This window comes from Solanum dulcamara, chromosome 5 (genome assembly GCF_947179165.1).
Source record: "Solanum dulcamara chromosome 5, daSolDulc1.2, whole genome shotgun sequence".
Classification (NCBI taxonomy): Eukaryota; Viridiplantae; Streptophyta; class Magnoliopsida; order Solanales; family Solanaceae; genus Solanum; species Solanum dulcamara.
In genome coordinates, this window is record NC_077241.1 from 60,810,103 (window position 1) to 60,882,191 (window position 72,089).

Genomic DNA, 72,089 nt, shown 5'->3' on the forward strand with positions numbered 1-72,089 from the left:
AACTTCATCAATTGTTGGAGGAGATTGAGCTTCAACTACAAAGATCGCCTTAGCGATACTTCTAGGATCGAAATATGTATCCAAGGTATGCATTAGGATCTTTGTTACATATTGCAAGTCATAAAACCTAAAATATTTGAAGAACTAGCAACTCGTGCTCATGATATGGAACTGAGTATATCCACAATGAAGATCAAGGGTTACTCAATTTTGAGCCTCATGAAGATAATATACATGATATTGAGGAAAAGGACAAACTTTCATCCAAAATTGAAATTAAAAAGTCTATGCATGTTGAAATGCTCCTCGATGTACGAGCCTAAATTACAAGTTATAACACTCCTCGATGAATGAGCTTAAAATGCATGTCATAAAGCTCATCAAATTTGAGCCAAGTCTTCAAATTGTGATGATCTTCAAATTCTAGCAACGTCTTCAAATTTCAAAGCTCATCAAATTTGAGTCATCTTCAAACTAAAATGCTCCTCGACGTACGAGCCTCAAATGCATGTCATAAATCTCATCAAATTTAAGTTTTCAAGTCTAGAAGCTTCTCAAATTCGATCTAAGTCTTCAAGTTGTGATGTTCCCTAAAATTCAAGCAAAGTCTGCAAGTTTCAAAGCTCGACAAATTCGATCTGTCTTCATATCTTGAAATTCTTCAAATTTGGCCAAAATCTTTGAGTTTCAAAAATCATCAAATTCGAGCAAAGTATTTAAACCAAAATGCTCCGCGACACACGAGTCTACAATGCATGTCATAAAGCTCATCAATTTGAGTTAAGTCTCATGTTTCGAAATCCTTCAAATTTGAGCTAAGTCTTCAAGTCGTGATGCTTCTCAAATTCAAGATAAGTCTTCAATTCTCAAAAACTCCATGGAAATGAGTTAAATCTTTAAGTTATTACCCTTGATCCGCATGAGTTCAAATTTGTATGATCAAAAATAATTCACTAGGTTGAAAACCTCAAAATAGATGGCCTAGGAAAATGAGAAAAATAAAAATCATATGTGTTGCATTGAAGTGTAAAGTAAATATGTTTTATTGCTTTGTAATGACCTTGAGGGTCATTTTCAGAAATATTTATGAAATTATCATTTTACCCCTCTCTTTAGTGCCCCCGAGTGTTATTTGATCAGTTTGTATAGTTGAATTTGTTAAAGTCTTAATAGTTTGTGATTTGGGCAAGTTTTTGAGTTTTAAAGAGTTTTTTAAAATTTTTATTTTTATCAAGCTAACCTAACCCAAGGATGTCACCCTTCGTGGCGGTCAGGGGTTGAGCCACCCCCCCAAGCCTTAACATAAATAAATATAAAAAGTACAAGGACGGGGACATAAACCTTACCTCCGATCCTATGGTGGTTCATTAGTCGACTAAGGTTAGTCGAATTATCCCCAATACTATGAAAATGTAAACCTAGTAACTATGCACCTAAGTGAGAGGACTCCTCTCGATACAAAACGACTAAGAAAACATAAATAAGGAAGACTCTTCCCTTACAAGAGTAATAAAAGAAAAGAACATATACTAGTCCTATTCAAGTAAGCTATAACTTGACAAGAAGCCATAGCTAAATTGAAAAAGAACAAGTATACAAAAGAAGGTAAAAAAGATCTTCTAAGCTCCATGAATTGAGAGTGCACTCAAAGGAAAAAGTGGTCTTCCCAAAAGTGGTTTTCGGTACCAACCGGAGCTACGAGTCTCATAATGGGATTTCTTCAGTAAGATCAGCTCTGAAATATGGAAATTAGTCTAGAAAAGTCGTCAGAAACAGATTTGGTGCTGGTACGTGGATTTGAGGTCTTAAGAAGAAAATCTTGGTTTTAAATGAGCCAAGTTTGACTTTGGTCAACAATTCGAGTTTGGACACTCGAATTGGATTCCTGAAAATTTTGTTGGTTTCATAAGATGATCTTAAGCCTAATAGAGTCTTCTTCATATTTTTTGAGAGTTTCGAGGGCATTTTGGTCTTTTTGAGGTTCAAATTAGTTTAGTTGAGACTTATCAAGTTTCAGGTCAAGGAGATCTCGAATTTGAATTCTAATGGTTCGATTGAGTCTGGAATATCGAATTTAGTAGGAGTGTATATATGGTTTGTGTGTACGGCATTCCAAGCGAATCCCAAAGGTCCGATCGGAGATTTAGAATGTGGGATTTGAGTTGATGTTGGTTGCTGGTGCCAGACCTCGCTAAAGCGATCCTTGGTCTCTTAAGCGCCCACCGCTAAAGAGAACTGGGTTTGCTAAAGAGGTGGATCGCAAAAGTGACCATTTCTCCGGTAAAGCGAAGCCCGTGTTTTGGAGGGGGTTGCTTAAGCGATCCATTGATCGGTTTTGCAACACTTGACCCAAAAAAGGGATTTTGGGTCATTCTTCCACTTTTGAATTCCTAGAGCTTTGAGGGGTGATTTTTGAAGGGGGTTTTCGGTGAACTTCTTTTGGTAAGTGATTTTCAACTTAAATCCTTTGATTTCCTTCCATTATTTTGTGATTTTATCTTAAAATTCATGGTTTTGAACTCAAAATTTAGAGATTTTTTATGAAACTTTAAATAATGATTTCTACCTCAAATCTTACTCTATTTTTATGGGTTTTCAACCATGAGTTCCTTACTACTAGTACAATGTGATTTTACAAGAAATTTTCATATTTGACCCATTTCCAAAATTAACCAAATTTTGGACTTTTTTACGCCCAGTTCTGAAACCTATTAATATGAGTTTCATTGGACTCCTTGTGATATGTATATTTCATTCTTGATAGTGGGTTGCCAAATAATATGTTGAATTCTAGGGTTGATCGTCCGATAGATGTGCTCAAGCGCGGTTTCGACAATTGAGGTAGGTTTAACTACCTTCCTAGGGATGTGGTCGTAGTGGAGTTTGGAGCTTTAATTTACTTTGGGATCCCCGTGTGGAGGCGTATTTATATTGTGATGCCCGTATGAGAGCTTATTTGTGTTGTATAGCCTGTGTGGGGCCTTAATTGCTATCTTACTTATGTTGAGACTGTGAAATTCATGACTCAACTATGTTAGACATGTGAAAAAGCTATTAAACTTGTTATAACCACCTGAGGGGTTGAGTTGGGGTTTTTGAGTATTCCTGAGTACTGAAACTTTTTGAAAAAGGGTGAACTCTTAAATTGAGGTATTTTCTTCTCATTACTGTTTATTGAGGGTGAATATCATGTTTAGGGTAAGTGTTGAGAGCTTTGAACCTTGTATTACATGTTGAGTTGAATATTGCCTCCATGTCTTATGTGTTGTGAATGCATTCATCCTCATTCATCATATCATTGATCATTGGAAAGTTGAGAATCGCAAAAATTCTTTTTGAGAAAGTAAATGTGATACCTAGTCTATATCCTTGACCACGAGTTAGGTGGCAAGCGGATGAGACATTAGTATCATGAGTCCTTGGCCACAAGCTGGGTGGTGAGGTAGTTGATACATTGAGATTGTGATGAGGTATATGGTCTGCGAGATCCTCATGGGTCTTGCTTGGTAGCACAACTTGTAGGTGTATACGATAGGTTGTGCGACAACTTTGATCCCACCATACCATCATATCATTGCATTATCATATTGCATTGATATCTGTGATACTTGACCTATCTAATTAATTATAATATTGAACTGTACTTATATGTTTACTTTAATCGCGCTATTCTATATAAATTAGCGGCAGCGTAGCCGGAGTGGGACTTTCAGTGTGTAGATGGAAGTGTTCCTTAGTTTATTTTATATGTTTGATTAATTTCTTATACTCAATCGGTTACACCTACTAAGTACATGTGGATTGTACTCACCCCTACTTCTATGTCCCCTTTGATGTAAATTCTAGCCAGTGTATCCAGCACGACAGTTAAGTTCTAGCGGATATACCAACATTAGACCATTGGTGAGATATTGAGATCTGGATTACCGCTAGTCAATCTTTTATTCCAGTCTTTACCATATTCAGAGACTTATTTTGTGTATTCAGACTTAAATTTGTATTAGATACTCTTATACTTATGACACCAGGTTTTGGGATAATTTCGTTGTTGTCCTTTTATTACGTTTATTTGTGGCCTAACTTCCTTTGGGAGTCTCATATGATTTTAGTTTTAGGTTTACACATCGAGATGGAGTTTGGGATATGTGTCATCATGACCTCGGTTTTTGGGTCGTGACATGCTTCAAAATTGCAAGAGTTTTTATACATCAACAATGATAAAAAAAATAATTCACATATCATCCTATACAAAAAACCTAAGTAGGAAGAAAAAAAAAGATTAGACGCCAAGAAGTGGCTTGCCAACTAGTCTTGAATGCCTCTATCAAGTTTGCATCATCTATTCATCAAACAACATCACTTCAATTATATTTTTTTTGAATCGATGCAGCCATAGGCGAACCTCTATCTTTATCATTGGAGCATATTTTGAAGTCTGATTTGTGGAGTTGATCATGTGCTAAGTAGTTTCTCTCCAAAACTAGGACAAACTACACCAAAAAAATCTTTCTCGCCAAAGCCAAAACTATAGAGGAAGTGGCACACAATGTGATTCGTTGTCAAGACACAATTTTGGAGGAAGATACACTAAGTATGGTTCACGCCAAAGTTCGATTTAGAAGAAGATGCACTAACTGTGGTTTGTCATCTAAGCTGCAATTGCAAAAAAAAGAACTGCATAAAAAATGTACTAAGTATGATTCATCATCAAAGTCGTAAGTTCAAACGAAGATGCACCAAGTGGTTGCTCGCCAATTATGAATTATCCCTCATATTGTTTTGGTCTGATATTGAGATTGATTATGGTCCATCATAAACCTACAAAAAAAGAGTTATTGTGTCTCACGATGCCAATTGCACGAAGCTTTAAATGAGTATGGTGAAAATTGTGGCACTTGCTCTTGCACTTGTCATGATGAATATGGTTCTATTGACTTAAAAATTTATATTTTCTATTTATATATATAATGAAAGAAGTCTCAATTAATACGAAAATCAATATGCGACTCTTCGACAAAGATAAAGAGAAAGAGAGCTCATTAATATTGCTCAAAGTCACACCAAAGTCGATTGTATCACTAACTTTAAAAATTGATTATCGTCAATTCATAAGGACTTTGGCTTTAAATTTTTGATATATTTTAGACTTCAAAGTCTATTTTCTATAGAATAAAGTTGTTCTCCATTCAAACACTCCTACTCTAAGATACTGACGTTTTGGTGAGACTCCAAAAATCTGTAAAAATTAATGACAGATCTAGAGACCAACTTCTAAAATCAATTATCGTCAATACATAAGGACTTTGGCTTTGATTTTCGGCATGTTGTAGTAGCTTATTTTCTGTAAAATCAAGTATCTCGTCATTCAGACGCTCCTACACCAAGATACGAATATTTTGGTGAGACTCTAAAAATCTGTAAAAATTAATGACAGATTTGGAGACCAACTTCAAGAATTAATTCCCGTCAATCCATAAGGCCCTAACATTGAATTTTGGATATATTGTATACTTCAAAGTCAATTTCCTATGGAATCAAGTCGCTCGCCGTTCAAATGCTCCTACACCAAGATACAAACATTTTGGTGAGACTACAAAAATCTATAAAAATTAATGATAGATCTGGAGACCAACTTCAAAAATCAATTCTTGTGAATCCATTACGACATTGGCTTTGATTTTTTGATATTTTGTAGAATTCAAAGTACATTTTCTATAAAATCAAGTCGCTCGTCATTTGGATACTCCTACATCAAGATACAAATATTTTGATGAGACTCCAAAAATCTGTAAAAAAACATAAATGGCAGACCTGGAGACCAACTTCAAAAATCAATTCTCGTCAATCCATAAGGACTTTGACATTGATTTGTCGATGTAAGTCTATTTTCTATGGAATCAAGTTGCTCACCATTCGGACGCTCCTACACCAAGATACAAATGTTTTGATTAGACTCCATAGAGCTGTGAAAAAATATCAGATCTGGAGAAGCAACTTTAAAAATTAATTTCCGACAACTGAGAAGGATTTTGGCACTGATTTTCGGATATGTTATAGATCCGTGAGTCTAGTTTCTGAAAAATTAAATGTGTCATAATTTCAATGTTTCTACAACAAGATATAATTTTTTTATCGCAGGGTGCTGAGCTGAAAAAAAGTAACAAAAATTAGAAAAAAACATATTACCTAATGGAGAAGGATTCGATTGATCTTGACGATGCTGCAAATTGAAAATCATCCACCATGAAAATATGGATATTTATAGATATCAAAAGTATAAAAATGATTTTCCTATAAATTATGGAAAAATCATATTTGAAATCAAATTATGGTAAATTTTACTATGAACCAAATTATGGTAAGTTTCCATAGGATTCAAGTTATGGAAAATTCCATAGGAATCAAGTTATGAAAAATTTCATTGGAAACAAGTTATGAAAATTTTTATTGGAATTAAATTATGAAACATTTCCATTGAAATCAAATATGGAAAGTTTTGAAAAACTTCCTAAAAAATATTTGATTCACGAATACTTCAAGCTTTGTCTTTAAAGGTTCGATAACTCGAGCATCCGACAAGCCTCGAAGCAGGGGACATTTGTATAAAGTGAAATTTTATTGATAAATCCATAGTGAATTTTGGATTAATCCTTAAATTCATGATATATTGACCAAGTCAAATAATTGATTAATAAAGTTGAATCAATATTTAAGTTAAAATTATGTGACTTAAATAAAATTCAAATTATATTTGGGTTAGTCTGTTAAGTTGACAAGACGAGCCCAACTCATGTTCTTCAAGCCTAATGTCTAAAATTACTTGAAGACCAAAATACTCCCGAAACCCTAGCTCACACTTATATAAAGGGGTTTCCATAAGACCAGAAAGAAGACAAAAGGAGAAGAAGAGGAGAAATACATAGAAAAGCTCTACACTTTAGCGGTGATTCACAAGTCATCGATTCAAGAAGAAAGCAAAACTCTTGAGTTGGCGATCTTGAGAAGAAGAATCAGAGAATTACGTCTTTTTCATTAGATTTTATAAAGATTGTAACCTTCACACGAATTATTGAAATATAAATATTATTGTTTGTCGCTATTTTCCTTTCTTGATTGCTATTTTTCAGGAACAAAACTTAGTCGCTTACATGCATAATTACTTAATTCGGCGAAATTAAGTAATTTTGATTTAAATTTTATATTTGTGTTTACAAGTTAATTTAATATATTTAAATAATTTATAAAGCTTTACTAAATTACATTTTCTAGAATTCAAATATCATAAATTTAAGATTTTAACTCCTTCTCTGTCCACATAATGTCGAATCCTTTTCCTTTATGCAGAAACAAAATCATTAACGTACAATCTACAAAACAAATAAATAAATAAATAAATAAAGAATCATCGGTGTATAGAATAAAAACAATCTTAGCTTCTCAGCATTACTCTTTTTAAGTTGCCATTTTGTCAAATCAGTGATTTATTTATGATATCATAAGTTTGGATATATTTAAGTTGTATACTTTGATTATTTAGAGAAATTTTACACTAATTTAATATGTTATGACAAATCATTGCTCAATTTAATCGTACGAGGAAGCAAATAAGATATTGAAACAAGGATCATTAAAAGAAAGCCTTAAATCTTGCTTAACGTATGGTAGGACCAAATAAAATGTTTTTTATGCTATTGATCCTATCTAATTATCATATCATAGCTTTGCTTGCGATTTTTTAAGAACTTTTTGTTAAATTATTAAGTATCTTAATTTTAACTAATCTATATATAGTAGTGGTAGTTTCTTTTAATATATACCTCATCAACTTAGTTATATCTTAGCATAAAAATATAGTCATAGTATGCATGTAGGTTGACTAAATTTAGTGCGATTCAACCATATCAAATCGTATCGAATTAATACGAGTGAGGTAAAATTTTGGAAAGATCTGAATTACAGAGTGTAGGCAATTATTTCCTACTTAATGGTAAATGACTGCCTAGTAGCAAATGGAAGGCTACCTGATCACTTCCACTATAGTAGTCAAATATAAATACATACATGATCTTGTGATTAAAAAAAAAAAAAGACTAATCCTTTGAATTATTTGGTCTATTGTGAAAAAATGGGGTAGTTAGAAGCCCACAAGAATGCTAATAAAGCCATAGGTTAGCTAGGTAAAATATATCTTTTGAGTAGGGTAGACAAAGGTTTTGCTAGACAAGAAGGGGAAGAGCATTATATAAGAACCTTCATAATTGCATCTTCCATTAATCACTTTGCCACTTGATAATTTTTTTTCCTTGGCTTGGTGAAAACACCCCAAACTTGTTTTCGACAATCAGATTTGAAGTCCTCACTCTATTGGTGTAGGATTGGAATTTTGCCCCTTTTAACTCGATAAAGATTTAGTTGCATCCGATACTTATTTCAACTTAATAACTTTATGTCATGTATTTGTTCATAAACTTTTAGTAGGTATTTGGATATGTGATTTCATCTCGTAATTTCAAATCACAAGTATGAGATGAAATCAGCGTTTGGACATGTCCAAATTCTCCAAAAAGCTTGATTTGAAAATTTCATATTATGATATTTCATATTTTTCAAATATAAGGGTTCGTTTGACCAAATCATGATTTGCAATCATATGAGATTAAATTGTAGTTTTGTTTGGACATGCAATTTGGATTTTTAAGTTGTATTGTTTGCTCGTAAACATACACACCGTATAAGTTGTGAAAACTATTAAAATTACTCAAGTTTATTATACAATCTTACCAAATAAGAAAAAATTCATAACAGAAACATAGTACACTATTACAAAACAATGCTAAAAAAATATAACTTTTATTGATCGAACTTTAATTCAATAAAAAAAATTGAACCTGTGTAATATTTATTTGCCAACAAAATAATAGTTTTGTAAAGAATTACTAAAGAGATGTGACGAAAATGAGATAGCACTACAAGAAAATAAGGAATTGGCAACGGATAAAATTTCGTAGCTAAAAAAATTCACATGCTAATCTCATTTAGCTACAAATTAGCAATGGATTATATAAAAATTCAATTAGCTAGGAGCTATTTACCGACGAATTAGCTAGGGATTACCAATAAATTCCATAGTTAATTTCATATTTTCTAGTACTTGATAGCTTTGTGTAAACAAATAATATTTATGTTGGTGAGAGTAGTGGTTATATTTGATATAAATGATTTAAAGGAGTAACAATATCAACTATAAATTTTGTTAACATATGAATAAATAAGTGGTTGGTAGATATAAAATGATAACTTTTTTCTACAACATATAAACTTGTGGGTTAATTAATTTTTATATTTTAAAATATGAAATCATGATATGAAATTTCTAAATCAAGTTTTTTTTAAAAATTGAGATTTTATTTCATGATTTGAAATAATGAGATGAAATCGCATGTCCACATGCTGATTTCATTAATGATTTCAAATTACAAGATGAAATCACATGTTGAAACGCCTACTAAAAATTGACCCACAAATTTATATTTTGTATAAAAAAATCATGTTTAATTTTACCTTTTTATTGAACTAAAATTCGATCAATAAATATTATATTTTTTGAGGAATAAATATTCAATGTGAGGAGATTATCGGTACTATTTGAAAGAATTTTATTAAAGAGTATTATATTACTACTCATGTTCAATTTTACTCATTTTATTGAACTAAAGTTCGATCAATAATGTTATATATATTTTTTTAAGAATAACTTTGTGATAGCGTATCATACTTTTATTATGAACTTTCGCTTATTTGGTAAGATTGTATAAAGAATTAGTGTAATTTTGATAGTTTTTATGTTTATGAAAAAAATATAACTTAAAAATTCAAATTGCATGTTCAAACAAAACTTCAACTTTTTCTCATATGGTTTCATATCATGATTTCATCTTTTATGGCCAAACGGGCCCTTAATACTTAATTAATATATATATTTTTATTTAAACAAATCAGTTAACTATAATAATTTATATAATTTAATATAAATACCCAATAATCAATATAGATAAATATTATTATTGAAATCTCATTTATTCCTAGTTCTAGTCTATTTCTATTGTAATATACTCTGTCCATTCATTTTTACTTGTGATTGTTTGACTTGACACATTCATTAAGAAAACAATTATTGATATAAGTATTTTCCCACACTATCCCCTATTAATTGATATTTAATATTAGATCTTAAAAAATGATTTGAAAAATAGAATTTAATACCAATAATAAAACATGAAAAAACAATTATCTTTTTATGTAGAAAATAACAAATCAAAATAATTTTTTTTAGGAATAAGTGACAAGAAAAAGTGAGAATTATAATTCTTAAACTAAGTCTGTGTTGGTTGCAAAGTCAAAATCATAGTGAGTTAACACGAGGAAAGAGCGAGTGACATAAAGGGTCATTATCTAAGTTTTGTTTTTCTTTCATTCTTTATACTGTGAATATATGAGAAACGAAAAAGGAGTGTGAATGGAAGAAAGAAGGAAAACACTATGAAAAGAATTTTTAATTAAATTATTTTTTAAAAATCCGGTCATTATTTATTTTTTATATTTATGAAAAACATTGGAGCACCTACGATAAATTTTATAAGTGTGAAAAACTAAATTTGATTGTTAAGATAATAAATTTAAATTAATCATTAAATTAAAGAAGACGGAAAATTTATGTGTGAAAAGTACCAAATATATTTCTAACTTTGCGACATGAGTCAAATATATTCTTATTTAGATTTTATTTTAATAAAAAAAATCAAACTCGAAACATAATTTAAGATATTTATTTTTAACTTCCGTCAGTCAAAAAGAATATATTTAGGTTATTTAGAATATATATATAAGCCGCAAAATATATCTAATTTTAAACTGCAAAAATATTGTTCATAGGTCATTACTCTTTAGGCTCCTGTATAGGAAATTATTGCCCAGGATTAGATGGTAGATTAGCTGATTCAGTGCTTCTAGTAGTCATCTATTGTAAAAAGACTATATATATAGCCTTTGAATTCTTTGGTCAATGAAAACAAATGGGTAGTTAGCAGCCCACAAGAATGAATAGAGACCTACTAAAACCATAGGTTATATGATTATTTTTTTTCAAGGAAATTGAAATAAGTGTTCAAAAAGGGAGAAACATTTTCTTGAAACATTTTTCATTTTATTAAAATATGTGATTATCTCATTTGCAACTTAAATGGTTAGAGATATTATATTTTTATTATTTAATTATTTTGTCAACACGTTTCTTTATGTGCAGGTTTAATTCTTTTATCAATATCCAAACACATGAATATTCATTTTTATAGTGAATGACTATGAGATTTGATTTCAGGACCTTTACTTGTTCTCATAACATATTGAAACGTATGATTATTCCATCTAAAAATTTAAGTTATTAAAAAAAATATTTTTATTATTTAATTATATTTTCAATATACTTAGATTAATTTTTTTTTTAATATTGGAGAATCAGAATTCAATAATGAATAAATAATATAGGGTGAGAGACTTACAACTTGAACTCCGCGAGATTCCTTTTTCATTCCTATTATAAATACTGATGATATTTATAAATTAAAAAATAAACAGATCTCATAACAAGGACAACTCTGTGATTATAAAATTACAAGGTCAACTGTGGGATTTTAAAAAAAGAGAGTGACAAAATTGCAGGAAAGAAACTAGGATATCACCAAAAGAGTTATCTTATGTATTTATAACCTGTTTGGCTAAGTTTTTTAAAAATTAAAAATATTTTTTCTTAAAAAGTTAGGTGCATGTTTGATCATGCTTTTAGGAGAAAATAAGGGGTCGATTGGTAGCTCGTTAGGAGAAATGTCATATATGTATTAGATTTTGTATATGTAATGACCTGACCCCATCATTATGGATAGGCCAATGGATAAGGAACTTGGGACAGGAAACTTCGGGTAGTAACTTCGGATAATTTTAGCCGAGGCCAGACTTAGACAAATTCTGAGTCAGGTGAGGTCTAGGGTGATCCGGTAATAGGTGGGGGGTCGAATCAACAGTCTGATTAAGTTAGCTGATAGCCAAGACGATATGGAGCCTTTACAGCTTTACAGAATAGCATTTGGGTGAGTAAAACTTTCAAAATTGAATTTGATGTGAATGGTATGATGTAAAACGCCATGGATTGAGGGTGTATTGTGAAATGGGAGTCTAGAGCCCAAGTTCCGAGCTCTTTGTTTTCGTGCAACCCGCTAGAACGGGATTATCCCGCCAAGGCGGGGCCACTAGAGAGGGATGGCCCTACTATGACGGGACAGTCGCGAATTAATATGGTGTAAAAAAACCCAGGAGCGATTTTCTATATAAAAACTATTCTTAAGATGTTAGGAGGCGACCTAGGGCACTTTTGAACACTTTTCCACGGATTCTCACACCAAAAGTAAGATTTATACTCCCTAAACTCATATTTTGAATTCTAGAACCTATAAACTATAGTGGGTGATCATTGGGGAAAGGTTTTGGCCTGTGGGTAATGGTGGAAATTATTCCCAGGTGAGGTTTAGGATCATGGGTTGGTCTAAAAAGAAAATTATACTATAATTCGAGTAAAGTAGACTATTATGTTGATCCTTTGTATGTATTTACTGTCTTTAGACCAAGAACAAGCTGAACGAATCCGAAAAGGGAAACCTTCTGCACTTTAGAGTTGAAGCTCGAAGTGGAGGTAGGTGATGGTTTTGTTTCCCGCATCTATTTCATGTACTTTTAAATTACTTCATTTTGTGCATGTGTATATGAATAGGGAAGCATGCCATGAATTATATGAAATGATCACTTATTGGCCTGACTTGTGATGATCATGTTCATGGTGATATAATGTTGCCTATAGATTATAATTGTAGCTGCTTTGTATGTTTGGATCAGGTGTCACATTCCAATACATAATTGGATCAGGTGTCACATTTCGACACAAAACTTGGATCAGATGTCACATTCCGATATAAAACTTGAATCAAGTGTCATATTTTGACACAAATAAGTGTTTGCAGGTCCCATTGAAATTGCATGATATTAGGATTGATGAACTGTGATCTTGTTGAATACTGATTGAGATGAAAATGGCTAAGTTTATTCTGTATATATATGCTTACAATGTTGGGTTTACTTTTTCATGACTTGCTTACTAGATAGCCATGTGATCCTACCAGTACACTATTGACCTTATGTGCTGATACTACATTTTCTTTTTTTTTTGTTGAGTACAGGTCATATTCAGCCTGCTGCGGAGAGACCTCACTCAGAGAAGAGATAGTTGTTCGAGTTCAATGGTGAGCCATTTCTTTCAGGCTGGCATGTACTCTCTTTTATCATAGTCCTTCTTTCGGGACTTAGATGTTTAGACACTGATTTTTATTTTTAATGACTCTCTTTTGAGATTGCATTTCCTTTCTTAGACTTGATGGTTGTTAGATTTTTTGTACGATTAACTTTCAATTGGTAGGATGTTTTTCTGAATGTTCTAGTTCTTGATTGAATTTTTCTTGTTTTTATGGGAACTCATGCCTATTTCTCTAGTTAAGACTGCTTTTGTATCCTTATCTTGTTTATCTACTATGTGTGTTAATTGTTGGGCTTTCATAATGATTCTCCCATCGGAGGATTAGTGTGGGTGCTAGTCATAGTGGGTTCGAGTCGTGACAAAGTTTGTATCAGAGCCCTAGGTTTATTGATATTATCGTACCAAAATGAGTTTAGTAGAGTCTTGCGGAATGATATGGAGACATGTGTACTTTTATTCGAGAGGCTACATGACTTTAGAAAAGCTTCTTTATCTTCTTTCCTTTGTGCTACAACTTAATTTCAATTGGTATCTGATGATCCAAATTGGTATCTAACTTATTTCACTCTCTTGTCCATGGATGGTTAACACTCGCTACAATGGCGTTTGTCCCGTAGATCTAATTGAGCCATAGGAAGATCCAGTCGTACGAGGGCACAACTGAGGCAGAGATAGGAGAGAGAGGCATAGCAGAGGCCGAAGGAGAGCAGCACCCACCAGGGTTGAGGCTCCAGTTGAGGAAGTACTAGCAGGTGAGGCCACTCCCACTTCCTAGAATGAGTTAGAGGAGAATTTAGAGGTTGAGGAAGAAATAGTTGTTGAACAGGAGGAAGACGCTCAAGTTGGGGCTGCCGTTCTTCCCCCTATGGACCCCATACTAGTGCAGCAGATCATGGCTTTTCAAAGTGGGCTGGCGAGCATTAGAGCTATTCCTATCATGCCTACGGCACCTTCCCCTGTTACTTATCCATTTGGTGCTGCAACTCCCTTGGTAGATGAGGTGGTAGGCACTGATGCCTTTTCTAGACCTCTCATGGGTCTAGTCACGACCGACATTGAACATGACATGCTCACCAAGTTCCTAAAACTTAAGCCCCCAGTCTTTCATGGTTCTAAAAATGAGGATGCCAATGAGTTTATCCTTGACTACTACGAGAGGTTGCACAAGCTGGGCATAGTATATCAACATGGAGTAGAATTTGTGACTTTCCAATTACAGGGTGAGACCAAGCAATGGTGGAGGGCTTATGTGGAGTGTCGCTCGCTAGTGTTGTCCCCACTCACTTAGGTTCAGTTTCATGCCTTATTTCTGAAAAAATATGTGCCACATACCTTAAGGGACCACAAGAAGGACGAGTTCATGACATTGGAGCAGGGAGGTATGTCGGTGGCTGCTTATGAGGCCATATTTCATGTGTTGTCCAGGTATGCTACTCAGCTGGTATCTATAGAGGAAGAAAGAATTCGATTATTTGTGAAAGGGTTGAACCCCGTGTTGCAGGTGTTGTTAGTTCACATGACTTCGTCAAGTAGGAGTTTTAATGAAATCACTGATTTAGTGCAGACGGTAGAGGGTGTGAGGCGAGATGGGCGGGCCAAGGATTTGTCTAAGAAGCCCAAAAGTGCAGGTAATTTCTAGGGATTATATTTTAGAGGGTCAGGCAGCCCGGCCAATTCAGTCAGCTCTGCCCGTTTCTACTGGCAGTTTTTCAAGTACTCCACAACAACATCTAGCCCATGAGGGTTAATGAGCATCTTTTCCAGGTAGCAGGCTGTCCTTTAAGTGTGACTATTTTAATTTTGGAGAGCTAGGGAATATAAGGAGGGAATGTCCTCACCCCTGCGGAATAGATTTAACACCTCAATAGGCTAGAGCAGTAGTACCCGTAGGAGGGGGAGGCAATGGTTAAGATGTCCACAAGGTAGGCTAGGAGGAAACTAGAGAGGCCATGGAGGCTGAGGTAAGGGTAGTACAAGTTGGGGAGCGGCGTATCCAGGTAGGGAGGTGGCCCTTCAGGATGACAGGGTCAGTTTTATTCTTTTCTAGGTAAGACCGAGGCTGAGGCGTCTGATGCATTAATCATAATTACTATTCTTATTTGTGACCAGATGGCTTTTGTTTTATTTGATCTGGGGTCTACTTATTCATATGTGTCTGTGAAATATATCTTGGGGTTTGATGCACTTTTTGATATACTTGATGCCCCCATCCATGTTTCTATCCTTGTTGGAGAGTCGGTCATAGTCACTCATGTTTATCATGCTTGTTCTGTGATGTTTATGGGATTCCAGATGTGGGTTGACTTGGTGATTTTAGACATGACCAATTTTGACATAATCTTAGGCATGACTTGGATGTCCCCCCTATTTTGCCGTACTTAATTATAATGCTAAAACTGTGGCTCTATAGATTTCAGGGAGGGAAAGGTTAGAGCAATAAAGGGGTGTACAAGCCTAAGTCAGCTAAGGTCATATCCTTTCTATAGTCTAGACAAATGGTGAGGCAGGGTTGTTTGGCCTATCTAGCCTATATTTGGAATGTTGATGTAGAGTCTCCTATTAAGTCTATTTCGTTAGTGCGCGAGTTTCCAAAAGTGTTTCCTACAAACTTGCCTGGTATGCCTCTTGACAGAGACATCGACTTCTGTATTGACTTAGAGCCGGCCACTTGCTCAATTTCTATTCCTCCCTATTGTATGGCTCCAACAAAATTGAGAGTGCTTAAGGCTCAAATCCAAAAACTCCTTGATAAGGGATTCATCCCTCCTAGTGATTCTCCGTAGGATGCTCCGGTGTTATTTGTTAAGAAAAGAATGGTAGCATGAGAATGTGCATTGATTACCGGCAACTGAATAAGGTCACCATCCGAAATAAGTAACCCCTGCCACATATTGATGACATTTTTGACCAATTACAAGGTGCATCAGTCTTTTTGAGAATTGATCTCAGGTATGGGTATCATCAATTAAGGATTAGGTCGGAGGATGCGCCCTAAACAACTTTTAGAACCAGGGACGGACATTATGAATTTTTGGTAATGTCTTTTGGGCTAACCAATGCATCTGTAGCGTTCATGAGTTTGATGAATGGGTTTTTTTTAAACCATTCCTAGATTCATTTGTTATTGTGCTTATAGATGATATCTTGGTGTATTCAAAGAGTGAACAAGAACATAAAGACCATATACGTATTGTTCTAGGTGTTTCGGGAAAGCAAAAGTTGCATGCAAAACTCTCTAAGTGTGAATTCTGGTTGCCTTCAGTTGCCTTTTTGGGCCATGTTATTTCAAAAGAAGGGGTAATGGTAGTCCCCAAAAGATTGAAACAGTTAAGAAATGGGCTCGACCTAGTTTTATGACTAAAGTTAGGAGTTTTTTGGGACTGGCTAGTTATTATCACCGTTTTGTGAGGAACTTTGCTTCTATCACTACTCATTTAACCAAACTGACTCAAAAGAAAGTAATATTCGAGTGGACTGACAAATGCGAAGGGAGCTTCCAAAAGCTTAAGACTCTTCTGATCACAGTACCTATCTTGACACTGCTAGTTAAAGGTAAATACTTTATTGTTTATTGTGATGCTTCATATTCAGGTTTGGGTGTTGTGGTAATGCAGGATAAAAATATTGTAGCCTATGCTTTGTGACAATTGAAGGTGCTTGAGAGAAACTACCCGAATCATGACTTAGAGTTGGCAGCGGTAGTATTTGCTTTGAAAATATGGAGACATTATCTATATGTTGTCAAGTGTGAGGTGTTTACTGATCACCTCAGTTTGCAGCATGTGTTCACTCATAAAGACTTAAATTTGAGATAATAGAGGTGGATAGAGTTGCTCAAATACTATGATGTTACCATCAGTATCATCTAGGTAAGGCTAATGTGGTACAAACCGCATTAAACAAAAACTTATTAGCATGGGTAGTCTAGCCCTATTGGGAGCCTACAAGCAGCCTCTGGCTAGAGAGATTCAGGCCTTGGAGGCCAGGTTCATGAGACTAGGCATCTTAGAAAAGGGTAGGGTGATGGCTAGGGTTGATTTAAGACCCATTTTTATAGAAGATATTAAGGCCATATAGTTTGAAGATGTAAACTTGAATGCGATTAGAGAAAAAGTTTTGACAGGCAAGGCCCAAGATTCAATCCATGATGCAGGTGGGGTGATTAACTTTAGGGGAAGGATTTATGCTCTGTGGGTAGATGACATAATTCAGAAAGTTCCGTCAAACTCTCATGGGTCGTGGTACTCTATTCACCCTGGAGTAACCAAGCTGTATCAAGACTTAAAACGTCTATATTAGTGGCCGGGTATGAAAAAGGACATAGCCGAATATGTATCTAAATGCCAGAATTGCCAACAGGTGAAATATGAGCATCAAAGACCTGTCGATTTACTTCAAAGAATGCCCATTCCTGAATAGAAGTGGAAAAGGATAGCCATGGATTTCGTGGTGGGACTTTCCATTGGGAAAGTATGATTCCATTTGGGTGGTTGTTTATAGGTTAACAAAGTCAACATACTTCATTCCAGTAAAAGTGGACTACAATGCACAATAATTGGCAAAACTTTATGTGAAGGAGATAGTAAGGCTGCACGGGGTGCCCCTTTCTATCATTTTAGACCGTGGTACATAGTTTACCTCTAAAATTTAGGGAAAGTTGCATGAAGAGCTGGGCACTCAACTCACTTTTAGCACGGCCTTCCATATACAGATAGATGGATAATTAGAGAGGACTATCTAGGTGTTGGAAGATATGTTAAGAGCATGTATGATTGAGTTTGCGGGATATTGGGACAAGTTGTTTCCCTTGTGTGAGTTCTCCTACAATAATAATTACCACTCCAGCATTGAGATGGCACCCTTCGAAGCTCTTTATAAGAGGGGATGTAGGTCTCCCATAAAATGGTTTGAAGCTGGAGAAGTGGAGCCATTGAGGGTAGACTTAGTGAGGGATGCGCAGAATATGGTAAGAAGCATCCAAGCTAAGCTTCTAGCAGCTCAGAGTCGTCAAAAAGAGTATACAAAACGTAAAGAGAGGGATATGATATTTTAGGCCAGTGAGTAGGTGCTTCTGAAGGTGTCACTTATTAAAGGGGTAATGAGATTTGGTAAAAGGGGCAAGCTTAGCCCTCGCTATATTACCCCTTTTGAGATTCTTGACTGTGTAGGGCTAATGGCGTAGACATTGTCCTTATCACCTAGCCTTTTTGGGTACATCTGGTGTTCCATGTGTCAATGTTGAAGAAGTACCATGGATATAGGGATTACATCATTAAATGAGACTCCGTTTTGTTAGATAAGGATCTTCAGTATGAGGAAGAGATAGTGACAATATTAGATCACGATGTCCGAAAGGTGAGGACTAAGGAGATAAACATGGTAAAGGTGCAATGGAATCATTGTTCGATGGAGAAAGCTACTTGGAAAAATGAGAAGGACATACGAGACAAGTATCCTCAACTGTTCGTCAAAACAAGTATTACTCTGTCTCTGCTTTAGCCCTATTTTCCCTAGTTGGTCACTCAGAGAAGAGTGATGGGTAAACCCCGTCGTTATGGATAGGCCAATGGAAAAGAATTTGGGCCAGGAAAATTCGGGTAGTAACTTCAATTTTTTTTAGCCTAGGACAGACTTGGACAAATTTTGAGTCAGGTAAGTTCTAGAGTGACCCGGTAATAGGTGGGGGGTCAAAATGGCAGTTTGATTAAGTTAGATGATATCCAAATAATACAAAGCCTTTACGGCTTTACAAAATCACATTTGGGTGAGTAAAACTTCCGAAATTGAATTTGGTGTGAAGGGTATGATGTAAGATGCCATAGGTTGAGGATGTGTTGTGAAATGAGAGTTTGGATCTCAAGTTTTGAGCTCTTTATTTTCGTACAATCCGCCAGAGTGGGATTACTCCAGCCAGGGCGAGGCCGCTAGATCGGGATGGTCCCACTATGGCAGGACAACCGCGAATTAATACGAGATAAAAAAACCCAAGAATATTGTTTGCATAGAAACTGTTCTTAAGATGTTAGGAGGTGATACATGGCACTTTTAAACACTTTTTCATGGATTCTCATGCCAAAGGTGAGATTTATACTCCCTAAACTCATATTTTGATTTCTATAACCAATAAACTATAGTCGGTGATCATTGGAGAAAGGTTTTGGCCTGTGGTTAATGGTGGAAATTAGCCCTAGGTAAGGTTTAGAATAACGGGTTGGTCTAAAAAGGGAATTATACTATAATTCGAGTAAAGTAGACTATTATGTTGATCCTTTGTATGTATTTACTCTCTTTAGGCCAAGAACAAGCTGAACGAATCCGAAAAGGGAAAGCTCCTACAATTTAGAGTTGTTGAAGCTCAAAGTCGAGGTAGGTAATTGTTTTATTTTCCATATGTGTTTCATGTACTTTTAAATTACTTGATTTTATATATATGTGTATATCAATAAGGAAGCAAGCTATGAATTATATGAAATAATCACTTACTGTCCTGACTTTTGATGATCTTGTTCTTGGTGATACGATGATGCCTATAGATTGTAATTGTAGCTGCTTTATATATTTAGATTGGGTGTCACGTTCCGACACAAAACTTGGACCGGGTGTCACATTACAACATAAAAAACTTGAATCGGGTGTCACATTCTGACATATAATAAGTGTTTATAGGTCTCATAAGAGGATCCTTATATGAAATTTCATGATATTGGATTGATGAATTGTGATCTTGTTGAGTACTGATTAAGATGAAAATGGCTAAGTTTATTCTGTATATGTGTGCTTATTATGTTGGGTTTACTTGTCCATGACTCGCTTACTGGCTAGCCGCGTGATCCTGCCAGTACACTATTGACCTTGTGTGTTGATATTATACTTGCTCTGTCTTTGTTCAGTACATAACATATTCAGTCGGTTGTAGAGAGACCTCGCTTAGAGGAGAGATAGCTGTTCGAGTTGAAGAGTGAGCCATCTCTTTCAGGCTTCCATGTATTCTCTTTTATCCTAGTCCTTCTTCCGAGACTTCGACGTTCAGACATTGGTTTAATTTTTAACGACACTTTTTTGGGATTGCATTTCCTTTCTTAGACTTGATGATTGTTAGATTTTTGGTATGATTGACTTTCAGTTAATAGGATATTTTTCCGCATGTTTTACATGTTGATTGAATTTTTTGTGAGTTTATGGGGACTCAGGCCTATTTATTTAGTTAAGACTGATTTTCCATCCTTATTTTATTTATCTACTGCGTGTGTTCATTATTGGGTTATCATAATGGTTCTCTCATCGGAGGGTTAGTGTGGGTGCCAGTCATGATGGATCGGGATCATGGCAGCATAAGTAATATCATATTTGTTATTGATTAATTTGGACTATGTATAAAATTAACACAGTGTGTGATTTTTCAATTTAGAAACATGTATAACTATAATAACAACAATAATAAACCTAGTATAATCCCACCATGTGGGGTCTGGGAGGGTAGAGTATACGCAGACCTAACCCCCACCTTGAAAGGTAGGGAGGCTGTTTTCGAAAGACCTCGGCTCAAGAGAGGAAAATAAGATAAAAGGTGAGATAGGGACAAACATATCGAAAATAAGGAATAACAAAAGTGAGAAAGTCATGGTAGAATAGTACGGAAGAAAAGAGGCATTAACTACTATAAGTAAATAAGATAATCAAAGAAAAATGGTCTCACACCTATAAACAACAATACAATGCAGAAATCAAATGGCAATAAACAATGAGCAAAACTACAACTACTATGGTGTAAGGATAAGTCACCTACCCTTTTATCCTAATCTGAGTCCTCCACAAAAAAAATTATAGTGCGCTAATGTGCTTACTAATAGGGAAGAAGAAACATGTATAACTAATACATAAATAAATAATAATGTACAAGGTAGTTTGGTAGTTGGTTAGAGTTATGCAAATATTAGTAATGCTGTGGTCAGTTATAAGGGATCTATATATTATTTTATGCAAATATTAGTAAGGTGGGGATCAATTATGAGGGAATATTTATATTATTTTATGTAGATATTAGTTATGTATGGATTAGTTATTCATGTATTAGTTATACATGTATGAATTATGTATGTATTAGCTATTCAACCTTTTATCCTACATATATAAAATAATACATAGGTTTCCTTATTACTTATACATGTATTTGTCATGTTTGTTTCTAAATTGCAAATCAAACATTGTAACACCCCAAACATTTCTACGCCAAGACCCGAAGCATTTTTCATATGCGTATAGGATCGAACTCGATGAATTCTAGTTGGATATATGATTTAGGATCAATTCTTAAGTATTTGAAGTGTGTTTGATGTGTTTAGGGGTCATAAGGGATCTCTAACACCAAGCCGAGTCCAAAGAATTTCTATCGGTTAAGTTTCCAAATGAGTTCGTATAAGGGTCAACTTCAAATGACCATATCTCTTAGTATATAATGAATTGGGTGGCCCATAATATATCAAATTAATGATATTTGAGTTCTCTTTCCAATGCCACTGAGTTTGCCTCATTCCAAGTTCGGAGTCAACAGTTATGATCTTTTTACCATAGACTATTGCTGTAGTGGGGCTTGGCGAAGTGTGCCAGCAGAGCGCCAGAAACTAGCCTCAGTAGTTTGGCCCCTTGCAAGACGCGCCACTATAGCGCCAACAGGGTTTTTATCCCATTTTCCAAATTTTAAGGGCATTTTAGTCTTCTTTTGTGTTATAAACAAAAGTGAGGTCGTTTTGTAGATATATTTCACCTATTAAGAGGCCTCTAAGTCTTCTACACTCATTCACTCTCACTCACACTCTAAGAACAAAAAAAAGCCATAACCTTCCAAGTGCCCTCAAAGTCTCCTTCTTCCTCCATCTCCAAGAATATCAAGTCTCCATTTATTTTCAAGTTTTTCATTCAAGAGTTGACTCCTCAAGGTATGTGGGTTTTCATCCATGGGTTCTTCCACCCATGGAGCCCAAATTTTTTCTCAACTTTGGATATCATTTTAAATAATGAAATCTTATGTTATGTTATATAATGGTTCCAAATGCATAGATAATGGTATATTTTAAGTTATTTACTCCTATTGATATATATGTATATTGACACTTAATTTCAAGTGATGAGTTTTTATGGATTTTCATACTACGATTCTAAATGCATAGATTCTTGAATATTTGAAGTTTATTTACATATGTTGACTTGTGGTGATTCTTATTTACATGAAATGGATGATTTATCAAGGTCCCACTATGAAGGCTTGAAAGTAGTTTTAAAGTATATTGGTGGGTTGTTTTAAGATATTTTAAATGATAAATTCTTTCACTCTCATGCGTGCTAGCATTGATTTAAATGACTTGAAAGTTGATTTATTTGAACCCACCTAGTTTCTTATGATAAAGCAAAATTGAAATGAATGTTTGACAATGTCTACAAATGAGTTTAAAGGTGCTCTTTGCAAATAAGTTTTGTGAACGATGAGTCTATAATGTTCAAGTAAGTTAATGATAGGGTGATTTAAGGCTCTAAAGATATTTTTATGGATAAAGATATGTGATGAAGAAATGTCTACACTCACATCACATGAGACAAAGTTAAGGAGCTATTCTATGATTTTGTTCTTATGAAAAATGGACGGGTAGTAGATATGGCCCCTCCCACACGATGATTAACTTTATGACTTATGGTTTGTCTATTCTGTTGAGAGTTTACCTAGCACCGAGTGGAATTTGGGATAGGCATTCTCTCCCTTAGCAAAGGAAAGAGACCCGTAGAAAGATCCCATTGTCCCATAACTACGTGCCACCATAGGAAGAATGATCACCCGTTAGTAGAGGCTTGATTCCTTAGAAAGGGTCACCCGTTAGTAGAGGCTTGATCCCTTAAGTAGCTTATTGGCTCCACTTAGGCATATAGGAGTCTACCTTGGCAAGTAGTCTCCTCCTTTCCTCTGATGTATGGGTAAACATTGGGACTCCATGTTATGGCTCACATAATTTATGTTGGTTAATGGTCACTCTCACAAAGGTACAAGGTTCCTATTCCAATGTTTAAGATATATCATAGGATGTCTATTATATCTATCACAAAGTAAAGTATATGCTCTTACAAAACTAAAGATTTCTTTCAAAAGGTTTATGGTACCTTGCAAGTATATGGTTTCTTATAATGACTTATGACTAGCTCTATAATTTTTAAGTTTTTTTTATAAATCATGATGGTTTCTATATTTCATTGACTAAGCATTCATAACTCCAAATGGTATTTCAAATGAATAGAAGGTTCTAGTATGGTCCATTGTTTCACCTTATTGTATAATGATTTATTGCATTGCATACTCACATACTTAGTACATTCAAAGTACTAACACATACTTTTGCCTACATTATATCACCATGTAAGAACCGACGTCACTCCTCGACCCCCTTCACGTGGCTAGCTTGAGTTAGTTTAAAGATTGCTTATGGTGAGTTCCCATGTTTCGGGAATAACATCCTTTTTATTCTAAGTTTATGTTATGTAAAATAGTAAGACTTTTATTAAGGCATTTCTTGACACTTATTTTGAGGGTGAGTTAGAGACATGTCTTAGCCCCCGCCAAATCTATTAGTAGAGGTATGTTTGGACACAAATGAAATTTTTTTTATTTCCGCTTATGACTGGTTTATCATTACCAATAAAATGTTTAATGAATGCTAAGAGGCTTGGGTGAGGTACCTCTGGGTGTCTTATTCGCCGTGTCATGTCTAGGCCCTAGGCTTGGGTCGTAACAAACTTGATATTAATTTTACACATAAATAATTTATCTCCTAACCACCTACAAATGTGGTATAACTTATGCAAGAGTTATACTTTTATAACGTATCACCAAATTATCTAACAAATGACCCATACATGAATAACTAAGCCCTTCATAATTAATTCCTGTATAAAATAATACATAAATTTCTTCATTACTAATCGTGTATTACTAAAACCTGCATAAGGCTAGTCAACTACCAAACAACCCCTAATAGCTTATTTGAATGGTGGTTTTCCATGATATGATATGGTATAGTTAGTAAGAGAACCACGTTTTTTTTTATTATTTCTTTAATTACATGGTATGGTATAGTTTGGTTAAAACCCTTCCTTTTTGAAACCTCCAATTTGGTGGTATCACATTGTTCACTTATATTTTTCAATTATAACCTTACTTAATTTTAAATAATACTAATTTACCCTTTATTCTTTATTAAACATTACCCTCTTCTCTGACTATAATGACCCTGAAGGTCATTTTTGATATTTGTGATAAAAATTACCATTTTACCCCTCTCGTTAGTTCCTCTGAGTCACTTTTGGTTGGGTCTAAAAGTTAGTTTTTGGAAATCTTGTGAAAAATTGAGGTTTTGCTTAAGAAATAAGCTTTAAAGGCTTAAGTTGTTAAAATTTGAGTTTCAGAGTCATTTGGAGTTTTGAATATTGGAATGAAATTCCATTGATTCCATCTACTCCGGAAGGGGAAAATTGATCTGGGAGAGTGGTCAAAATTAGAGTTTGAGTTAAAACATGGAATTTAGGTCCTAAGTTGGAAATTGAGTTAAAATTTGATCCAAGTTTGACTTTGGTCAACATTTGAGGTTCGAATGTTCAGATTATATTTCTGATATTTCCAATGGTTTCGGAATATGATTCTAACACTAGAAATGACTTCGTTATAATTTTTAGATGTCCTAGGGTATTTTGGATATTTCAAGTGTCGAAACTAGTTTAGTTGCGACTTATTAGATTCTGGGTGAAGGAGGCCTCGAATTCAAATTTTGATAGTTCCATTAAGTTAGGAACGTCAAATTCAATAGGGTTGCATATATGATTTGTGTATACGGGGTTGAGAACGAATCACAAGGGTTTATTCCGTGACTTTGAGACTTGCCAAAAATCTGCTATCTGGTGCCTAACAATTCCTTATCCGCGTTCGCGATGCATAACGTTTTCCTTCTCCTCGTTCATACAGGAAAGGCCGCGTTCGCAGAGTGTACTGGGTTCCATTGTCCACCATTTTTGAGTTTCCAAGCTTTAAATAAACGATTTGGAAGGTTTTTTTTTGGGAAAAACATTGGATAAGCTATTCTAACCTATTTTCTTGATTACCCATTACTTATTTGGATTTTTAAGCATGAAATTGGTGATTTTGAATTGGAGGAATTGGGGTTTTTAAAGAACAATGCAGATTTAGTTTTTTAATGATTTTCAACTCATTTTAACTCAATTTTTGAAACGGATTTCACCAGTAGATTCCTGATTAGTTGAGGAACATTTTCATCTAAAAATGATCAAATTCTAAATTCAAATTCTGTTATGAGATTTTTGATCATTTTATCATTTTCACTCAAATTGCTTGATTTTAGTGTCAATTGCTCTGAAATGTGATTATGAGTCTATATTTGATTAGATTGTGATGATTTGAAATATCATCAAAGGGAAAAAAATTGAGTTCGGATTGTTCGTGATTTTTGGTTAAAGAAAGTGGAATTCTGACCTTTGTTAGGTATGTTGAACCTTTTATTTTTCTATGTGAGGGAATTAGGGTGTTTTGGGTCATTAACTTGAATTGAATTATATGAGTTGAAGTGTGATAGTGAAATTCGAATAGGGATAATTGTATAAGTGTTATGAATTACGCGGCTTTGATCTATTATGTAATTGTGGATTATATGGCATCTTATGTGAATATTTATCTTATTTCACTCATTACTTATGCATATGTTATATTTGTGGTGACTGAAAAATGATATGAGTGAGTACTGGATATTGGGACCAAATTTTCAATCGATTGAGGTGATTTTCCGAGGTTTCTTCTGGCAGTCGAGGTCTTTTCTGGCAGATATTATGGCTGAGGTCTCTTCCGATAGATATTAGTTGAGGTCTTTTCCAGTGAATACATCATCTTTATGACGCCCTCATAGGTTTAAATCTGAGGTGATCATCGGATGTGTATAGTAGGACAGACATGGATCACGATATTTGATATTGCATTTGCATCTATTTCATCCTGTGATTGATCATAATTTGAAATTTTCATGTGTTTTCCTGAGTATTATGGTGATAACCTATTTGTACTTTCTATTTGTGTATTGCCTAGTATTCTAGTATAGTTATGATATAAACTTTATAGATTAGATTGTATGAGTGCAGGTGTCTAGTTATGGAGGATTGTGGTTGGGATGTCAGGAGTACTTGTGTTCCATATTACTTTACTTAGGATTTAGTTTCTATTTTGCTGAGTACCGTGTTGTTAGTGTTCACCCCTTACTTCTATATTTATGCAGGATCTGAGCCCGACACCTCTTGCTCTTTGTTTTTCTTTGTTCAGGCCGAGCTTCTAGACGCGTGATAAGTAGCAGCTTGTCTTCTTCGACAGACCCTCGTTGTCCATTTACTTTTGTTTTGTTCTACTTGATGACTGAAACATATAGATTTGTATCTTTTTAATTTTTGTTGAAATTATGGCTTGTACATGTGACACCAAGTATTGGGTAGTTTAGAATTTATATTTTTGCTTATCCTTATTTATGTCACATTAAACCTTATATTTCCTCTTTCACTTTCGCTTACATAGAATTGTTTAGACTCTTAGGCTGACTTGCCTTAGTGGGTTAGGCGAGTGTTATCACACCCGAATTCAGGTCATGATAATTTAGTATCAGAGCCACAGGTTCATAGATCTCACATGTGTACAAGCCCAGTCTTGTAGAGTGTTGAGGATTGGTGCGGAGACGTTTGTTACTTATCTTCGATGGGTTATGAAGACTTTTAAGAAATTCTCTTTTTACTTCTTTTAATTCTGTCGAGTGTGTGTTCTTGTATAAGTGTTGAGTTATCGCATGTTCTTTTAGTAGATGGCTATGTATTGAGCATCAACTTCTACTGTACGAGGGGATCCATCCCCCGAGATTGCTATTGAGACCCCAGCTCGAGGTAGAGGTAGAGGCAGAGCCAGAGGCTGAGGTAGGATCCAGGGCCAAGGAGCGGCACCAGCCAGGAATTATGATAGGGGCATTTCCCCTAAGCCGGCGATAGAGGCCAAAGGGGAGCAAGTTCCTCTTGAGTATGCGACAGCACTATTACTACAAGACACTTTATTAAGGGTGTTGGGCATACTTGAGACTATGACATAGACTAGTAGTGTAGAGGACACACCTGGTACATCGCAGACCCAAGTGAGGGTCTAGGTTCCAAACCAGCAAGAGGCTCTTAAAGCACAGGGACAGGCGGGACAAATGCTAGTAGTCCCTAAAAATGATGTTCCTCCAGCCCTAGTAGTCGAGGTTCATGATGCACCAGTAGCTGCATTGACTAAGGATGAGCAACGTTGTTATGAAAAGTTCAAAAAGATAGACCCACCTCAGTTCCAAGATGGGAAGACTAAGGATGCATATGAGTTATTGACCACTTGCATAGAGTTGCTTGAGATAATTGGGTTGGATGAGTCCCATGGTATTCAATATGTTACTCTTCAGCTTCGTGGGCTGGCTAGAGAGTGGTGGAGGACATATTTACCAATTGGATCTCCTCTAGTTACTTCGGAGGTATTCACCAGTGCTTTTATGATCATGTCGTCCCTTGGAGTGTGAGGGAGGAGAGTCGCCTTAGGTGTGAGAGCCTAAGATAGGATGGGATGTCCATTTCAGAGTATGAGGTTCATGTACGTTACCTATCCAGACATGCCACCGCTATCAAAATCCTTGATGAGATTGAAAGGGTTCGCTATTTTGTGAGAGGTTGGACTTATTCTATTAGGCAGTCAGTATTCTGGATATCTAGAGATAGAGCCTTTTTCAGTCAGTGGTTAGTGCCACCAAAGAGGCAGAGTTGATGGAGAAGGAGAAGTTCGGGGACCCCAAGAGGGCTCGTGCTTCTGGTCAGTTTTTGGGTACCTCTTCTGGAGGTAGAGGCTATTATAGAGGAGGTGGTTTATTTCAGTGCAGACGGCCGGTTCATGCCTCTATGCCAGTATTTGAGGAAGGACAGGGTTATCGTGGTTCACACAGTTTGGGTCAGAGTTCATCTGGTTGATAGCGTAGGCCTGCGGGTCAGAGTGGTTACAGTATCCCTCATATTTCTTCGCAGCAGCTGTCTATTTTGAGATCATGTTTTGGGTATGGATACCCAAATCATATGGTTTGGAAGTGCCCTATGCAGACTAATTTTGGTTTGTACTGTACTTTGTCAAGGGTCTAATGCCACCAGTCAGAGGTTCAGCTCCACCAACCCGGGGTTGTGGTAAGGGTCAGTTTGATAGAGGTGGTCGTACTAGAGGTAGTGGAGTGAGTGATTCCCTAGCACAATAGGGTGGTAGAGGAGTTTCCCAAATAGGTGGCAGAAGGAGAGCTCATTGTTATGCTTATCCGGGTAGACCCGAGGCTAAGTCCTCTGATGTAGTCATCACAGTTATTATTCTGGTTTGTCATCGCCCTTTATCTGTTTTATTTGATCTTGGCTCCACTTATTCGTATGTGTTAATATATTTCTCTTCTGGGTTTGACTTGCTATGTGATCGTATGTTTGTGCATGTGTATGTATATACCTAGTAGGAGAGCCCTTAGTAGTGGATCGGGTGTACCATTTTGTCTTGTGTCTTTGGTGATTTATGAGATGTGGGTGGACATAATTATCTTTGATATGGTGGACTTCAACATTATTTTGGGTATGAATTGGTTATCTCTATATCATGCCATTCTTGATTATTATACCAAGATGGTGACATTAGCTATGCCAGGTAGGCCGGGGATAGAGTAGAAGGGTTTGAGTGGTTCCTATCATAGTAAGGTTATTTCTTGTATTTAAGCCTAGCGATTGATCGATAAGGGTTGTTTAGCATACTAGGCATTTATTTGTGATATTGATGTTGAGCCTCCTTTTATAGAGTCTATTCTTGTGGTTCGAGAGTTTATGAATGTATTTCCTACTGATCTTCCAAGGGTCCCACCTGACAGGGATATTGACTTTGCTATTGACCTCGAGCCGAACACTACACCCATTTCTATTTCTCCTTATTGCATGACTCCAGCTGAGTTGAAGGAGCTAAAGGAGCAGTTTCAGGATCTATAGAGTAAGGGGTTTATTCGCCCTAGTGTTTTTCCTTGGGGTTCTGGTGTTATTTATGAAGAAGAAGGACGGGTCTATGAGGATGTGTATCGACTATAGACAGTTGAACAAGGTGACTATTAAGAACAAGTACCATTTTCCCCGTATCGATGATTTGTTTGATCAGATCCACAGAGCGTCCTTATTCCCCAAGATTGATTTGAGATTCGAGTATCATCAGTTGAGGATTCGACCTTCTAATATTCATAGGACGGCTTTTCGGATCAGATATGGCTACTATGAGTTTCTTGTTATGTGTTTTGGGCTAACTAACGCCCCAAAATCATTTATAGAGTTGATGAATAGGGTGTTTCGTATGTATCTAGATTCATTTATGATTGTCTTCATTGATGATATCTTGGTTTACTCCAAGACTGAGGCAGATCATGTGCAACACTTGAGGATTATGCTCCAAAGGCTTATAAAAGAGAAGCTTTATGCCAAGTTCTCCAAGTGTGAGTTTTGGTTGAGTTCAGTGGCATTCTTATGGCATATTCTGTCCAAGGAGTGCATTATAGTCGATTCGGCTAAGATCGAGGCAGTTTGAGGATGGACTAGGCCGACCTCAGTTATAAAGATTCATAGTTTTATAGGTTTGGCTGGGTATTATCGCCATTTTGTTCAGGGGTTCTATACGATAGCAACTCCATTAACCAGGCTCACTCAGAAGAATGTGGTATTTTATTGGTTGAATGAGTGTGAGGAGAACCTCCAAAATCTCAAAGTATTATTGATTGTTGCACCTGTGTTGACCTTACCTAAAGAGGGTGTTGACTCCACCGTGTATTGTGATGCATTGGGAGTGGGCTTAGGTGGAGTGTTGATGCAAAAGGGGAAAGTGATTGCCTATGCTTCGAGGTAATTGAAGGCTCCTGAAAAAAACTATCCCACCCATGATTTAAAGTTGGCACAGCTATCTTTGTTTTGATTTTATAGCGGCATTATTTGTATAGAGTTCATTGTGAGATATTCACTGATCACCAAAGTCTACAATACATCTTCAGCCAGCGAGACTTAAATTTGTGGCAAAGGAGATAGGTTGGCTTTATGAAGGATTATGATTTGACTATTCTATATCACCCCGGGAAGACCAAGTGGTGGATGATGCATTGAATAAGAAGACTTCTAGTATGGGAAGTCTTGCAGCTATTTGATTTGATGAGCGATCCTTGGGTAGAGATGTTCAGAGATTGGCCAATGGGTTGGTGAGATTGCAGTTTTCGGATGAGGGCCAAGTGTTTTCTTTTATAGAGGTCTGCTCTTCTTTGATGGATAAGATCCGAGAGAGATAGTTTGAGGATGAGAAGTTGTGCCTCATTCGAGATAAGGTGACAAGAGGTGAAGCCAAGGAGGCAGTGCTTAATTCTGAGGGTATTTTGAGGATTGGGAGTCATATTTCTGTGCCCAAGGTGGTTGAGTTGGTCAGATTGATACTTGAGGAGGCCCATTGTACTCGATATTCTATTCATTCGGGCACAACAAAGATATACCATGACTTGAGTCAATACTGTCAGTGGTGTGGTATAAAGAAAATAGCGTGAGTTTGTGTCCAAGTGTTTGACATGCCATCAGGTTAAGTGTGAGCACTAGAGGCCAAGGGGTGAGTTTCAGGGGATGCCCATTCCCACTTAGAAGTGGGAGAGGATCATGATGGATTTGATGGTAGGTTTGCCTAATACCGTAGGAGGTTTTGATTCCATTTGGGTTGTGGTTGACAAATTGACCAAATTAGCTCATTTCATTCTAGTTAAGGTTAATTTCATGACGAATAGGTTCGCTCAGCTCTATATTAGTCAGATTGTTAGGCTTCATGGGATTCATGTTTCCATCATATCAGATCAGGGCTCATTGTTCACAACTCACTTCTGGGTGGCTGTGTAGCATAGATTGGGTACCCGATTAGCCCTAAGTATTGCATTCCACCCTCAAATGGATGAACATTCTGAAAGGACTATTCAGGTACTTAAGGATATGTTACGGGCATGTGTGATTGATTTTGGTGCTCGGTGGGATTAGCACTTACCTCTGACAGAGTTTGCTTACAACAACAGTTACCATTATAGCATCCAGATGGCTCTTTTTGAGGCCTTGTATGGCCGAAGATGTAGATCGCCCATAGAATGGTTTGATTCTGTGGCGGTGGATAGCCTAGACCCAATTTGGTTTGAGATGCCATGGAGCGACTTCTGCTGATTCAAGGTAGGTTGTTGATAGCTCAGAGTAGCCAGAAGAGCTATGTTGACAGACGAGTTTGACCTTTGGTATTCATGGTCGGGGATTAAGTATGGTTGAGGGTTTCACCCTTGAAGGGTGTCATGGGGTTCAGAAAGAAGGGCAAGATCATCCCTAGGTTTATTGGCCCTTTTAAGATCTTAGATCGAGTGGGAGGGGTGGCCTATAGACTTACCTTGCCACCTAGTCTATCTTCTATACATCCAATATTTTATGTCTCGATGCTACGACTCTATATTCCAGATGAGTCTCATGTGATTTCCCTTGATTGGGTGGAGTTGAGCCCATATTTAACATATGAGGAGGAGCCTGTGGCTATTTTAGACAGGTAGGTCAAGAAATTGAGGACTAAAGAGATAGCTTTGGTGAAGGTCCAGGGGAGGCATCGGTCCATGGGGGAGGCTACTTGGGTGTTAAAGTCAGACATGCAGGCCCGTTACCTCCATCTTTTTGAGACTCCAGGTATGTCCCTTACTTTATGTTCGAGGACGAACATGGTTTTTAGTAGTGGATTAATGACCTTGAAGGTTATTTTTGATATTTTTGATAAAAATTACCATTTTATCCCTCCTGTTTATTTTACTGAGTCACTTTTGGTTGGCTCTGAAAGTTAATTTTTGAAAATCTTGTGAAAAGTTGAGATTTTGCTTGAAAATGGATTTCAAAGGCATAAGTTGTCAAAATTTGAGTTTCAGATTCATTTAGAGTTTTGAGTTCGGAATAAAATTTCATCAATTTCATCAGCTCCAGCATCGGAAAATTGGTCTAAGAGAGTAGTTAGAATCATATTTGGAGTTAAAATGTGGAATTTAGGTCCGAAGTTGAAAATTCAGTTAAAGTTTGATCTAAGTTTGACTTTGGTCAATATTTGAGGTTCGGGTGCTCGGATTGGATTTATGATAGTTTCAATAATTTCGGAAGGTGATTCTAACGCTATAAATGACGTCGTTATAATTTTTAGAGGTCCCGAGGCTATTTTAGATATTTTAAGTGCAAAAACTAGTTTAGTTGTGACTTATCGGATTATAGGTCGAGAAGGCCTCGAATTCTAATTTCAATAGTTCCATTGAGTCCAAAACATCGAATTTAGTAGGATTGTATATATGGTTTGTGTATACGGGGTTCCGAACAAATCCCGAGGGTCTATTATGTGACTTTGAGACTTGCCAAAAATTTGTTATCTGGTGCCTGACAATTCCTTCTCCGCATTCACGATGCCTTATCAACGTTCATGGAGGGTAATGTTTTCCTTCTTCGCGTATACGGAGGAAAGTCCGCGTTCGTGGAGTGTACTGGATTCCTTTTCTGCATTCGTGGAGTGTACTGGATTCCTTCTCCGCGTTTGCAGAGTGAGGTCTCTGTTGTCTCCACATTCACGGAGTAAGTTATCTACATTCCCGGAGAACAAAGGTTATCTGAATAGTGTTTAGTCGGGGTTTAAGCCATTGTCCATTATTTTTGAATTTTCAAGTTTTGGATAGACGATTTGGAAGGGATTTCTTGAGGGAAAAACATTGGGTAAGCTATTCTAACCTATTTTTTTGATTATCCATTACTTATTTGGATTTTTAAACATGAAATTGGTGATTTTGAGTTGGAGGAATTGGGGGTTTTCAAGAATAATGCAAATTTAATTTTCTAATAATTTTTAATTTATTTTAACTCCATTTTTGAAACAGATTTCACAAGTAGATTTCTGATTACTTGAGGAACATTTTCAGCTAAAAATAATTAGATTTCGAGTTCGATATAAATTTTTTGACCATTTAATCTTTTTTACCCAAATTGCTTGATTTAGTGTCAATAGTTTCAAAATGTGATTGTGAATCTATATTTGATTAGATTATGGTGATTTGGAGTATCGTCGGAGGGGAAAACCTTTGAGTTCGGATTGTTCGTGACTTTTGACTAAGAAAAGTGAAATTCTGACCTTTGTTAAGTATATTGAGCCTTGTATTTTTCTATGTGAGGGGATTATGGTGTGTTTTGGTCATTAGCTTGAATTGAATTATATGAGTTGAAGTGTGATAGTTGAATTCGAATAGAGGTAATTGTATAAGTGTTGTGAATTATGAGGCATTGATCTATTGTGTGATTGTGGATTATATGACATCTTATGTGAATATTTATCTTGTTTCACTCATTACTTGTGCATATGTTATTTCTGTGATGGCTGAGAAATGATATGAGTGAGGTACTGGATATTGAGACCGAGGTTTCTATTGGTCGAGGAGATTTGTTGAGGTTTCGTCCGGCGGTCGAGGTCTTTTCTGGCGGATATTATGGCTGAGGTCTCTTCCGACAGATATTGATCGAGGTCTTTTTTGATGGATACATAGTCTATGTGAAGCCCCCATGGGTTCCGATCTGAGGTGATCAATGGATGTGTATCGTAGGACAGATATGCATCACGATATTTGACATTGCATTTGCATCGATTTCATCTTGTGATTGATCATGATTTGAGATTTTCATGTGTTTGCCTGAGTATTGTGGTGAGAAATTTTCTATTTGTGAACTTCCTAGTCTTCTGGTATAATTGTGATATATACTGTATAGATTGGGTTGTCTGAGTGCAGGTGTCTAGTTATGGAGGATTGTGGTTGGGATATCAGGAATACCTATGTTCTGCATTACTTTATTTTGGGTTTAGTTTTTATTTTGTTGAGTACCGTGTTGTTGGTGCTCACCCCTTGCTTCTACATTTATGTAGTATTTGAGTCCGGTACCTCCTGTTCTTAGTACTTCTTTGGTCAGGCCGAGCTTCTGGACGTGTGAGAGGTAGCAGTTTGTCTTCTTCGACAGACCCTCGTCGTCCATTTACTTTATGTTTTGTTCTACTTGACGACTGAGACATATAGATTTGTATCTTTTTCATTTCTATTGAAATAGTGGCTTGTACATATGATACCAGATCTTGAGTAGTTTAGAATTTATATTTCCGCTTTCATTTTTGCTTACTTAGAATTGTTCAAACTCTTAGGCTGACTTGCCTTGGTGAGTTAGGCGAGTGCCATCACATCCGAATCCGGGTCGTAACACCGACGACAAATCATCAGCAACCGCAGGTATATTTTGGATTTCCTCCCTTCTTCCGGCGAACAGGCATCTGTGTAGTATTGATTTATCATTTCTTTCTTTCTTGAACATGAAACAGAAACACCATTTTCGATTAATTTTCAAGTTAGTACCTTCTTTGATTTGGTTCATTACTTTCCCCTCTATTGAGAGTTGAGACAATGTATATTGATAGTCTGATTCTCTAGTGGTAGTTTGAATCTGACGGATCAATTTCTTTGGTTAATCTTAGTTATCAGCTTTGTACTGCAAATTATAAAGACATTTTCATGAATTTGAGATAATCAGATATCATAACATTAAGGTTGTGTCTGTATGAAGGCAAATTTTTCTTGAAAAATATTATTTTAGGAAAATTATTATTTTTCTTGACATATATTTTTTAAAAAATATTATTTAATTTGTTAGGAGTTCATTTTATTAAATTAACTTTATTAATTATGTTTTGAGATTTTAATTTAACTATTACTATATTATATTATGTAGTTATTCGCTATACCATTAGCGACAACGTGATACATAAAATATTTATGCTGCTTCAAGCTGAAGTAATCCCAAATCTTGTTCATTAAATTGGTATTAAATGACTATCCATTGTCGTTATTATATAACGATGAATGTCAAAGCAACAGATGATATTTACTCGAATAAAGTTTGCAACATTATCATTCATTACTTCTTTAAAGAAAGAAATGAAGACAGGAATTACATGCGAGTACTGATAAAATAATAAATTTGATATTTATAATAATTAAGGGCATTTTTATAAATTTATCCGATACATTACTATACAATCAAACCAAATAACAAAATTATCATTAAACAATAGCAAATCATACAGTATATCCAAACATTGTTCAGTACAATAACATACCATACCATACAATACTGTACATTATGAAATCATGGGAAACCACGTGTTTCTGAGAATTAATAGAAGGTATTCTTTAAGACACAAAAAAAAAATAGTTTTTCCTAAAATTACAATTTAAAAAAAAAACACTTTTGAGAAAAACTACACTTAGAAACACTTTTTAAAAATTTGATCATATCTAAATACTACTCAAAAGTGTTTTTTTAAAATATTTATTGGTCAAACATAAACTTCTTCTCACTAAAGTACTTTTTTTTGAAAAATACTTTTTAAATTAAGTTGATTTTAAAAGTTTGGCTACACATGTTATTCATTTTCGAGTGAATAGAAAATTTGCCAAAGGATTATATAGTTTTCAATGTGAGAGCCAGAGTTAAGCGGTGGATTCAAGATTTCACTAAGGGGTTTAATAAAATAAAAAAGTAGTACTTGAAATTTAAATTTTGAACCTCCAAAATTATTGAGCTACTTATACTCTTATTTTCGAGAAATTCAAAATCTCTCTCTATATATATATACACATTAAATTTTTTATATCTATATACAATATAATTTTTTATCAAGGGGGTTCGGATGAATACTCTTGCTGTCCCCCTAGATCCGCCCCTACGAGTTATGCTGATTATATATATATATATATATATGTGATCACTGTGCCAAATTCATACTTTGGTCCCTGCTTTAATGTTAGCAAATGATGAAAAAAGATAGAACTAAATTGAACTGATGAATATAGTGAGGGATCTGCCATATGCTATGGCCAGTTAACACTCCTGGAATTCATAGCCAGTTAATGGGTCGCTTTGTACATGGGGCCTTCTCATGGGCTTTGGTTCAATAGTTTAAGGCCCAATATAACTATAATTCATTATGATTAGATTTAGTACTAATACTAAGGAAAATTACGCCCCATAACCAAATAAGACCCATTATTATTATAGGAAAAATTACGTGGTATGATAAATATTTACTATGTAATTATTAGGAAAAATTACTTAACTACACTTCATTACTTAGTATATTTACTATTATTTCCTATTATTCTAAAATATTTCAAAAATCCCTATTTATATTCAAAACCCACCTTCATCCGGATACATCACTCTTGAAACCCAAGACAAGATTTTCTTTCCTATTTTTACTCCATCTCTTCCTAATTTCACTCCCTCAAATCACTGTAGTTAATTACCATTTTGAATTTCAAATTTTGTTCTCTCTCCACTCAATCTCAACTTCCTTTTACTCTATAGGTAATTTTCATTCTTCTTCATCTTCAGTTATTCTATTTCAATTTTTTTTTTATCTTCTTACTTCTGATACATATGGATGATGCACCTTTATTTAGTATTGGTATTACCCAATTAGATATGCATAATACTGATTGTCTTCATAATGTTGTTGAAAATGCTTTGACACAAATCAGATCCGAATCAATAAAGGATTAATCAAATATGGCAAAGCAGAATTCTAAGAAGGAGAAGTCCAAGAATGATGTATCTTCTTCTTTCAAAAGAAATGTGAAAACCCCCCTCCCCCCCAAAAAAAGGGTAGAAAATTGGATCCCAGATTTCTCGACCTACATTACCCAAGGTATAGATTCTCATGTATCAAGCTTTGATGCTTCTAATACATCTTGTTTATATATCAGATTCTAATGTATCAAGATATAATGATTCCGATACATCTTGTTTATGTATCAGAATCTCATGTATCAAGCTTTAGTGCTTCTCATGTATCAGAATATGATATTGTTTATGTATCAGAATCTCATGTATCAAGCTTTAGTGCTTCTGATACATCTTGTTTATATATATCAGATTCTAATGTATCAAGATATAATGATTCTGATACATCTTATTTATGTATCAGAATCTCATGTATCAAGCTTTAGTGCTTCTGATACATCTTATTTATGTATCAAATTCTCATGTATCAAGCTTTAGTGCTTCTGATACATCTTGTTTATATATCAAATTCTCATGTATCAAGATGTAATGATTCTGATACATCCTGCATATGTATCAGAATCTTATGTATCAAGCTTTAGTGCTTCTGATACATCTTATTTATGTATTAGATTCTCATGTATCAAGATTTCCTCCTGATACATCTTGTTTATGTATCAGATTCTCATGTATCAAGATTTAATGCTTCTGATACATAGTGTTTTTATAACAGATTCTCATGTATCAAGCTTTAATATTTCTGAAATTTATAATTTTTTAAATGCCATTTTTTCTAAAGATTTACTGCTTTTGATACATCTAGTTCAAGTTGTATTTAATCATTTTCCATGTCAATGCTTCTGATACATTGTGTTTATATTTTTGCAGGGATTGTGGTATTTTTCTGACTATTTTTGCTGAATATCTTAGTGATGAAATTTCTATTCCAACTACTCGACTACATGCCGAATTCTCTAGTTCAAGATATGCCGCATTATTGTGGATTTATGGTTCTCGGAAGGCCAAGGATGGTTATATTAGCGAAAATGACGATCCAAAAAAATCTATGAGAGATTTCATCTCTCCTAGTCAAGGAGAACCGATGGACGTCGATTATTTTTTTTTTTGAATTTTATAGTAGTAGAATGTACAATTATGTTTTTGCACCAATAGTAAATATTTTTTTTTGGCTATTCAAAAATTTAGTAGACTTTTAAGTTTTGCTCATGTATCAAAATCGAATATAAGATGAAAGTTTATGTATCATATTCTCATGTATCAAACTTGACTGCTTCTGCAATATCTTGTTTATGTATCGCATTCTCATTTATCAAGCCTTACTGCTTCTGATACATCTTGTTTTTGTATCATATTCTCATGTATCAAACTTGTTTTCTTCTGATACATCTTGTTTATGTATCAGATTTTCATATATCATTCTTTAATGCTTCTGATACATATTATTTATGTATCAGAATCTCATGTATCAAACTTTAGTGCTTCTAATACATATTGTTTATGTATAAGATTCTCATATATTAAGATGTAATGATTCTGATACATGCTATTTATGTATCAGATTCCCATGTATCAAGCTTTACTGCTTCTGATACATCTTGTTTTTTGTATCAGATTCTCATGTATCAAGCTATACTGCTTCTGATACATCTTGTTTTTGTATCATATTCTCATGTATCAAGCTTTAATGATTCTGATACATCTTGTTTTTATAACAGATTCTCATGTATCAAACGTTAATATTTCTGATACATCTTGTTTATATATCAGATTCTCATGAATCAAGCTTTAGTGCTTCACCTCGGATTGCAAAACTCCAGAATGTCTCAGTAGTATAGCGATATTCATCTCAATTCGTTTGATGAAAATTGAATTTTGGATTGAATTTTTTGTTCGCAGTTATACTCTGTTTTTTTAGTTTTTCTTCATCTTCATAACTGTTACATTTTTAATGATTATTTCCCTTAATTAGCTATGGCACAAAATAGAATGAAAAAGAAAATTGACAAGAGAAGAACTGAGAGGTAATTTGAAGAAGGAGACTGGGTATTCTTGAAACTTCAACCTTATAGGCAGACATCCATGGCTATAAGGAAAAGTCTCAAATTGGCTTCCAAATTCTATAGACTATATCAGATCATTAAGAAAATTGAATTTGTTGCTTATAAGCTCAAGATACCCCCTGTATTTCACATTTCACAACTCAAGAGAAAGGTTGGTAGTCAAAAAATCTCTTTTATAAATCCTTCTATTTGCTCACCCGAACCCATAGTTGTGCTTGACAGGAGAATAATCACAATATTCATCTTGATTCTCTTGATGAAACTTGTAATTTGGATTGAATTTTTTGTTAGAACTTATGCTCTGTTTTTGAGTTTTTCTTCATAGTCAAATCTATTTCTTTTTTTTAACGGATTCTTTGCCTTAATTAGCATGGTAATTGATTGAAACAACCAACAAAGCTTAAATTACGTTACTTACCATAAATAACCCAACAACATTAATTATTTTACACCCAAATTCTGATGTATCAGCGTAGTAAGTAATGTATCAAAAATTTGAAAAAAAAGAGAAAATCGCATAATTTAAGAAAAATGAGGGATACATTGTAATTGGGCCTTTTCACTATGGGATTTAGGTAAAGTTTACTAATTATTAAGCACAATTATAGTTCAATTCAATAACAATATGCAAATATTGTTTAATTAATATAACTATTTTAATGTGGGTCACACATATTATTTGTATCAAACTAAAATTACATATCATCTCTCCCATGTTTCCTCCTTTCCTTTTATACATAAAATCAATTTTCTCTCATCTCTCCGCTCTTTGATTTTTTTCCTAATTTCACTTATTCATATCTAACTTGAAATTTTAAAGTTTGCTTTCTCTCTCCAAATTGTGCTCCAACAATTTCAGAATTTAAAAAGTGAAGATGTGAATGATGTCGATTCTTGGATCGAAGGATGAAGATGTTGTTGAATAATTGGAGTTATTTGTAAAATTTTAATTTCTCCTTTTTATCGTTTATACAGTTTAAATATGTTTGTATCAATTTACAATCGCATTCATACATAAATTATTGTTTAATTAGTGTCATATATGAATTTGTATATAATTCTATAGAGTTATATTTGTATAAATGAAATTTTCCTATTTGATAGTGTTGTATATGAATTTGTCACGTCCCGGGAGGGTACCCTAGACGTGACCGGCACTCGAAAACCATTTCTGGCCTTCAAGCGAACCACTTGGTCCAATCACACTCTTATTCAGTCACATTCTATCAGCGGAAGACTCAACTCACAAGGATTCTATTCATAAATAAGGACAAAGGCCAACTACATGTCCAATTTAACAACTAGTAAGAATGAAATTAGTCAAAATGAACAAATCAACATCATCCACGCTCTAGTCTATGAAGCCTTTATCAACAATCCAAGAGGTGCCAATGACAAGTTCATGGCTACCACAAATCAAATAAAGGAAAACTAACTCAAAGCTGAAAAGATAACTGCGGTATCCTCCGAAAACAGGGAGGACTCACCAACTAGCTAGAAGCGAATAGATCCTCAACGGTGCGCCTGTTGATGATCTCTAGTACCCGTCTCTGCATCATGAAACGATGCATGCCAAATGGCGTCACTACATGGAATGTACGAGTATGTAAAATGGCAGAGTGAAACATGCATCAGGGTAGAATCAGTCAACTCAGGAGAAGAAACAATTCAATTAAGATGTCCTAAGTCTAAACAAGAATATGATTTAGACAAGACCAGTAATGTACAATCCAATCCAATCCATTCCAATCCGACTCAGAGTACTATCAAAACCTATATGAGAGTTTCTCTTATCCGACAACTATCACTTATGAGCCAGTGATAATACAACAAGACGAGGTTGTTTCCACGTCCGTTCATACCTTGCCAGAGTAGGAACGGATCAACAATCATAGATCCACAATCAATCAAGTCCTATCATGTCAGGACAGTAATTTGGCTACAATTTATGAAGTATCATGTGAAAAGTAATTTGTTCAAGAATTCAAATCATGAAGATCATCAATCAATTAATAGTATGTAAAGGTATTTTAGGGTTTTAGGAAAATTCAAGAAAACATTCATGGAGGGTTCAAGTCTTTCACAATTTCTATCCAACACATCTATGGGGCATATGAAAGAACTCAATCCATATTTTAGGTTAGCGTTACATACCTTAAAATCTCCATAAATCTTGATGAAAAATCTTATTTGAAGAAGAACAATCAAGAGACCCTTTCTTGAAATTCTTTGACTTGTTTTCTTGAAAACCCTATGGTTAGGATTTAAGATTTCTCTTAGCGATTCATGAATAGATGAAGAAGTTTGATTTGGAAAGCTTTAAATCTATGAAGGAATTACCTTGTTGAAGAATTTTGAAAAAGAACCCTAACTTGATGCTTTCTTGAAAATTCTTGAGCGTTGATGTTTAGAAGTGAATGAGAGTGTATTTAATGAGGAAAAGTGATTTCTACAAGTTTAGGTACATTAGAATAACTCTCCAAAGGATTATAGAACAAAAATACCCTAAAAAAATAAAGGGAGTGTCGTTCGTCTTAGGCAGTGGAGTCCGTATCCTCTCCGTGTCGCGGATCCATCGCGGACTTCTGCCAAGATAGAGCGTCTCCAGTAAAATGATCATAACTTTTTACACCAAACTCCAAATAAGACAAACTTGGTGGCGTTGGAAAGAAGACTCAAATACCTTTAATTTTATAGTTTATGGGCCACCAATTATTTATATTTTAGGAGATATGATTATTTGAAGTTGACCCTTATACGGACTCATCAAAAAACTTAGCCGATAGAAATTCTTTAGACTCGGCTTGGTGTTAGGGATCCCTTATGACCCTAAAACACATCAAATACACTTCAAATAATTAGGAATTAATCCTAACTCATATATACAACTAAAAATCACTGAGTTCGATCCTACACGCACATAAAGAATGGTTCGAGTCTTGGCGAAAAAAATGGGGTGTTACAGAATTTGTATATTGTTTGTACATAGTAAATTGTATTTGTGTTTTTTTCTTATTTGTATATCTATAGAAATTATATATAATTGATTATTTGTATATCTCCAACAGTTGTGTATTTTCAACAATTGTCCAACATTACTTATTCGTATCTCTTATATTTGTCCAATATTGCATATTTATCTAACAGTTAATTGTATTTGTATATTTTCTTATTTGTATCAGTATATGGATTCTATTTTTGTACAAAATTAATTTTATCTATGTTTCTTTCTTATGTATAGGAATTGTATATAATTGATTATTTATATATCTCCAACAATTGTGTATTCCATAATTGTCTAACATTACTTATTTATATATCTCTTATATTTGTGCAATATTGCTTATTTATCTAACAATTAATTGTATTTATATACTTTCTTATTTGTATCAAATATTGATAATTCTATGCTTTCTTAATTTGACCTCAAAAAAATCGAACAACAAATTGTTAAGAAAGAAGTTCAGAGCTTCAAAAGTCCATTTTAATAAGAAATATACTTCACGTATATTTTCTCTGTTTATCAAACATAACAAGATTTTACAAATATTAAATATTGTGCGCAACCCATTCTCGACTCTTTTTCCTTCTAAATGTCCCCTCCACAAGTTATACATCTTTCACATTCACGCCAAATATTTTATCCATCACATTGTTATATATCCTCATCAAGTGGGTGGCACTTACAAATATTAAAATCATCAATGAATAAATGAAAAAAACTAGATTTCAGTGGAGGAAAAAGGCACCTCACAAATCACAATCAAAATCACAATCACATATGTTGAACTATATAAAATTATTTGAAAAAATTATCCAAAATAATTTTTGAACACCAGAAAATTTGAAATACAAGCCACTAACAAAAATACGTTCAAGATGCAAGACATACATATACACAAAGATTAGGGTTTCCTAATTCTATAGACTTTTCTTGAGCAAGACATACATATTTCATATCAATTCTATACAATTTTTATATACAAAAATTGTGAGCAAAATTCTTAGTCTTAAGCAAGATATATACATGGATTTTATATAGTTTTCATACCCAAAATATATGAGTGAAATATACCTTCTTTTTTACGTATTTCTTGAGGTTTTCATACACAATTTTGAGTGATATTTTGTCACAATTCAAAATCCGAGCGTGATGGCACTTTTTCTTTTGCATCAGATAAGTCAGCCTAACCCACTAAATGCGAAAATTAAAGAGGAAATAGTTTTAAAATAAGCAATTTAAATATAAAAGTAGAAAAGTCTTAATCATTGGATCCCAGATTTCTCGACCTACATTACCCAAGGTATAGATTCTCATGTATCAAGCTTTGATGCTTCTAATACATCTTGTTTATATATCAGATTCTAATGTATCAAGATATAATGATTCCGATACATCTTGTTTATGTATCAGAATCTCATGTATCAAGCTTTAGTGCTTCTCATGTATCAGAATATGATATTGTTTATGTATCAGAATCTCATGTATCAAGCTTTAGTGCTTCTGATACATCTTGTTTATATATATCAGATTCTAATGTATCAAGATATAATGATTCTGATACATCTTATTTATGTATCAGAATCTCATGTATCAAGCTTTAGTGCTTCTGATACATCTTATTTATGTATCAAATTCTCATGTATCAAGCTTTAGTGCTTCTGATACATCTTGTTTATATATCAAATTCTCATGTATCAAGATGTAATGATTCTGATACATCCTGCATATGTATCAGAATCTTATGTATCAAGCTTTAGTGCTTCTGATACATCTTATTTATGTATTAGATTCTCATGTATCAAGATTTCCTCCTGATACATCTTGTTTATGTATCAGATTCTCATGTATCAAGATTTAATGCTTCTGATACATAGTGTTTTTATAACAGATTCTCATGTATCAAGCTTTAATATTTCTGAAATTTATAATTTTTTAAATGCCATTTTTTCTAAAGATTTACTGCTTTTGATACATCTAGTTCAAGTTGTATTTAATCATTTTCCATGTCAATGCTTCTGATACATTGTGTTTATATTTTTGCAGGGATTGTGGTATTTTTCTGACTATTTTTGCTGAATATCTTAGTGATGAAATTTCTATTCCAACTACTCGACTACATGCCGAATTCTCTAGTTCAAGATATGCCGCATTATTGTGGATTTATGGTTCTCGGAAGGCCAAGGATGGTTATATTAGCGAAAATGACGATCCAAAAAAATCTATGAGAGATTTCATCTCTCCTAGTCAAGGAGAACCGATGGACGTCGATTATTTTTTTTTTTGAATTTTATAGTAGTAGAATGTACAATTATGTTTTTGCACCAATAGTAAATATTTTTTTTTGGCTATTCAAAAATTTAGTAGACTTTTAAGTTTTGCTCATGTATCAAAATCGAATATAAGATGAAAGTTTATGTATCATATTCTCATGTATCAAACTTGACTGCTTCTGCAATATCTTGTTTATGTATCGCATTCTCATTTATCAAGCCTTACTGCTTCTGATACATCTTGTTTTTGTATCATATTCTCATGTATCAAACTTGTTTTCTTCTGATACATCTTGTTTATGTATCAGATTTTCATATATCATTCTTTAATGCTTCTGATACATATTATTTATGTATCAGAATCTCATGTATCAAACTTTAGTGCTTCTAATACATATTGTTTATGTATAAGATTCTCATATATTAAGATGTAATGATTCTGATACATGCTATTTATGTATCAGATTCCCATGTATCAAGCTTTACTGCTTCTGATACATCTTGTTTTTTGTATCAGATTCTCATGTATCAAGCTATACTGCTTCTGATACATCTTGTTTTTGTATCATATTCTCATGTATCAAGCTTTAATGATTCTGATACATCTTGTTTTTATAACAGATTCTCATGTATCAAACGTTAATATTTCTGATACATCTTGTTTATATATCAGATTCTCATGAATCAAGCTTTAGTGCTTCACCTCGGATTGCAAAACTCCAGAATGTCTCAGTAGTATAGCGATATTCATCTCAATTCGTTTGATGAAAATTGAATTTTGGATTGAATTTTTTGTTCGCAGTTATACTCTGTTTTTTTAGTTTTTCTTCATCTTCATAACTGTTACATTTTTAATGATTATTTCCCTTAATTAGCTATGGCACAAAATAGAATGAAAAAGAAAATTGACAAGAGAAGAACTGAGAGGTAATTTGAAGAAGGAGACTGGGTATTCTTGAAACTTCAACCTTATAGGCAGACATCCATGGCTATAAGGAAAAGTCTCAAATTGGCTTCCAAATTCTATAGACTATATCAGATCATTAAGAAAATTGAATTTGTTGCTTATAAGCTCAAGATACCCCCTGTATTTCACATTTCACAACTCAAGAGAAAGGTTGGTAGTCAAAAAATCTCTTTTATAAATCCTTCTATTTGCTCACCCGAACCCATAGTTGTGCTTGACAGGAGAATAATCACAATATTCATCTTGATTCTCTTGATGAAACTTGTAATTTGGATTGAATTTTTTGTTAGAACTTATGCTCTGTTTTTGAGTTTTTCTTCATAGTCAAATCTATTTCTTTTTTTTAACGGATTCTTTGCCTTAATTAGCATGGTAATTGATTGAAACAACCAACAAAGCTTAAATTACGTTACTTACCATAAATAACCCAACAACATTAATTATTTTACACCCAAATTCTGATGTATCAGCGTAGTAAGTAATGTATCAAAAATTTGAAAAAAAAGAGAAAATCACATAATTTAAGAAAAATGAGGGATACATTGTAATTGGGCCTTTTCACTATGGGATTTAGGTAAAGTTTACTAATTATTAAGCACAATTATAGTTCAATTCAATAACAATATGCAAATATTGTTTAATTAATATAACTATTTTAATGTGGGTCACACATATTATTTGTATCAAACTAAAATTACATATCATCTCTCCCATGTTTCCTCCTTTCCTTTTATACATAAAATCAATTTTCTCTCATCTCTCCGCTCTTTGATTTTTTTCCTAATTTCACTTATTCATATCTAACTTGAAATTTTAAAGTTTGCTTTCTCTCTCCAAATTGTGCTCCAACAATTTCAGAATTTAAAAAGTGAAGATGTGAATGATGTCGATTCTTGGATCGAAGGATGAAGATGTTGTTGAATAATTGGAGTTATTTGTAAAATTTTAATTTCTCCTTTTTATCGTTTATACAGTTTAAATATGTTTGTATCAATTTACAATCGCATTCATACATAAATTATTGTTTAATTAGTGTCATATATGAATTTGTATATAATTCTATAGAGTTATATTTGTATAAATGAAATTTTCCTATTTGATAGTGTTGTATATGAATTTGTCACGTCCCGGGAGGGTACCCTAGACGTGACCGGCACTCGAAAACCATTTCTGGCCTTCAAGCGAACCACTTGGTCCAATCACACTCTTATTCAGTCACATTCTATCAGCGGAAGACTCAACTCACAAGGATTCTATTCATAAATAAGGACAAAGGCCAACTACATGTCCAATTTAACAACTAGTAAGAATGAAATTAGTCAAAATGAACAAATCAACATCATCCACGCTCTAGTCTATGAAGCCTTTATCAACAATCCAAGAGGTGCCAATGACAAGTTCATGGCTACCACAAATCAAATAAAGGAAAACTAACTCAAAGCTGAAAAGATAACTGCGGTATCCTCCGAAAACAGGGAGGACTCACCAACTAGCTAGAAGCGAATAGATCCTCAACGGTGCGCCTGTTGATGATCTCTAGTACCCGTCTCTGCATCATGAAACGATGCAGGCCAAATGGCGTCACTACATGGAATGTACGAGTATGTAAAATGGCAGAGTGAAACATGCATCAGGGTAGAATCAGTCAACTCAGGAGAAGAAACAATTCAATTAAGATGTCCTAAGTCTAAACAAGAATATGATTTAGACAAGACCAGTAATGTACAATCCAATCCAATCCATTCCAATCCGACTCAGAGTACTATCAAAACCTATATGAGAGTTTCTCTTATCCGACAACTATCACTTATGAGCCAGTGATAATACAACAAGACGAGGTTGTTTCCACGTCCGTTCATACCTTGCCAGAGTAGGAACGGATCAACAATCATAGATCCACAATCAATCAAGTCCTATCATGTCAGGACAGTAATTTGGCTACAATTTATGAAGTATCATGTGAAAAGTAATTTGTTCAAGAATTCAAATCATGAAGATCATCAATCAATTAATAGTATGTAAAGGTATTTTAGGGTTTTAGGAAAATTCAAGAAAACATTCATGGAGGGTTCAAGTCTTTCACAATTTCTATCCAACACATCTATGGGGCATATGAAAGAACTCAATCCATATTTTAGGTTAGCGTTACATACCTTAAAATCTCCATAAATCTTGATGAAAAATCTTATTTGAAGAAGAACAATCAAGAGACCCTTTCTTGAAATTCTTTGACTTGTTTTCTTGAAAACCCTATGGTTAGGATTTAAGATTTCTCTTAGCGATTCATGAATAGATGAAGAAGTTTGATTTGGAAAGCTTTAAATCTATGAAGGAATTACCTTGTTGAAGAATTTTGAAAAAGAACCCTAACTTGATGCTTTCTTGAAAATTCTTGAGCGTTGATGTTTAGAAGTGAATGAGAGTGTATTTAATGAGGAAAAGTGATTTCTACAAGTTTAGGTACATTAGAATAACTCTCCAAAGGATTATAGAACAAAAATACCCTAAAAAAATAAAGGGAGTGTCGTTCGTCTTAGGCAGTGGAGTCCGTATCCTCTCCGTGTCGCGGATCCATCGCGGACTTCTGCCAAGATAGAGCGTCTCCAGTAAAATGATCATAACTTTTTACACCAAACTCCAAATAAGACAAACTTGGTGGCGTTGGAAAGAAGACTCAAATACCTTTAATTTTATAGTTTATGGGCCACCAATTATTTATATTTTAGGAGATATGATTATTTGAAGTTGACCCTTATACGGACTCATCAAAAAACTTAGCCGATAGAAATTCTTTAGACTCGGCTTGGTGTTAGGGATCCCTTATGACCCTAAAACACATCAAATACACTTCAAATAATTAGGAATTAATCCTAACTCATATATACAACTAAAAATCACTGAGTTCGATCCTACACGCACATAAAGAATGGTTCGAGTCTTGGCGAAAAAAATGGGGTGTTACAGAATTTGTATATTGTTTGTACATAGTAAATTGTATTTGTGTTTTTTTCTTATTTGTATATCTATAGAAATTATATATAATTGATTATTTGTATATCTCCAACAGTTGTGTATTTTCAACAATTGTCCAACATTACTTATTCGTATCTCTTATATTTGTCCAATATTGCATATTTATCTAACAGTTAATTGTATTTGTATATTTTCTTATTTGTATCAGTATATGGATTCTATTTTTGTACAAAATTAATTTTATCTATGTTTCTTTCTTATGTATAGGAATTGTATATAATTGATTATTTATATATCTCCAACAATTGTGTATTCCATAATTGTCTAACATTACTTATTTATATATCTCTTATATTTGTGCAATATTGCTTATTTATCTAACAATTAATTGTATTTATATACTTTCTTATTTGTATCAAATATTGATAATTCTATGCTTTCTTAATTTGACCTCAAAAAAATCGAACAACAAATTGTTAAGAAAGAAGTTCAGAGCTTCAAAAGTCCATTTTAATAAGAAATATACTTCACGTATATTTTCTCTGTTTATCAAACATAACAAGATTTTACAAATATTAAATATTGTGCGCAACCCATTCTCGACTCTTTTTCCTTCTAAATGTCCCCTCCACAAGTTATACATCTTTCACATTCACGCCAAATATTTTATCCATCACATTGTTATATATCCTCATCAAGTGGGTGGCACTTACAAATATTAAAATCATCAATGAATAAATGAAAAAAACTAGATTTCAGTGGAGGAAAAAGGCACCTCACAAATCACAATCAAAATCACAATCACATATGTTGAACTATATAAAATTATTTGAAAAAATTATCCAAAATAATTTTTGAACACCAGAAAATTTGAAATACAAGCCACTAACAAAAATACGTTCAAGATGCAAGAGGTTTTTAATAATATTCATATCAAATATGTCAAAACTCCATTATCATCCATTAAAGGAGCTCAAAACTCAATTTTTTTAAAATTGATTTGTTGCAAATGAACATTGTTTCAAGTGGGTGATATCTCAAAAGTCTTGAAACGTCGAGGGTGGTTGGAATCTGAAATTTGAGGCAATTTGAATAAGATTTTTGCTAGTTTTGAACTGAATTTTAGTTTGAGTTCATTGAAGTTTGAAGTTATACTTAAATTGAGTCAAATATGTATCAAAATTGTATTATAATTATATTAGAGTTTGTATAAGAATTATTTTTTAAGTTTGCATGTGTGTTGTAGTTGTATTAAGCTTATATATTTTTTATACATGAAATTGTGACTGAAATTCTAATCATTGAACGAGATATATATTTTTGGACAAAATATCAGGATTTTGTTAATATCAAATCAAAATACAATTCATTTGGGCCTATTACCCAAATCCATAATACAAATGCAGAAAAGTAAAAGGGATGATTATGAGTGATGTATCATTAAAAGGACTTATGTATCAAATCACGATGTATCAGCGTCATTCGTATGTATCAGAAGAGAATTTTTTGAAATTTTTACAAATGGTAGGGAATAATTAAAAATATAAGAATATAAGGTGTGTAATTTGATAATATTTCCAAAGTAAAAGCATAAAAGAGAGGGAACTCCTTCTGCCTAAGGCCCAATTCCGACATAGCCCATTTCTCCTCTCTCTATAAACATATACACAAAGATTAGGGTTTCCTAATTCTATAGACTTTTCTTGAGCAAGACATACATATTTCATATCAATTCTATACAATTTTTATATACAAAAATTGTGAGCAAAATTCTTAGTCTTAAGCAAGATATATACATGGATTTATATAGTTTTCATACCCAAAATATATGAGTGAAATATACCTTCTTTTTTACGTATTTCTTGAGGTTTTCATACACAATTTTGAGTGATATTTTGTCACAATTCAAAATCCGAGCGTGATGGCACTTTTTCTTTTGCATCAGATAAGTCAGCCTAACCCACTAAATGCGAAAATTAAAGAGGAAATAGTTTTAAAATAAGCAATTTAAATATAAAAGTAGAAAAGTCTTAATCATTGCAAAATATTCCATAGACTGATTGTCACATGTACAAGCCTTTTAATACAAGATATCGAAATAATTACAAATCTCAACCTTTGTATCTCAAATAGAACAAAGCAAAAGATAAAGAGGAATAGGAAAGATGGTCGGCATCAAAAGCTACCTCTTGAATCACCTTAGAAAGCCTCAGATGAAGGATGAGAGAACGGGTTCACTGTGTGGGCTTAGAACCTACACAAGTGTAGATAGTAAGGGTGAGTACCACCGACATGGTACCCAACAAGCGAACGACTAAGACTAAGCTAAGCTAATAAGATAAACGTACTCTTGTCATACCATCCAACCCCCAGACTATAACCTGCACAGAAATCAGACCAGTCTAACATTTCTAACAGCACAATACAAGTATACATATAAGTCTCCATAATAGTAAAACTCAAGTATCAAATAGGATCTCATCATTCAATAATACAGATCAAGGGGATATCAGGGGTAAAACAGTACAAAATGGCAAAAGATGTATGATGCAATGAAATGCAATGCAATGTCACATATAGTAATACATGTCTGTCCTAAATGATACACATCCGTTGACTAGTAGGCTGGAACTCATGGGGGCCATAATGGACCATGTATCCGCCAAAACTATTTTCCTTCGGCATAAATTATCTCTCACCGAAATCTTTTCTCTTCGACATAAATCATTTCTTGCCAGAACCATTTTTCTTAGGCATAAACCTTGAATCAAATTTCATTTCAAAGTATCGAAACCAATGCAAATAGGAAATGTCTATGTAAAATTCAATGATAGAATGATAATATCAACAATTCACAACTCACATCATAACAACACATTCAAGTATTCACAATAAGTCAAGTATCAACTCATATCTAACACATCATGTTAAATCATCTCATTTGCCATATATTACCCCCTTATTCATTATCAAGTTCGTTTGAACATCGATTAATCTCAACCAATTCTCAAAATAACTTTCCATTACTGCCAAACATGTAAAACACGAATACATGACCCCACAAGTTTAAACATAGATTTAGAAATTTACTTGCCTCGATTTTTATATCGAACTACTCAGAATCTGAGCTTTACCCTTACACCGATGTTTCGAATCAAGACAATCTATTCAAATAAGTAATCCCAATAAGAATATGAGTGTAACGATACCCAATTCGACATGTTGAACACCGAGCCTAAAATCGACTCGAACAGCCCAAAATATCTGATTTTGAAAAACGAATAGAAATCTAAAAAAATTTACATGAAAAATGATCTTCGAGATATTTAGAAACTAATAATGAAAACCAATTTGAATTTGGAGTTAAAATCAACCTTCAAACACCATTTAAAGAAATGAAAATTTCTTAGTGAAACCCCTCAATTTTGAAGCTTTTAAATCATGAATTCGAAGTGAAAATCACATTAAACTCATTGGGTAAAAGATTTCAGTCAAGAACACTTACCCACACCAAAATCTTCGAATAGGCCTTTCAAAATCGCCTAAGCCGAGCTTCTATTGTTCAACAATGGAGGAAATAGGATAAATCCCAATATTAGAGAAATTTCAAGTCTGCTCAAGTATTGCCCTTCGCGATCGCAACATCCCTCCTCGCGATCGCGAAAAAGAAATTTTGGTCAACTCATTAATTGACAGTCGTGATCGCGGAGAAGGACTTGCGATTGCAATGACTAAGCAAACTAATACTTTTCGATCGCGACTAAGCCTACTGATCGCAAGAAACAATATTACAGGCACCAGATATCAGAAGAGCACACCAAAATCACCAAGTCTCAAATTTAGGAATCAACCCTCGGAATTCGTTTGGAATTCTGAGTACACAAACTTTATATGCTACCATACTAATTTCGACATTCCGGACTCACTGGAACCATCATAATTCAAATTCGAGGTCTCCTTGACCCGAAACTCGCAACTAATCTAACTTAGGGATCTAAAAATACCAAAACGGGTTCGGAACCTCTAAAAATTTAACTAACACTTCTTCCAAACAAAAAAACCACCCCCCAAATCCAACTAAGTCGTCCAAATTTCATTCCGAGCGTCGAAACTCTGAAAGCTGACCAAACTCAAACCTTGGCCTAAAATTCATCAATTTCTCAACTCAAGACCTCAAATGTTCGTTACCACCCCAAATACAATTCTGTAAACTTTCCTAGATCAATTTCTCCATTCCAAAGCTTGTAGAATCGATGAAATTCTATTTTGAAACTCGTAGCTCCGATTGGCCTAAAATACCACTTTTAAATACTTAAAGCTTATGAAAACTCAAAATTTTCAAAACCCAATTTTTTCATAGAATTTTCTCAAAACCAACACTCGACACAATTCAAATATGACTCAGGGCAACTTGAGGGAGGGGCAAAATGATCATTTCTCAAAAAATTGCAAAAATGACCCTGATGGTCATTACATCATATACCACTAAAAACTATGTTTATCCTCGAACTTAAAGTAAAGGAAATACCTAGAGTCTAAAAAAATTGGGGGTATCGGGCACGTATATCGGACTTCACCTCCCAAGTAGACTCTCCAACTCTATGATGCTTCCACAAGACTTTTACTGAAACAATATCCTTGGTCCTAAGCTTACGGACCTATCTGTTAGGGATGGCTATGGGCTCCTCTTCAAATGTCAAATCTGGACCCAACTCGATCGAATCAAGAGTAATCACATGAGACTCATTCAAAACATACTTTCAGAGCATGGAAATAAGAAATATCGGATGTACAGTTGACAAGCTAGGTGGCAAGGCCAGTCTGTAAGCCACCTCTCCCACTCACCCCAAAATCTCATACGGGCCAATGAATTGAGGGCTAAAACTGTCTTTCTTCCGGAACCATATCACGCCCTTCATATAGGACACTCAGAGCCAAACATGGTCACCCTCCATGAACTATATTCAGTCAAAGGGATCTGAAGTTGAGGCAACATAGATGACTTGAGTTACTGAAAGACTAAAATATGACTATCTTGTATCACATAGGAAAAGCCAATATGGTGGCGGATGCCTTGAGTAGGAAGTCCTCTAGTATAGAGAGTCTTGCCACGGTCCGAGTTGAGGAGCGACCATTGGCTAAAGATGTTCAGATACTGGCTAATACCTTGTTCGATTATAAATTTCAAAGGATGGTGGTGTTCTTGCCTTTATGGAGGCACGTTCTTTCTTGGTTGAGCAAATTCAGAAGAGGCAGTTTGAGGATGAGAAGTTATGTATCATTCGAGATAAGGTATTAAGAGGTAAAGCTAAGAAGGTGGTACTTGATTCGGAAGGCGTATTGAGGATTGGCGGCAGGATTTGTGTGCCTAATATGGGTGACCTGACTAGACTTAGTTTGGAAGAGGCTTATTGTTCAAGGTATTCCATCCATTCAAGAGAAGCCAAGATGTATCATGATTTGTGCCATCACTATTGGTGGTGTGGGATGAAGAAGGACATCGCAGAGTTCGTGTCCAAGTGTTTGACTTGGCAATAGGTAAAGTATGAGCACCAGCAGCCTGGGGGTGTTAGTCAGAGGATGCCTATTCCCACTTGGAAGTGGGAAATGATCACTATGGACTTTATTGTGGGTTTACCTCCTACCATGGGTGGCTACGACTCTATATGGGTGGTGGTTGACAGACTGACCAAGTTCGCCCATTTTATTCCAGTTAAGGTGAGGTACACAACGGATAAGCTAGCCTAATTATATATTAGTCAGATCGTTCGGCTTCATGGTGTCCTAGTATCTATTATTTCGGATCGGGGTTCAGTATTTAATTCGCACTTTTGGCAGGCATTACAACATGGTTTGGGCACTAGACTTGATATGAGTACAACTTTTCACCCACAGACTGATGGTCAGTCCGAGCGGACAATTCAGGTGTTGGAGGACATGCTCCGAGCTTGTGTTATTGATTTTGGTGCTAGATGGGATCAACACTTGCCCCTAGCAGAGTTTTCCTACAACAACAGTTATCACTCCAGTATTCAGATGGCTCCATTTGAGGCTCTGTATGATAGGCGGTATCGATCTCCTATTGGCTAGTTTGACTTAGCTGATATGGACTCTTTAGACACAGGCTTGCTTAGAGATGCTATGGAGTAGGTTCGTAGGATTCAGGGTAGACTCTTGACAACCTAGAGTAGGCAGAAGAGTTATGCAGACCGGAGAGTTCGACCATCGAAGTTCATGGTGTGTGATCATGTTTTGCTTCAAATGTCGCCCATGAAGGGCGTGATGCAGTTCGGGAGAAGGGGTAAGCCCAGCCCTCGATTCATTGGGCCATTTGAGATTTTGGTACGAGTTGGAGAGATGGCTTATAGATTGGCCTTACCACCTAGCTTATCAGCTGTGCATAACATGTTTTATGTTTTCATAATCCGGAAGTATGTTCCGGATAAGTCCCATGTGTTATCACTCAATTCAGTGGAGTTGGATCCAGACCTGACATTTGAGGAGGATCGTATAGCTATTCTAGATAGGCAGGTCCATAAGCTTAGAACCAAGGAGATAGCTTTAGTGAAGGTACAATGAAAGCACTATTCAGTCGGGGAGGCGACTTGGGAGACGGAGGCTGATATACGTGCTAGATATCCCATCTTTTTGAATCTTTAAGTATTCCTTTACTTTATGTTTGTTGACGAATATGGTTTTTAGTGGTGGATAATGTAACGACCTTATTTTATGACTTTTGTTGATTTTCCTATTTAACCCTTAACGTTTATAAATAATTTATGACTTGTGGGAATGAGTGACATGATTTTCATATTAATGAAAAAAGAAGAAGAAAATAAATAATAATAAAAGAAAAGAAAAGAAAAAAAAATATAAAATCTGATGACATTAAGCCATCAGATGTGAGTATAAAGCAGCAGCGGAAGATACTGGAAAAAAAATACGGAGGAAGAAAGAAAAGAAAGTGGAAAAAAAATAAAGGAGAAGAGAAAAATAGGGATTTTCATTCCAAAGCGTCAATGTAATTATTCTCATCCTTTTCATTAAATTTTTATATGATTAAGGGTATATTGGTGGAGAATTAACGCTGAAATAAGAAAATATGACCCTCGGATTTTTCACATAAAATCTTGATTTGAGGGTCGAATAACGATCTATCATGAGTGAACATAATCGGAAAGAAAATTTTAAATTTAACTTCAATGACTCGGAATGACTTTTTGACCCAATTTTGATCCAAAAATAAATATAGCAATATGGGTGTCATTGGATTTGTATTCTTATGAAGATTATGTATTTGAAAAGATTATGATAGTTCGGAAATATTACGAAAGGCTCAAGTTTTAAAGTAATTATTCAATTTAATTGAGGCAAGTGAATTTCTAAACCTTAGTTTAAGCTTGTAGATGCTTGTATTTTCATGTTATGTGTACTGGGGAGTAATGAGAATTGATCTAGGTTATTAACTGTATGATTGACCTTCAAAGTACAGATGAGGGGTATAAAATGGTGATCTAATGACATGTACTGGTGGAATTGATATGTTATGATTATGGTTTATTTTGGACATGTGAAATGACTATGTTGATGTGAGATAGGAAAAATTATTATTATTTTCATGTTATTATCATGAATCATATGAACATGAATTGATTGCATTGGTTCTGACATACTGTGTTGAGACTGAAAATGATATAAAACAAAGGGGTCGGGCACACGCTCCATGGCAGATATTATGAAACAAAGAGGTCGGGCCATACGCTCCGTGGAAGGATATGTATATTGAGGGGATGGGCCATACGCTCTGTGGTAGGTAACATGGACAGAAATATCCCTCATGGGTTCCGGACTGTAATTCAGCGGATGTGTACCGATAGGACAAACATGCATCATCTCATTGCATTGCATCGCATTTTGTTGATATATATGAATTTGTGTTTACCACCTATTGCTCTATATATGTTGAATTTCACTTGATATGATTTACTTGATAAGACTACCGATGAATATTCGTGGACTGTATTGTTATTATTGTATAGAGTGTAGAGTTGGGATAGTTTTATGCAGGTTGTAGTTGAGGAGGTTCGGTTGGGATGACAGGAATACTTGTATCTATCGAGCATTGCTTTGTTTTAGTTATCCACTTGGTGAGTACCATATTGTTTGGTACTCACCCCTTGCTTCTACACTTGTGTAGGTTGTGAGCCCAGACCTGCTTGATCTCCTCGCATTTTATACCACATTCGAGGTTATCATCTCGAGTGTTAAGGTAGCTGTTACATCTATCTAGCGAAAATATCTTACTCCTTTAATATGTTTTAGTCCTATTCTAGAGACAAAGACATTGTGACTGTATTTTCTTTCATACTCTGGTAATATTTTAGTGGCTTGTACACATGACAACCAATCTTGGGGGAATTTGAGTTTGTTTTATGTGTTTTTGTTTTAGTTAAATTTTGATTTATTTCATTTTCTTCTGTATGTACTTTCCGTTGGATATTAGACTGACTTGTCTCGATGGGTTGAGATGAGTACCATCACACCCATATTTGGGTCGTGATAGAATCTTACACTTACCCAATTTCACTACTATTCAACCATCACACTTAGAGGAACCCTTTCTCACTCGATAATTTCGTATACTATTAACACATGATCCTTGGAACGCACCGCAGTAGCCTATGTGGTACCATTAACAGAGTGGTATTAATCACACTCGAAATCCTTAATAACTATGTACAACTATATCTCATCTTGTAGTGTATTCATACTTCGTATACCATCATGTGAGCAATCCAACCCCACATAAACACAAGATCTTCGATACCTTACTATCTATCACCCAAAGTAAAATCGAACCAAACCTTCAAAAAATCATTGATGACCCATCATACATCCGTGTTGAATTAACCCACCTTGCATTGTCATGTCTGAACCCAAAGGCAAAAACCCATACAACCTTCAACTTTGAACCTAGGGATCTACACCTGAGGTTTTATTTCTTCACATTTCTTAGCTTGTACCCACGCGCAATACTACCAGAAAATTCAAACTCTTTACTCATACTCATGACCCAATACTAAATGCTTGAACTCTTTGATGCACTAGACTCGTGTTCCTTTCCTTAACTCATTTATCATCAATATTGTTTTGGCCAAGCATCCACAACATATCACCTTTTAACTTAAACCAGGCTTCTCAAATGAAAACTTCATTGAACTCTTTTACAAAAGAAAGTAATAAACTCCACAACTCAAACCATGCACAAGTTCTTTCAAATGCTCAACAATCGACACAATCAATCATTCCTTACCTTGCCAATTCATGCCTTTACAAAAACCAACCACCACGAATATAGACTTACAATGCAAAACTTGAGATTTCGATTCAAATTGTGTAAACCAATCCCCTTATCAATCAACATTAGCCCATACCTTGAAGATTTTATGCAATCACACCCTTAACCTATCATTAAACTCTTATATATCGATCTTGTCATGCCCCTCATTAGGAGTCTAAAATCATGCCAATCATTAAACTCGATATCGCTATAAAACTTTTCATGACTTTGGAGCTAAAAATCCGTGGTCGCTACTCTCCAAGCATACTGAACCCAATGAACATCGAGTGCTATTTCCATAACCAGAACAAGATAGATGAGGCCACATGTTTCGAAACCCAACTCTCTAACATCCCCTAAGTTAAATCCTTGAACTTTGTGATCTTTGTAAGCATTCTTGTCCTTGCCTCATTCCAAAGGCCAAACTACATCCCCGAATTCCATTATGAGTTAAAACATTTCTCAATTCTTCTTGAGCAACATATCGTACCACCTTCCATATAGCTATACTACTTATTAAGTAGTAGCAACCACGACCTTCGATACTCACAGGTTATTATTATCATACTGGACCCCGTTAACTGAAAGCCATTACCACATAGTTACACCCTAATCATAGTCCATCTTGAACTTTATTACCATTCTTAACAGCCCTTGCCATTATCACGAAATTAATACTATGGTTGGCGTGATACCTCAAACTCGTAGTATAGTCAAATCCCATGAATTAACTAATTCTCACACGTACTTTCTCCTCGGTATACTTACTTGCCTTCACACAGGTGTACTCGTTGTGAATTTCCTTACTCATAAACTTGTCATTTCAATATAAGTTTATTCCTTTAAGCTTATCATGAGGTTACCAGTCCCCAATTTGACCATGTCAACTCAAATGTCACACCTTGCCAAAGAGACATAGAAAGATCGATTCACTCGATCCACCACTATAACTTTTGTTACCCATAGTTATATCACTTCCGCATCAATGCTAGATCTTACCTATAGTTATATCACTTCCGCATCAATGCCAGATCTGACACTAACACCAAATGATGACATCTTAAATCCTCACACAGAGGACCAAGCATGAGTCATCTCTATAAGAAAGAGGACGGGGTGAAACAATATGAATTAGATTGGATCAAGGACGCATGATAGAGAATTAAGAAGTAAAGGTATTTCCTAACAGTCTTTATAGCCCCTCGAAGATAAGTAAAAGACGTCTCCACACCGATTAACAAGGCTCTACTAGATTGGACTTATACACATGTGAGACCTATGAACCTATGACTCTGATACTAATTTATCACAACCCAAATTTGGGTGTGATAGCACTCGCCCAAACCACCAAGATGAGTCATCCTAAGAGTATGAACAATTCAAAATAAGCAAAAATAAAAGCAAAAATGTGAAGTCTAATATGATATAGATAAGAATAAGCAAGAAAATAGATTCTAACTACTCAAGACTTGGTGTCACATGTACAAGCCACTATTTCAAAAGAAATAAAAAAAATACAAGTCTATATGTCTTAGTCCTCAAGTAGAACAAAACATAAAGTAAAAGAACGGCTGAGAGTATGCTGAAGAAGACAAGATGGTACCTCTCATGCGTACAAAAGCTTGACCCAATCAAAGGAATACTAAGAGTATGAGGTTCCAGGATCAGATCCTACAAAAATGTAGAAGCAAGGGGTAAGCACCAACAATACGATACTCAGCAAAATGGAAACTAAACCCTAAGTAAAGCAATGTGGAACACAGGTACTCCTGACAGCCCAACTACAACCTCCACAACTACACACTTACAGTCAGACAACCCAATCTATACAATTTATATCACAATTATACCAGAATACTAAACAGTCCACAAATAGAAAGTACAAATATGTCAGTCCACAAATAGAAAGTACAAATACGTTCTTACCACAATACTCAGGCAAACATATGAAATCTCAAATCATTATCAATCACATGATGAAATAGATGCAAATACAATATCAAATATCATGATGCATGTCTGTCTTAGGATACATATGTGCGATCACCTCAGACCAGAACCTATTGGGGCCTTATATAGACCATATATCCGCTAAAAAAGACCTCGGTCAATATCTGTCGAAAGAGACCTCAGCCATAATACCCATTAGAAAAGACCTCGACCGTTGGAAGAAACCTCAACAAATCACCTTGACCGGTAGAAACCTTGGTCCCAATATCCACTACCTCACTCATATCATTCCTCAGTCATCACAAATATAATATATGCACAAGAAATAAGTGAAATAGGATAAATATTCACATAACATATCATATATTCCACAATCACACAATAAATCAATGCCTCATAATTCATATCACTTAGATAATTTCCCCTATTTGAATTTCACTACCACACTTCAACTCATATAATTCGATTCAATCTAATGACCCAACACACCTTAATCCCCTCACATAGGAAAATACAAGGTTCAACATACTTAATAAAGGTTAGGATTCCACTTTCTTTAGCCAAAAATTACGAACAATCCGAAATCATCGCTTTTCCCCTCCAACGATACTCCAAATCACCGCAATCTAATCAAATATAGACTCACAATCACATTTCAAAGCTATTGACTCTAAAATCGAGCAATTTGGGTGAAAAAGGTAAAATGGTCAAAAATCTTATTTTGAAAATTAAACTCAGAATCTGATTATTTTTAGATGAAAATATTATCCAAGTAATAAGGAATCTAATGGTAAAAATCGTTTAAAAATGGAGTTAAAATGAGTTGAAAATAAATAGAAAACTAAATTTACATTGTTCTTAAAAAAACCCAATTCCTCCAACTGAAAATCATCAATTTCTTTTTTTAAACTCCAAATAAGTAATGGGTAATCAACAAAATAGGTTAGAATAGCCTACCCAATGTTTTTCCCGCAAGAAACCCCTTCCAAATTTCTTATCCAAAGCTTGGAAACTCAAAAATGGTGGACAATGGATTAAACCCCGACTTTATACTGTACAGGCTTGTTCTCTGAGAATGAGGATAACTTACTCTGCTAACGCGGAGACAGCAGAGACATGACTCCTCGAACGCGGCCTGTCCTCCACAAAGGTGGAGAAGGAACCCAGTACACTCTGCAAATGCGGCCTTTCCTCTATGAATGCGAAGAAGGAAAAATTACCCTTTGCAAACACAGAGAAGGCATCACGAATGCGAAGATAGATTTGTCAGGATAGATAGAAGATTTTTGGCAAGTCTCAAAGTCACGGAATAGACCCTTAGAATTCATTCGGAAACCTATATACACAAATCATATATGTAATCCTACTAAATATGATGTTATGGATTCAATGGAATCATCGAAATTCAAATTTGAAGCCTCCTTGACCTGTAATCTGCTAAATCACAACTAAATTAGTTTCGACACTTGAAATACCCAAAATACCCTCGGGACCTCTAAAAATTATAACAAAGTCATTTGTAGTATTAGAATTATTCCCCAAAACCATTGGAATCATCCGAAATCCAATCCGAGCACTCGAACTCCAAATATTGACCAAAGTCAAACTTGGATTAAACTTTAACTCAATTTCCAACTTCGGACCTAAAATCTACGTTTTAACTCCAAATATTATTCTGACAATTCACCTAGACCAATTTACATATTCTAAGACTGATGGAATCAATAAAATTCTATTCTGAGATTTGAAACTCCAAATGACTCCAAAACTGAAAATTTGACAACTTAATCCTTTAAAACCCATTTCTTTAGCAAAACCTTAACTTTTCACAAGATATTCAAAAACTAACTTTCAAACCAAATCTAAAATGACTCGGAGCAATTGAAAAGAGGGATAAAATGGTAATTTTATCAAAAATTTCAAAAAAAAACCTTCTAGGTCATTACAAGTTCCCTAAGTGAAGGCGAAGATAATCTCCCAGCAACACCTACTTTTCCTTCCTAGTGGTGGGAGATGTGTCTTTCCATTTGTCTTATGTCCTGTTCTTTAGGGTCTTGTACCTGTTTAGACTAGCATCTTTGAGGGTTTTAATCAGTCTTGTACAAAACTATTTTATGTGACTTATTGCTAGCTTAATAGAACTTCCCGACTTATTATTTTTTTCTGTAACTTTCGCAATGCTTATTTCATATAAGGAGTTAAGATTTCTCGTACTTAGATCATGGAATGGGTTCCCACACAGGTCGATGGGTTAGGTCGCAACAAATTGGTATTAGAGCATAAGTTACCAGTCTCTCAGTACAAGATCAAGTGTAGAATATAATCCTGAGGATTGGTGTGCTGACGTCCATATTTAATCTTTGGGAAGCTATTAAATATTCTAGGAAATTATTCCAATTCTTCACTCTCTTTGTGTTGCCTATTGCTTGTAATATGGGTTGAGTCTAATTGGTATCTACAGATTCTAATTAGTATCTCAACTAGGTAGACTTAATGACGTGGTCATAGCTAAAGGAACATAATCAAGAAAAGTTGGAACCGAGAAGGTTCCAATTGGTATATGGCTTTACAGGCCAAGTAAATGCATAGATGATCAATTGATGGTCATCCAAGAAGCGAATGAAGTTAAGAATTTGACTTGCTTGTGTGATATGGTTCAAAAATTGTAAATATATGTGTAGTGTTGTATACCTGATTGACAATGTGTGAATAACTTAAAATTATGATATAGTACTTGCTTGAATCATATGAGGTGGTTAAATGCATAGTGTACCTGCTTGTGTGATGTAATGAGAACATATGCATAGTGTTGTTGGATTTGCTTAATTGACTGTGAAGTATACATGCCAATTACTTGAAAATTATGTGGGATGTAATTGCATAGATTACTGTAATTGTGGTCAGAAAGGAGAAATCCTGACTGGGTGGTATGCTATAACCTAATGATAAGCAGTCGTATGCTTAATAATGCAAATTCCTGACTTGATTAAGTGATGAACTTATTTGAGAGAAGGTTATTTCCCATTTTTATAGATTACCTATCGCGAATATGGAAAGGAGGGAAATGATGAGTAATTGTAGAGAAAATCTAGATTTGATATAGTCAGGACCAATAGGATGAAATTGTACCTACTATACAGTTGTGATAGAGGAGTTCCTTAGACATAATTGTGACATATTCCTCACCAATAAACATGGACATCTTTATACATGATGTGTGCCAGTTGTTGTACCAATATAGTTGAAGAGGAAAAAGGGAGAAGAAATCTCCTAACGTATAGTAATGGATTCAACTTTGGGATAGACCATGATAAATTCTTATTAGAAGGAGTCAAGTGGGCTAAGTTTTAACTCTAAGGGTTATAAGAAGGATGTGGGATAGGAAATACACAAGGAGAAAATTTTCCTTGGATTCTGTCTCGGCAAATCCCCCTCGATAAGAATATCCCGCCTGATCGACTCTGCCAGAGATCTTCATCTTGGTCGAACATTCAAGAGTGTTCATGGTGTCTCCCCATCCAAATCTTGTGTTTTCTTCAAACTTTTTACAGATCAGTGCTCCTAAGTACCCTAACACCTAGATCATTGCTCCTAAGTACCCTAACACCCTTTATTTTAAGGAATTGTTTTTTGAAAACTCCAATAAATGGCTGAATCAAAGTTTTGGCCAAGAAAAACGTTTCAACTTCCACCCCCATGTTCTAGACTGATTCGGGTGAAATCCATTATTAACCTTACGCCTAAGACGTTGTGAAGAAATTGTGAACATAAGGGTAGGGTCCATGCTATGTTAATCTACCAATGCAAGTAATGTATTTCAAAAAGGTTGAAAAACTACCCCATGTCCCTTTCTACTCTATTAATTCTCAACGTGCAATCGCTAGAATATAAATAATGATGTAATCTAAATATTGAGTTAGATTTTTACCGTACAATTGATGTTCGTAGCGAAGAGTTTGAGAGAGTTTTGGAAGTTGAGTATGAGTGTAGAATAATGGGGAAAACCATTCTTCTTCTCACCTATACTATCTTTGACATGCAGCCAGAGCAGTAGGTATCCCACCCCTGCAGCGTCGCTCTAATGGAAAGGATCCCGCCAAAGTGGGATTGTGCTGATAGTAAATTGGTTGTTCGGGTTGATTTTCGTATTCCTCGAGTGTACCCTAAGGTGTTTTCATTCCTTAGTCTGGAGTGTGAGGGCCTGTTATTATTTCAAATTTACCCAATTATTTCATTCTCTTCTTTCATGCATTCTTCGGGGATGAACGAGGGGTAAATTGGTATCTATTGTAATGATTTGAACCATCGTTAATTATACACGAGAGAAATTTACATAAGAGTAAGTCAATTAGATCCCACAATCTCGCTAGAGTGGGATAGTCCCTCCACAGCGGGGCTTCTCCAGCGGGATTTTGACTGCCAGAGCTAGAGAACGTGGGACAGAACTTAAGTCATAATTTTCTTATTTCCCCACTTCTTCCAAATGATAAGTGGAGGGAGAGGGTTACTGCCAAAAACCCTCAAAAATGCTGCTCAAGACTTGGGAAGAAGGAATCTCAGCCCCAGAGGAATTCCAACTTGTAGATTTCCAGCCTGTCTTGCCCGTCTAATATCTGGAGCCAAGTATTCAAGATGATATTTATCTCTCCTGCTGCTTGACACCCAGGTAGGCTAGGCTTTTCTTATCTGATTAGTTAAATCTATACCCATTGTGTACTATAAAAGGGATTTTAATGACATGTTGCATAATTAGGCTCTGGGTCACGGGTAGATATTTGGGTGTTATCATTTGTCTAACTTGAAGTGACTTGGGTAAGAAAGTTGCGTAATGATTTTGGGGAAATTAGTGGTGGTATTGTCGTATTTTAACCTGTGTTATTGTAAATGCCATAATTTTATGTACATTAATTATATGTGTCATGTTCCAATATGTTCTTGGATTGGGTGTCATGTTCACACACATTAATGGATCTAGTGTCACGTTCTGACACATTCTTAGATTGAGTGTCACATTTTGAAACATATATGGCTGAGTCTGGGTCCCATGAGAGGGCCAAGTATGTGTGTGGATGGTCCATAAGAGGACCTTATGATATCTGTTAATTGTGGAATAGTAAGTATAGTTGTTAATGAACTAAAGAGTAAGACTTTATGAAAGAACCCCGTCGGTGCTATAGGTATTAATAGTTGAAGACTAAGAGTCAGTATAGGCTTATTCGTGAGTAAGAACATGGAATCTTGTGAGTCCAGGTTATGATATATGGGATATTCGATGTCCTCGGGCGTAAGAGAGGAGGTGGATTGTTGGTAGGGAGGTGTTCTTATTGGATCTTGATCAGGTGATAGTGGTAGTAGTAGTTGTTGTGTAAGAATCAGAGTTAGTTATGAGGTGTTGTTATGATGTGGATAGGTCATTATGCTGTAAGGTAAATGGGTCAAGACTAGTGGTAGTTGTTTTGCTGTAAATGGATAAGGGGTCAGCTGGCTAAATGTCAGGGTGATCTCTGGAAGCATGGTAGGACCATAACTCACAGGTCTCAAGTTCTTAAAACTGGAGTTGGTAGTGAACCCATGGTTAGTAGAGGGGTGAAGACTATAAGGGTGAGAATAAGGAGTTTACTAGCAGGTTAGGATGGACAAGTTTATAAAGCTTAATCGTCTATGATATCTCTTATTTTTCTCTATATATATTATGCTGTGGGTATCATATTGATCGATGATACATATCAGTACGTATTGTTTGTACTGATAATACTCTTTCTATGCCACTTGGCATAGTTTGGTTGCAGGATTAGTGGAGTTCCCTAGGTGTAGGCGAACATGATCCCCCGACAACTCTTACTTTTCCTTCCTTGTGGTTGGAGTTGTGTCTTTCCATTTGTCTTATATCCTATTCTGTGGAGCTCTTGTAACTGTTTAGACTAGCATACTTGGGGAGTTTTAAACAGAGTCTTGTACAAATATATATATATATATATATATATATATATATATATATATATATATTATGATTATTAATTAGATAGCAATCTATTTAATTTTTCTCTATTTTATTTTAAGTATAATTTTCTTTATTCAATTTATTTTAATTTTAGCCTAAATTAAATTCAATATGACCCAAATTCAAATCTTAAATCCATCTTTTAATCATACCCATCCGTCTCATCTTTATCAAATACCAACATCTAATCTCAATCGCTCATCAAAATTGATGAACGATTAAGATTACAACTCCTATTTCTAATTACCCACACCCTAAACCTATTTGTTGAAAAAAACTTGACAAATTTTATTGTTGAAATTTTGTTTGACTTTGTTGTTGAAATTTGGTATCCCTTTTTAAAATATTTGCTCCTTTATTTAAATTATTTGACAAAAGTCTGACTAAGAATAGTGGTCAGCCAATTTTATTGATTTTCTTATCTGTTCTTTGATGACTATAATAAGAACACCTCCCATCTAACAGATGGGAAGAGAGGGAGAAAACAGTGAGAACAAAATATAAAGAGTAGAGAAAGAAAAGATAAGAAAAGAAAAATATTTTTACTCTACATTTTATTATACCTCAATGTCACGACCCAAAATGGGCCATGCGTGGCATCCACACTTAACCTCCTAGGTGGGAGAACCAGCGATATAAACCCCAACTTACATTAACGATTCAACTTATAAACCATAATAATAATGTGGAAGCTCAAACCTTATTAAAAGAAGACATAACAAAAGCCACTAAAATCTGTTACGTAATGTTCCCCAAAATTTAAAAGTCATCACATAAGGATATCTAAATTCTAAAACTAAGTCTAAAAATGTCAAACACCAGAATAAATAAACAACAAAATATGTCCAAAAACTAAAGACAACATTCCATGACCGAGAGAATCCATAACGAGCTAGAAGGATAGCTCACCCCAAAATCTAATGAACTGGAGACTGACTAGAGCTGAGGTCAAGTCAAAGTCGGTGGAACACTCACTGTACTCCACAAAATAAAATAAAGAAAAATACAAGTAGGGATCAGTACAGGATAACATGTATTGAGTAGATATCATCGGCCGACTCAAAATGGAAATCAATATGCATAAAGTAGTAGCGGAAAATCAACCATAGCACTTAACAGGTGACAACCAACAAGATCAAGATCACACATGAGGAATCAGGCCTCTACATCACGCTCTTTTAAAAAATGAGTTATTGGAGGTTGGGTAGCATTAAGTCATTTAATTTTTTTCTTTTAATATTATCATGCCGAAATGTGACACACAATCCAAATATACCATGCCAGAATGTGAAACCCGATCTAAATATACCATGTCGGAATATGACACCCGATCCAAATATAATTAATTTATTATTCTTTATTATTATATTCCACTTCATTAACAATATTTCATCAAACCTTCTTTATTCAAGTCACCATTTTTAATAGGGCAAGTTATAGATTATGGATTTCACGGTCTTGAGATTTTAGAAAAATCATAAAAACATACCAATCATTCAAACCATAACAATTAAATGCATAGTAAACTTCACAATATTACTCAGCGACTATCAATCACTATTAAAAGTCTCTCTACGATATAGAATAAATCATAACCTACCTCAATCGAAGAATCGAAGTAAAACAAGTTAATCCACCAATGTCCTTCCTTTCTTCAATGCCTCAGACCGTTTCCGATCTATCAAATATATAATATTTATAAGTAACTAGTCCGTAGACACCAATATTATTTATATGTTTAACCTAGACCCAACAACTTATCCAATTCTATAATCAATTTCTTAAAATCTCAAGCCTAGGGTTAAGCCTCAATTTTTTCCAATAACATAAATCTAATGATATTCGTATAATGTGATACCCTATTAGTTAATTATCTATCTCAATATATAAAGACTTGAATCATAATGTGAATATAATAAGAAAATTCTGATGAATACTTAAAACCAAATCATGAAAATAACATGTTGGCAGAAGAACACTAACTGCAGAACCTATGCACCACCAATCAGATGGTCAAGACCAAAAAAAATCTAAAAGCAATGCAGATCAGTCCATCAGTGTTAAATACCTCAGATATCCTATTTTAAGCATCTGTGTCCAATTCTCAGTCCTTATGATAACTTCCAGAGCAGAATTCAAAAATACCCCAATATCTCTTCTATTATCAGAATCCTTAGTCTCATCACACTTTAATATATTTCAAGCTACTAAAAATTAGATCATTCTAAGCTCATAATTAGGATGCAATATCATTGAGAAATACGCCTTATATTTCTTTATATATGCTTAACACACAAAGTGCAAACAACATAGACAAATTACTATGGATACTACTAAGAGTACTGAAAAAGTGAAGCTGAGTCTTTATATAAGAAAGGAACCTGTGTCTACGATACCTGAAACAAATTTTCTTAAAGAGGCATTCAATTGTCTCTTCGTCGTCCTGTAGGTATGTACAAAAGGGGGTAACCATACTAACTTTAATTTAATAAATATGGATAAGTGGTATATGGTATTAAATAAATTACCACTTTAACCCATTAATTTAATTAGTTATTTAAATTCACCCCCCAACTAAATAATCATAGTTCTAGAATAGTCTAAAATACCCATTAAATATTTATGGGGTGAGTCTTTTATGAAATAAAAAGGCCTAGTACTCAAAATGACTTAATGGGTCATTACAACAGATACCAATTTACTCACCGTTCATCCGTGAACGGTCAAAAAAAGAGTGAGGGATGAAAAGAGTACCTAACTCGATGAACAAATATGGATAATCTTCCACGCATATCTGCCTCAGTCTCCTAAGTGGACTCCTCAACCGGACGATTCTTCTATTGAACCTTCACAGACGCAATCTCTCTTGATCTCAACTTGCGGACCTCTCTATCAAGAATAGCTATAGGCTCCTCATTATAAGATAAATTCTCATCAAGCAAGATCGAATCCCAGCGAATAATATAGTTTCTATCACCATGATATTTCTTTAGCATAAACACATGAAACATTGGGTGCGCTCCAGATAAACTTGGAGGTAAAGCCAACTCATAGGCCACCTCTCCAACACGCTGAAGAACTTCAAATGGCCCAATATACCTCGGACTGAGTTTACCTCGCTTACCGAATCTCACCACACCCTTCATGGGTGAAACCTTCCACAATACATTCCATCCCTCCATAAACTCTATGTCTCTGACCCTTCTATCTGCATACTCTTTCTTTCTGCTTTGAGCTTCTAGAAGCTTCTACTAAATGAATTTCACCTTCTCTAATGAATCCCTCAAAAGATCAGTTCCCCAAGGTGTCACCTCAAACGCATAAAACCAACTAATAGGAGACCTACATTTCCTCCCATACAATGCCTCAAACGGAGCCATATCAATACTTGAGTGATAGTTATTATTATACAAAAACTCTGCCAAGGGTAGGAACTGATCCCAATGACCACCAAAATCTATCACGCATGTACGAAGCATATCCTATAGTACTTGAATTGTCCTCTCAGACTTCCCATCGGTCTAAGGGAGAAATGTAGTACTAAGATCTAATCTAGTACCTACCTCAGCATGCACGGTCCTCTAAAAGTTAGAAGTAAATTGCATACCTCTATCTGATATGATAGAAATCAGAACTCCATGTAATAGAACAATCTCGCGGATATAGAGTTTGACTAACTTCTCTGCATCATAAGTCACCTTGACTGGAATGAAGTGAGCAGACTTTGTTAACCTATCAACAATAACCCATATTGAATCAAACTTAACCAATGTCTTTGGAAGGCCAACCACAAAATCCATTGCAATCCTTTCCCACTTCCATTTAGGAATGGACATTTTTTGAAGTATCCCCCCAGGCCTTTAGTGCTCATATTTTACCTGCTGATAATTTGGACAATGGGCAACAAAATCAATAATGTCATGCTTTATTTTGCTCCACTAATAATGTTGTCTCAGGTCGCGATACATCTTGGTTGCACTAGGATGAATAGTGTACCTCGAACTGTGAGCCTCTGCAAGTCTGAATCAAATTATTAATATGGGGCACACAAATTCAGCTCAGCTTCTCATCATCAAACTACTTTTCTTTAATCTTATCAAGGAAAGAAGATTTTGCCTCCACACAGGCAAAAATTCCTCCTTTCTCAGTTACTTCCAACATCATAAATTCATTAGCCAGAGTTTGAACCTCTCTAGCCAATGGACGTCTGGAAACCTACAAATGAGCTAAACTTCCCATGCTCCCTACTTTTCTGCTCAAGGCATCGGCCACTACATTAGCTTTTTCTGGGTGATAAAGAATAGTGATATCATAGTCCTTTAGCAATTCCATCCACCTCCTCTGCCTCAAATTCAAGTCTCTCTGAGTGAACACATGTTGTAAACTGTGATGATATGTGTACACTTCACACTTTACCCCATATAGATAATGTCTCCATTGCTTTAATGCAAATACAACTACGGCCAACTCCAAATCGTGAGTGGGGTAATTATGTTCATGCACCTTCAATTGCCTTGAAGCATATGCAATTACCTTCTTCTCCTGCATTAGCACTACACCTAAACCAGAATATGATGCATCATAATAAACAATGAAATTCTTACCTTCTACTGGCAAGGCAAGAATCAGTGCAATAGTCAATAAGGTCTTAAGTTTCAGAAAACTTTCTTCACACTCGTCTGACCACATAAATGGAATATTCTGCTTGGTTAGATTGGTCAGTTGGGAAGCTATAAAAGCAAATCTCTTGACGAACCGATGGTAGTAACTAGCCAAACCAATAAAGCTCCTTACCTCTAAGACATTAGTAGGCCTTGCCCAACTCCTCACTGCTTCAATCTTCTAGAGATCCACCATCATTCCTTCCTTAGAAACTAGGTGCCCTAAGAAAGACACTAAATCAATCCAGAACTAATACTTGGAGAATTTGGCATATAACATTTTCTCCGTTAACAATCCCAGAACAATCCTCAGATGCACTTCATGTTCTTTTCTGCTCTTTGAGTAGATCAATATATCATCAATAAAAACAATAACAAAGAGATCCAAATATGGCTTAAAGGTTTCATTCATCAGACTCATGAAAGCAGCAGGCGCATTTGTAAGTCCGAAAGACATTACCAAGAATTCATAGTCATCAATGCGAGGAAGGGGATACCTATTTTTAATAGTCACCTTGTTTAGCTGCCTATAGTCTATGCACCTATGAAGGCTACCATCTTTCTTATTTACAAATATAACTAGAGCACCCGAAGGGGAGGCACTTGGTCTAATAACACCTGTACCCAACAACTCCTGAAATTGGGCCATCAACTCCCTTAACTCAGCCGGAGCCATTCTATAAGGTAGAATGGAAATAGGGCGAGTGCCGGGCTCCGGGTTGATACAAAATTCTATATCTCTATTAGGTGGCATACCAGGTAAGTCTGCAGGGAAAACATCTATAAACTCACGCACTATCAAAATATATTCAATCAATGGCACTTCAGAACTATCATCCCTGAGATGTGCTAGGAAAGATAAACAACTCTTCTCACCAACCTCCTAGCATGAAGAAAAGAGATAATCCGAACTTGGGTAGGAAGATAGTCACCCTTCCACACTAACTGATCTATCCCAAGCTTGGCTAATATCACAGTCTTAGCATTGCAATCTAAGACAGCAAAATTTAGAGAAAGCCAAGTCATACCTAAGATTACATCAAAGTCAACCATCTCTAGAATAATCAATTCTAATAATCAATTCTACATAAGTTCTACTCCCCATAAAAGTCACAAGGTAAGACCTATACACTTTCTCAACTAGCACAGACTCACCAATAGGAGTAGAAATATGAATAGACATGTCAAGTAAGTCATAATATAAATCAAGTCCATCAGCAAATATGAAATATACATTAGAAAATATGGATCCAGGATCAAACAATACAAAATCCAAGCTATCGCAGACTAAAAGAGTACCTGTGATAACAACATCGGATTCCTCTGCCTCTGACCTCCTAGAGAAAGTATAACAATAGGCTCTGTCGCCTATCTGACCATTTCCCTTGCAAGGCTATATTCCAGTAGTTCCAACCTACCCGCCACCTAGTCGGACTGGCGACCACCACGACCTTGGCTACCACGTCCTCCAGAATAATGACCCCTACCATAGCCGTCGCCTTCACCTCTAGCTACTAGGGCTCTATAACCCTGATCATGCCAAGCCTGACTCTTCCTTGGACAATATTTTCTGATATTTCCAGGCTCACCACATCCGTAACAAGTCTTAGGGTCAAGTATGGGTCTTTATGAAGACGAAGAAGACTGAAGATAACCCCTAAAATTAGAAAAGAGCTGACTAGTCTTTAAAGGACCTCCATCTAAAACCTGCATTAAAGACTGAAT